At 39.2% G+C, this 52743-nt stretch overlaps 2 protein-coding genes and 1 pseudogene across 2 annotated transcripts; 1 reads left to right on the plus strand and 2 right to left on the minus strand.

The window, feature by feature from the left end:
* Positions 1-24673: 24673 nt before the first annotated feature.
* Positions 24674-30603, minus strand: LOC121039182 (ragulator complex protein LAMTOR5-like; annotated as a pseudogene).
* Positions 30604-31517: 914 nt separating this feature from the next.
* LOC121039526 (tripartite motif-containing protein 77-like) lies at positions 31518-39436 on the plus strand. The gene is made up of 6 exons (XM_040489767.1): positions 31518-31928; positions 32587-32682; positions 35236-35466; positions 36158-36180; positions 37105-37202; positions 38720-39436. Exons 1-6 carry the CDS (start codon positions 31518-31520, stop codon positions 39211-39213), a joined length of 1353 nt encoding a protein of 450 aa, XP_040345701.1. The 3' UTR covers positions 39214-39436.
* An 8698-nt stretch (positions 39437-48134) lies between these two features.
* Positions 48135-51513, minus strand: LOC121039183 (tripartite motif-containing protein 43-like; the record flags this gene model as incomplete). Its single annotated transcript, XM_040489107.1, has 4 exons — positions 48135-48796; positions 49809-49906; positions 50781-50803; positions 51265-51513. Coding segments are annotated over 4 exons (864 nt in total), but the record flags the coding sequence as incomplete, so codon positions are not given.
* Positions 51514-52743: the final 1230 nt, after the last annotated feature.

Below are 52743 nucleotides of genomic sequence, written 5' to 3' on the forward strand. Positions count from 1 at the left end.
ATGTATCCATATGTGTATATGTATATAGTTCCTAGTACAGTATTTCCGGCGGGGGGGGTTCTCTTTCAGGGTACATTTGTTGATGTCTGGAAATATTTTTGGTTGTCACAGCTGGAGGTCACTACTAGCATTAGTGGGTAGAAGTGTCACAGATTCTTCAAACATCCTAAAAGACAAAGGACAGCCCCACCAGAATGAATGATCCCATTGCCAATGTTGATAGTTCTGATTTGAAAAATCTGTGGCTGGAGGATTAATAATAACACTTTTAACCATCCAGTAACTGGAGACAACAGGCAATAAGTGGAAGTCATGCATAAATGGAAAGCTAAGAATTAAAATTAAATGCCATAGGCTTAAGGTTTCTCTAGGATTCCCTGATGTTATAGATGATTAATTTCAATTCCAATCTACGAGAGGACAATATTTTGACCTGGGATTATTGTCACTATGATTTGAGATGTCTGGTCTTTCAATGTGTAAATATATTTTCAATGCTGCAAATAATACATCTGAGGGCATTCTTGGATTACTTCATTGCTTATTTCCTTATTAACAGTTTGTTCTGGGTACAGAGGGGTAGCCAGGATTGAGACAGACTTCATTCCCACCCGCTGAAGGCTATCGTCAGGGAAGGAGGCACAGAACACATAGCTACAGGAATTGTAGTTACAATTTGGGTTATGGCTATGAAGAAGAAAACAGGGGGAAGGACTAAGGGAATGGATAATGAAGGACAATCTAAGACTAGGGTGAAGAAGTGGCCTTGGAAGGCAGACTCCAAAGGGAATTAGGGTGTAGTGGGTGGAGATGCTAAAGTGGGAAGTCTAGTGATAAATTCAAGTTACTAAATCCAGTGGGAGCAAGCAATAAACGTGGAATGAAGTAAGCAAGGAGCAGAAATTGAGGGTTTTTAGGTTTCAAAAAATATTGAGTGCATTTTCCTACCCGTTTCCCATTTTTTCCATTGGTTTGTTGGTATATAGCTTGTTTTTGTTAATACAATCTTCTCCTAAAGATCTCATTGTATGAACAGTTTTATTGTCTTCCTGCCAGTCCTATACCTTTGTGTTCTTCACTCCTCCCACCAATATGTTTATAAATTGTGTGGGCTAAGACTCCCATCCAATATTGGGTGGAAGCGGTGATAGTGACTATCTTTGTCCTTTTGTCTCGTTTTAAAGAGAATGCTTCCAGGAATTCCCCCATTTACAATGGCATTGCTTATATTCATATAAAGAGTATGCTTTCTCAGATTAAAAATATTTCCTTTTAACCATGACTCTCTCCCTAATATTTTTATTGTGACAACACGTTGCATTATTTTTTACTTTCTTTAGGTCCTAGTGGTGTATTTTGGAGTGTTGGGGTTCAGAGCCAATGGCTAAGAAAGATTTCTTGAGACATCTTCAGTGCAAAAAGATGGTTTTATTAAAGTACGGAGGCAGGACCTGTGGGCAGAAAGAGCTGTACTGAGGTTGTGACAGGTGATTGATTATACATTTTCAGGTAGGGAGGGGGTTAGGGATAGCGTAAGTCTTCAAGGTTATTTTGGAAGCAAGGTTTCCATGACCTTGAGGGGCTAGCTGTTAAGAAAGGTCATTTATGGGGCATTTATGGGACACCTGGGTGGCTCAGTTGATGAAGCATCTGACTCTTGATTTTGGCTCATGATCTCAATTTTCATGAGTTTGAGCCCCCCATCGGCACTTCACGGGCTCTGTACTGACAGTGTGGAGCCTGCTTGGGATTCTTTCTCTCTCCTTCTCTCTGCTTCTCCCTCGCTCTCTCTCGCTTGCTCAAAATAAAGAAATAAACTTTTTTTTTTTAAAAAGGAAGAAGTCATTTATTGCTTTTTTTTAATATGAAATTTATTGTCAAATTGGTTTCCATACAACACACAGTGCTCATCCCAAAAGGTGCCCTCCTCAATACCCATCACCCACCCTCCGCTCCCTCCCACCCCCCATCAACCCTCAGTTTATTCTCAGTTTTTAAGAGTCGCTTATGTTTTGTCTCTCTCCCTCTCTAACCTCTTTTTTTTTTTTCCTTCCCCTCCCCCGTGGACTTCTGTTAAGTTTCTCAGGATCCACATAAGAGTGAAAACATATGGTATCTGTCTTTCTCTGTATGACTTATTTATTTCATTTAGCATAACACTCTCCAGTTCCATCCACGTTGCTACAAAAGGCCATATTTCATTTTTCTCATTGCCACGTAGTATCTCATTGTGTATATAAACCACAATTTCTTTATCCATTCGTCAGTTGATGGACATTTTGGCTCTTTCCATAATTTGGCTATTGTTGAGAGTGCTGCTGTAAACATTGGGGTACAAGTGCCCCTATGCATCAGCACCCCTGTATCCCTTGGGTAAATTCCTAGCAGTGCTATTGCTGGGTGGTAGGGTAGATCTATTTTTAATTTTTTGAGGAACCTCTACACTGTTTTCCAGAGCGGCTGCACCAGTTTGCATTCCCACCAACAGTGCAAGAGGATTCCCGTTTCTCCACATCCTCTCCAGCATCTATAGTCTCCTGATTTGTTCATTTTGGCCACTCTGACTGGTGTGAGGTGGTATCTGAGTGTGGTTTTGATTTGTATTTCCCTGATAAGGAGCAACGTTGAGCATCTTTTCATGTGCCTGTTGGCCATCTGGATGTCTTCTTTAGAGAAGTATCTATTCGTGTTTTCTGCCCATTTCTTCACTGGATTATTTGTTTTTTGGGTGTGGAGTTTGGTGAGCTCTCTACAGATTTTGGATACTAGCCCTTTGTCCTATACGTCATTTGCAAATATCTTTTCCCATTCCGTTGGTTGTCTTTTAGTTTTGTTGATTGTTTCCTTTGCTTTTTATCTTCATGAGGTCCCAATAGTTCATTTTTGCTTTTAATTCCCTTGCCCTTGGGGATGTGTCAAGTAAGAAATTTATTGCTTTTTAATAAAAACTCAGTCATGAGACCTGTGAGATGTATATCAGGGGACCCTAAGCTTGGCGTATGATTGCCAACATATATCTTGGGGGGTGGGTGGTGATGGGGAGAGATAAATGAAGTTTCGAAAGGAATTTTTACATGTTAAAGTAGACTTCCAAGATTGCAGCAGTTGGGATAATGTTAAGCTAAGACTGCCTTTTGCCCTGAGCAAAGTGTCATTGTCCAGGCAGCTGAGGTCCCAAAGGAAGCTCACTCTCAAGGACTTGTCAATGAGCTGTAAGTTGTAAGGAAATTTAATTTTTCATTTGCCTTTGTTTCACACATCATTCTCCCCTGCACAATTTTGACCCTTAAATCTTCAAGGTTGCTGAGTGTGGAAGGTCTCTTTTTATGTAACTTCTTCCTGGTGATGAGGAGCATAGAGATGTCCCTAATTATGGGTCAACATTTGTCAGTGGGGGCTTATACATGTAAGAGTTATGAAAGGCAGAAGCAGTTGAATCCCAGGGAGACTGAATGTATGTATCTTCCCGAGTAGAAAGCATTCTCTGTCAGTTTGAAGTTATGGCAGTGAAGGAGTCTCGGCACCAAGAGAGAGACATACGAGAAAACAGCAAAACATAATTAGAATAAGAAAAAGAAAAGCCCAGATACAAGTCCTTTGATAGTTGACAAAAATCCTCTTCCAGTCCAGGAGTTTAACAAATCAATAAAGGAAAGAGAGGGGTGGTTTAGAGCTCTGATTTGAGTATTCATGTTGGATAGACACCCAGAATTATTTCTGTGGTTGTCTGGAATGTACACACAGCATTCTGTGTTTATGAGGGCAAGTTCCACCTTATGCTGAAGCTAAAGCATCTAATGCCATTCCATTTTGTAAAACTGCTTTATGCATTTGTGTTACTTAGTGTTTATTAGGGAGATGTTATTTTGAGTGTCATCTAGGCCTTTGACTGTGTACGAATGAAGAGCTTCCTGTGCCAAACAACAGCCTCTAATCCCAAAGAGGGAACAAAGATAGATACTAGGTGGTCATGCCAATGAAACACAGAACATGTCCATCGTTGTTTTAAGTGTGGAAGGTTGGCTGGCTGATAATGGTTTTAATAATGCGTCTATGCATCCAGGCAAAACCCAGAGGACATCAGCCTATCCAGCCAGGGGGAGCTATGGCCACAAGTAAGAGCTGGATAGCCATTGGATCCCCTTAGGAGCCAGTCAATTAATTCTGGGCCTCCTTCACTGCAGTCAGGATATTGAAGGCCATTGGTTTTGGAGGGCCTCCTTTCCACAGGATTGTGGATGCCAGGCTGAATGCAAATAGTCATTAATTTTTAAGGCCCTATCTATTTGCTGAGTTATGTTTACAATAAAAAGATGGTCGATTGTCATTCTGTAGGGACCAAGGGAGATCAAATCTAGGGACAATTTTTCTTAGCAAGGTTTTTGTCAACTCAGTGGCCTTTTGGCTCAAATAAGTGAACTGGTATAAATCCTCTATTACCTTCCATTGGTTATTTTTTGGGCATAAAGATTTTCCCCTCATTATTAACAAGTCAGTCCTGTTCATTTTTTAATATCCTCATTCCTGCACTATGTGAATTTCTTGGTCTGAATAGACTGGAGTTATGGACTTTATTGGAGTTAAAACTGGTATAAGACTTAATATTCGCTATTTTGTGCTGTCTTCTGGGCTGCACAGTCTATAAAATATTGTTTCCTTTATATTCTAAGGTCATATTCTTTTGATGTCCTTTGAGGTGAATTATAGCTACCTCCTTAATTTGGTGTACAGCCACAAGAAGAGTGATAATTTTGGACCCACATTTGATTGGAGTGTTCAGGCTTGATTATAATCCCCTTTTCTTCCAAATTACCTCCTGGGCATGTAGGACTGGAAAGGCATATTTAGAGTCAGTACAGATATTAATTTTGAGGTCCTTTGCCAATTGTAAAGCACGAGTGGGTGTTATTAAGTCTGCTTTTGTGGGAGATACATTTTCTGGGAGGGCTTTGGCCTCAACTGTCTGAGTTAGACTGACTTTGGCATACCCAGAATTTCTAATCCCCTTTCGCCTAAACTATTGCCATCAGTAAACCAACTGTCATCTGCATTTTTAATAGGGGAGTCTTTTTAGTTTGATTGCCTAGAATAAACAAGATCAGTAATCTCTGAGCAGTTATGTTCTAACATGGAATAATGATGGTCAGCCCCAGGCACAAGGGTAGCTGGATTTAAAGTTTGACAGTTTAATATTTAATTCAGGCATATATATAGGCATAGCTGCTATTTAATAAGTCGGCCTCCTATCATCCATTGGTGGCCTTTAGTCTCTAAGACACTTTGGAACAGATGTGAACTCATTATTGTCAGGGACTGTCCCATAGAAATTTTTGAAGCTTCTTCTACGGGGGGGGGGGGGCCTTTTACACACTTGGCTAAGGCCTATATTTGCAATTGTACATCAATAGAGGTAGTTCGTGGGACAAATATGGCTAAGAGATAAAACCATCAAGAAGACCTCATTTTCGAGGCCTGACGCTAACAATATCCTAATTACAAGGAATCACTAGCAAATCACTTATCTCGAGAGACAAGGGCATCCCCAAGGCATCATCCCATCCAGTTATAAGGAAAGTGGGGTCACCCATTATCTCCACAAGTCCATAGTTAACCCAATGGAGTAGGGTATGCTCTGGCTTTTAAGGAACAAATTTATCATTCCAGCCACATAGAATTGGTCAAGGTGATAGTTGAATTATACAATTGTTGGAGAATACATCTCATTTTCCAGCTGTTCAAATAATCATATGTCCATAGGTCCTGTTAGTATCCCCACAGAATAACAAGCATGAAGATTGTCGATATATGAGCCTTTGTAGCAATTTCTCTGAAGTTGACCTCAAGTTGTCTAGCTTAGGCAAACAAGAAACACTCAAAGATAATCAGAACTAGAATTTAACATCGGCAAAGGTGTGTTATTGAACCATAATTTTTCTCTCTATAAACACCATTATTTCCAGTGGTAGTCAAATCAAGACTAATTCATTTGTAAAATAAGTCCAGTTTTAGCAAACTTGGCCTAATTATTTACATAAGCTCAGCAAGAACACTGATTGGCCATATAGATCTTCTAAAATTTGCTTTGCTGGAATTTTTCATAAGGAATCTAGATTTAACTTTTAGTAGCTTCTCTAGGCCAGAAACCAAGCCACGTACTTGCCACCAAACATGTCTGCAGTACCTGTAGATTTGGGCAAATTCCTCTTTACAAGGTCCCCATGATATCCAGACCTGCCAGGAAGTGACATTCTTTACTCACTTGGCATGGCTACTGGGTAAGCAATATATCAGGCCAACAATGGGGTTTTATGGCTCCATTTCATTAAGCCAACCTCAATTCCTTAAAGCTGTCTGCTCATATCTGGGTCTATGCATGTCTCTCTCAACTCTGACATTACAGTCAAAACCTTGGTAAAATAGTCCGTGTTTCCAGTGGTGTCCTGTTGCAAAGAGAACTGGTTATTATTAACTTATGCAAATAACTGTGATTGCCATGGAAGAAGAATACTCACTGAGACTTTTTGAATTTCAGAGCATTCAGGTAGAGAGAAAAGTTAAATGCTTCAGTTTGTTCACAAATATTTTGTCACATTTTTATAAGTCTTAGATATCCTAAGAGAAATTTCCTTAATCTGGATGAACAAACATTATAGAACCAGCAATGTTTCAAACAAAAGTCACAAAACTATAATCCTCTTCTGCAGTTTGTTTAGTTCCATGTTACCAACTCCTGCTCAGTTTGAATGCAGCTTTTAGTTAGTTGTGGAAACTCTTACCCATTTCAGTTGTATGATCTTAAAGATATAAAAATAACTATAAATGACAAATAACTCAGAAATGGAGATAAGAGAGTTCATTATGATGCAGTTGACAAGGAAATTCAGTTATTTCTGTGACATTTAACATTTTATTTATTTAAAGTTTATTTATTTCAAGAGAGACACACTGCATGCAATCAAGGGAGGGGCAGAGACATAGAGGGACAGAGCATCCAAAACGAGCTCTGTGCTAACAGTGGAGAGCCCCATGTGGTGCTTGAACTCATTAACTGTGAGATTATGACCTGAGCCGAAGTCAGACACTTAACTGACTGAGCCACTCAGGAGCCTCTGTGACATAAAACATTTTAATAATCAGAATAGAGTGATGACCTTATACAAGAACATAACATACCAAATAAACAAGCCTAATTAGTCAGAGACTTCATTTACAATCTAAATCTTGGGGAAGTTTGTTAAAACCTTGGAAAGTTTTTTTTTTTTTAATTTTTGTTTTTTTCAACGTTTTTATTTATTTTTGGGACAGAGAGAGACAGAGCATGAACGGGGGAGGGGCAGAGAGAGAGGGAGACACAGAATCGGAAACAGGCTCCAGGCTCCGAGCCACCAGCCCAGAGCCCGACGCGGGGCTCGAACTCACGGACCGCGAGATCGTGACCTGGCCAAAGTCGGATGCTTAACCGACTGCGCCACCCAGGCGCCCCAAAACCTTGGAAAGTTTTAAAGCACATGCCTAAATAGGATTACAGATCATTGAAAACCTGATAACGTCACACCATAGAAACTGGTTTTTCTGGTCAAACACAGTTTTGTTTACATTTTCTTGTCAAGAGCAGACCAATGATCCAAGAGCAGATCCAATGATCCAAAGCAGAATTTTGAGCTCTTAGAAACCTTAATCTCCAATGAAAACTAAGTAGTAACCAATTGTGAACTGTTAAACCAGAATTCTTTGGAAGGCAAATTTGTGAATCAATTAAGCACAAAGCATGTTTTCCAATAGACCCAAATATCCTTAGTTTCTTTACAATAAGTGAAAAGTGCAAACCTATGTTCAGTAATCAATGCTTTAGCACTTTATCCTATTTGGAAAATACCTAGAGTTCCAACTAATTCAATCCAATTTATTATCCAAGCAAAACTTTAAAGTTTCAGGTTACCAAAGACTATCTTAACAATCACCCATGAAAAATTTGAGAGGCAAAATTAGCCATTATTTTAAGTCATCATTTTGCTGACAAATTGCAAAAAAGATAACATGAGCTTATTTGACCTTCAACAAACCTTGGTAGAATAAATGTTTCATTTAGATTAAATACCAAGATAGAATTCTTGAAGACGTCTTTGGTGCAAAAAGGTGATTTTATTATGGCATGGGGATAGGACCTGTGGGCAGAAAGAGCTGCACTGGGGTTGTGCAGAGTGACTGGTTATATACTGTGGAGTTGGGGGAGGTAAAGTCAAAAGGAAGTTTCTTAAAGGGATTTCCATATGCTAAAAAAGATTCACAGATTACTGGATGCATAGCTATTGTCAGGCTAAGGTTGTTTTTCCCTCTAGCAAAGCATTATCATTAAGACAGAGAGTTTCTGGAGATTAGGCTATTGATAAGATTGCCATTTTCTTGTAATATTACTAAAATATTTGTAAACTGATGGAGATTCTATCAGTTTAACCCTTTGTTTTCTGTCCTCTCCTTTTTTCTTGGGCAGCAAGGAATGCCTGAGAAATGTCACAAATATCCCACCTGGGAGAAGGGGGTTGTGCTAGCTTATGCTTGGCCCTCAGCTTGCCTTATGGTCCCTCATCAAATCTGTTCCCATGTCAGTTTTACCTGGGGCACCTGTGAGGAAAGCTGAAGTGTACAGTGTAAGTCCAAGAGGGTGTTTTTTGCTCCTTGACAGCAAGGGTAGAAGGAAGAGTCAATGGCACCAGTTACCAAGGATGGTATAGTAATTGGTTATAGGCCACACCAAAGGTGGTACAGAAAGAGGAGGAAAGAGAGGGGGAGGCAAAAGAGGCGAGGTGCCTCCAGAAGGCAGAGAAAGAGGGTTCCTGGTTCTAAACGTCACTGCTTGAACAGAGGAGCAGATGCCATTTTGTTTTTTTCCACAAAATTGGAAATATGCAGTCCATGTTGAGCCAGAGAAAACAGGGACTTTCCCCAAAACAAAGGGAGTCTCAGCAGCTGCTTCACAATGTTGGCTAAAGTCCCTGTCCAAGGGAGACTAACCTCAGTTGGCTCCAGTTATAGCCATTCACCCAGGAAATGAATGAGGGAGAAGCCCCCACATCTAATAGAAGGAGCAACAGTGAGAGAGTCAACATCCTTTTTGCTAGGAATGGCCTGTATTTCCTCCAGCAACCTGGCTTCTATCAGAAGGAGGCCTATTTAGATAATTATCATCCAATATATCGGGGGGGGGCGGGTTTACTGGTCTGGTTACTGACAAAATATGTTCTGCAAGAGGCCCTTAGGTCCAGGTCCTGATTTACACCCCTGAAGGCCTGGACCTAGGGAAACTCCATCCATTTGCTCTGTTTCCTACAGAAGAGATCCATTGATAGATCTTACAGAGGTCATGCAGTGTTGCAGAATATCAGTCTTTTTTTAAATTTTGCAATCTGAATTGTTTCCAGTGGGTTAAAAGACATTCCAAGGATGAGTACTCGAGAAATGAAGAAGAGAAAGTTCATTACCAAAAATCCCCTCCCCCCAACTCCTGAATGGTGTTCTGGCCTTCTGGAGGCACCTCGCCCCATGCAAGATAGGAGCAGAGGTTCTGTGTGTCAAAAATGACCAAAGGTGTCCCTTGGATGAAAATCACTATTGATCACATTCTGCCATAAAGGCTCCAAAGGAGGGATGCTAGAGTCTCCCCAAACTTCCCCATGGCATCCTAGGCCTGGTGGGTGCCTGGTGAATGGAGTGAAATACCATTCGGTTCGTGTCTAAGCCTTCCCATGAAAGCCTCACTATTGCCTTGCTGTGAAGGTTATGCTGTTTTTTAACACATGGAAAACACTAGAAAAGTTTTACAAGGAAAAATTACTCAATTTTGTAGGGGACATTGACAGAAAACAGTAAAGATAGAAATCCATTTTGGTCTAAGTGACATTCCAGCACATGTAGTCTTTATAGCCAACTCCTTAGGAAACATTCCCCATTTGGGTTTTAATTGAATCAGATACTGGTTTTGGCTGGCTCCCAGTGGAGGTCTCTTGGCCAGAAGTAGCTAGACCAGAGATGTGGAGGTGATCACATTAGACCAATCAGGAGGACTCATCACACAGGAGTCTTAAGATTGGCAGTTATGCTGGTGACCTAGGTGGCTGTCCCATGCCCAAGACAGACAACATTGTATAAGGACAGGAATAAAGAGAGGACATCAGGTTTCTGGATATTATTACCATTCCAGCCATGGAACTAACTTCCAGCCAACAGGCAGCCTTTCCTTTCTGTAGAGTAGCCAGGGCTAGAGGACTGCAGCCTGAGCAATGGAAATGAAAGTGTTCCAAGAAGACCATAGTCCTTGAAAAGCCTCTGAAATGAAAGTAAAGGAAGAGAAGAGAAAGCACTCACCAAGTTTGCACCAAGGCTCAGAGTCCAAATGATAAGGCTCAACCCAACATTAGAACACCAAATGATATTGTTGGAGTGTTGGAGTTCAGGGTTGACAGCCAAAAAAGAATTCTTGAGACATCTTTGGTGTGAAAAGGTAGTTTTATTAAAGCAGAGGACAGGACTCATAGGCAGAAAGAGCTGCACTGGGGTTGTGATGGGTGACTGATTATATACCTTCAAGTTTGGAGGGGGTTAGGGATAGCTTAAGTCTCTAAGGTATTTTAGAAGCAAGGTTTCCAGGACCTGGAGGGGCAAGTTGCTGTTAGGAAAGGGTCATTTATTACTGCTTAGGAAAAGCTCATTCATGAGACCCGTCAGACATATATCAGGGGGCCATAAGCTTGGAGTATGATTGCCAACATGTATCTTTGAACAGGGAGGGTAGAGATAAAAGAAGTTACTGAAGGAATTTTTATATGTTCAAGTAGACTTACAGAATCCTGGGGTCAGGATAATGTTAAGCTAAGATTCCCTTTTGCTCTTAGCAAAGTGTCATCATTGAGGCAGCTGAGCTCCCAGGGGAAGGTTACTCTTTCTGTCCAAGGACTTGTCAATGGGCTTTAAGTTGAAAGGAAATTTAATTTTCCATTTTCCTTGTTTCCAACATCACTAGAAAATGACCAGCCTATGTTTGACAATAATGCGATTTGGTGTCTGATAATAAGCTTAATCTCATTAACTGAGTCCTTCAATTCCCTGACGCCCTTGCTGAACTTCCTGTGCACTTGACTTATCCATAGCTGAGATAAATGTTTACTGCTTCATGTAAATGTGTATATGTCAATGATCTCCAATGTTTCTTTTAATTCTGAAGCTTCCAGTTGTCTAAATGTTTAGATTTAGTACATATTATTGAACTGGTTTTTTTTTTTCATTTTTGAGACAGACAGAAGCAGCCTGAGTGGGGGAGAGCCAGAGAGAGGGAGGGAGGGAGGGAGGGAGAGAGAGAGAGAGAGAGAGAGAGAGAGAATCCTAAGTAGGCTTTGCACTGTCAGCACAGTGCCCAACACAGGGCTTGAAATCCCGAAACCATGAGATCATGACCTGAGCCCAAACCAAGAGTTGGACTCTTAACTGACTGAGCCACCCAGGCACCCCTGAATTGGATTTTTTTTTTATTGTATATTGTCCCTCCAAACACACTGGAACTTTTCACTTAACTTTTTGTTTGAGAACAAGCCAAGGTTTCTTTCACTGAGTGTTTTCTATTATTTCATTTTTTATTTTTTTATGATGATTTATCTTTGAGAAAGAGAGACAGAGTACAAGCAGCGGAGGGGCAGAGAGAGAGGGAGATGGAGAATATGAAGCAGGCTTCAGGTTCTGAGCTGTCAGCACAGAGCCCAACACAGGGCTCAAACTCACGAACCATGAGATCATGGCCTGAGCCAAAGTCAGATGTTCAACTGACTGAATCACCCAGGCACCCCTCTATTATTTAATTTTCAAACTTCTCCTTGTCATTATTTACTAGTGTCTCTTCTAAATAATAGCCCCCATTTATCCTCTTTTTGTCTAAGATGAAATATGTATTTCATAACTGGTAAACTGAATCCATTGATGTTAATTCCAATTAACATAAGCCTTTTCAGATTGACTTCCCTCACTTAGTAATCTGAGTTTAAAGTCTCTGTCTACTGCCTGCTTGGCAGCACATTTCATCTACTGTTAAATAATAATGCTAATCCATTCATGGTAGTCATTGATTTTAGGTGTGAAATCACAGGAAAGTATTTGAAGATATTTTCAGAGAACAGCTTTATTGTGTTAATCTAATCATTAGGGACAGACTTCTGAGGACATCACAAAGAAATCCAGTGTCTTAGGGCTTTCCGAAGAAATGGGTGTGGGAATTTGTATTAAAAAAAAAGATTGTAATCACTAGAAAGTTTACCAAAAAGTCATTCTTAAAAGAAACACTTTTCCAATTTTAATGGCCTTTTCAGATTCTTCAGATCAGGGTACTGTGAATCACAACAGCCTGTTGTCCTTCAGGGAGGCACAGCCTAAAGTGGCAAGACATGTGATGCCAAAAAGGTTATTTCATTTTATTTTATTTTACTTTATTTTATTTTATTTTATTTTATTTTACTTTATTTTATTTTATTTTATTTTATTTATTTTTGCTTTAAATATTTATTTATTTTTGAGAAAGAAAGAGAGAGAGAGAGCATGAGCGAGTGGGGGAGGGGTTGGAAGAGAGGGGGGCAGATGATCCAAAGTGGGCTGCACAATGACAGCAGTGAGCCCAATGCAGGGCTCGAACTCTCCATCATGAGATCATGACCTGAGCCAAAGTCGGATGCTCAACTGACTGAGCCACCCAAGCACACCTATTTTATTTTCAAGGTTATTTATTTGCTTTGAGAGAGAGAGAGAGAGAGAGAGCAGGGGAGGGGCAGAGGTTGAAAGAGAGAGAGAGAGAAAGAGAGAGAGAGAGAGAGAGAGAGAGAGAGAGAGAGAGGATCCCAAGGAGGCTCCACACTTTCAGCACAGAGCCTGACTTGGGGCTCAATCTCATTACCTGTGAGATCATGACCTGAGCCAAAATCAAGAGTCAAATGCTTAACCAACTGAGCCACTCAGGATCCCCAAAAGGGTCCTTTTAGAACGAAGTTTGCTGCAATAATTTTCAAAGCCCGTCTGGCAAGCACCAAAGTTAAATAAATAATAAAAATTTACTCACAACCACTTACAAATGTTCTGTCATCTAGAATCAGTGTCTGCTGCACATCTCCAGCATATTAAAAGCTTGCCTAAATGCCACTAGTTTAATTAATATTTTGAACAGAATTATTTGTGTTTTACTAATTCCAAGCACTGATTTTCATAGCCTTTGCTTACTGTTTGCCATATGCTCCCTTTATTACCCTATGTTCTACTTGCACTCTAGATTGTGAGATTTGGGAAGTGGACTATCCAGGCATTTTTGGTTTGTTTGTTTGATTGATTGATTGATTTTTTTTTTTATATTCCCTGAAAAATACCCTTCTCTCAATCACAAAATGTCATTTATCGTGGCATGTCTTGTTCTCTCCAATTTACTACCTACAAATGAAGTTTTAAAAGCCTTCTAAAAAAAATGCTAAGAGATCACACAGTTTCTACTGAAGGCCATGCTTTGAAGGAAACACACATGAGATTTCCTGATTTATTTATTTATTTTTACTCTGGACTATTTCATACTATTGAACTTTATCTACTTTCAAATAACTTGTTTCTTGAATCTCACTCATATGTGGAATTTAAGAAACAAAACAAACATGCAAAGGGAGAAAAGAAAAGAGACAGAGAGAGAGGCAAACAAGAAACAGACTCTTCAGTATAGAAAATAAACTGATGGTTACCAGAGAGGGGGTGGGTGGAGGACGGGTCAAATTGGTGAATTTCTGGTTCTCCAATAAATTTATGTTGACATTTTAAGAAATGCAGAATTTCTTTTCCAAGGGTGCTGCATAGAAGCCATCTTGCACCCCTCCTAAGGCACTGGGGCCACATAGGCAAAAGGGCCTACATTTCCCTCCTCTCTCTTCTCCCCAACATAGACTTTAAGAAGCCACAGCAACAGATCCCCAGCCTGAACTTCCATCCCTGTGCTTTCCGTGGTATACTCTAAAAGCATATTATTAATGAATATTGGCCTAAGTTAGAGGTTCTCAGACATCAATTACATTAAATCAGCACCAACACCAGTATCTTCCAACTTGTTAGACAGGCAAACTCTCCAGCCACACCCCAGACCTACTGAATCAAGAATCTCTGTGATGGAGGCTCAGAAGTCTGTGTTCTAACAAGCCCTGCAGGTGATTCTGATCCACCTCCTAGGTTAAAGCAGTCTTGATGGTAATTGCCGAGAAGGGTTCTTGCTCAGAAAGGAAACAGCACAGATGAGAAGGGAAGCTTCTCTTGCCCTCTCCCACCCAAATCCTCCTCTTCCTGAACCTGGACAGTTTAGGTAGAGATACAGAACATCGGTTCTGGGTGGTGGGGGCAGACAGGAACAGGCAAGGGAGCTTCCCGGAGAAGACCGACAAGAAGGTGAGAAAAGTTGAGTTGTGTAACCCAAGATTACCTTGCTTCTGGTTACTATTTGCTTGTCTTTCTGTGTAGTTTTCCTGAAGCCTTTAATCAAACTTCTAGCCTCATCTCCATCCCCTGTTTGAAAAGAAATGGGACCAACTTCAATAAGCATATTAATGTGGAACACACACACCCATGGTCACCTCAGTGGTGACAGTGGTGATCCCGAACGCCTTCAAAGAATAGAACCGGAGAACTACCTTCTGCACCTGGAGACCTGCCTCCAGAACACCTTGCCAGGTTCTGAGTTTCATTTCTGCTAATGAAGGAGGCTTCATATTAGTCCCGCAAAGGTCTATGAATACTGTAGAGATAGCAGTATACCTTCTGTCTCCTAACACAACTGTGCACACATATTTTTGCTACTTGCAAAAAGTTCATAAAACATGCAACAAGAGGAAATCACATTAAATCACAGTAACCTATAATACAGAAAGTTTTTAATAATTTTGTTAATATTTGGAAGTAATTTTTTAAATTTTGTGATCCATTGAGAGGAAATGTTATTAAGGAAATTAACCAAAAAATTGGGATTGGTTGGTAAGATTGTTTTTATATATATTGAGAGAGGGACTGAGGGGCACAGAGAGTGAGAGAATATCCCCATGCTGTGAAATCGGTTGCACTTTTTTGCTAGCCTCCTTGGGAAAATGCAGAATGACAAAAATTTCTAGGGGATAAATAATGTTTTGAAATATATTTCACTATTCCCTAATCACAGCAGTGTGTATTTCCTCTTGAAAAAGTCTGAGAGTGAGTGTGTGAGTGTGCGCATGCATGTGAGGAAAGAGAACAAAGACAGATATTCCCATCCCTCCCAAAAGATTTGTAATTTTTGAGGAGTTCTTGAACCTGGAGAAAAAAAGCGAGAAAAAGGCCATGTTTTTCAAGGCTGAATGAGATCCAGGGTTCTCTCTTTCTTACCTTTCATCATTGTGAGAAGCTGATTTGAAGTAAAGGCTGGGCTAAGCAGAAGTGAATATTGAAGAAAACTGTCCCTTAGTGGCTTTAAGAGGAACAGTACAGATGGTTATTTTGACTGTTACCTTTCACAGCTTTGGTTTATATAAATCAGTTGCTATAAGGGAGGCAATTCATCCCATTTCCTTTTGTTGCCGTTCCCTCCCTGCTTTTGAGAGGCTACTACTTCTCTCTGAGGGACAGAGGAGAGAAGTTCCCTCCCTAGAACCTTTGACCCTAGGAGGTTGCTTAAATGCCTATTTTCAGGAAAACTAAGATGGAGCCTGAGGGTGTATGATTAGTACTCCACTTAGGAATATTACACTCATGCTGTGGGGGCCGCATCTCCCAGAAAACGAGGAAGGGGGGGGCAGGAACCTATGAGGAGCTCTGTTCTGTATGTCAGGTGCTTGCTCTCAAAGCTGGAACAGGGACTAATCTACATCCAGACCTCCCTAATCTAGGGAGCTATATTCCAAGGCACCTGACGAGCTATGGCTTCATTAAACAATGGGAACATTGAGTCCTGGATGTGTGCTTAACTGGGTGCTTGGTGATAAAGAGGATACCAGGACTCATGAACTCACTTCTCCATGCTTTACGATGCCTAGAGTCCTCAGACAGCCCCATTAATTTTCCTGTCCTTCTGTGGCTCCACTATGAACCTGACAGGAGTACCTGATCTCAACTATATCTAAAGGCAGCTGACACCCTCTGTGACTCTTTTTAAAGGAGCCACAGGAAAGCTCCAGAGCATGAGGGAGCAATTATGGATTCATTCTAGGGGTTGTAGGAGCCCAAGGTAGCATTGTGCCCCAACCCACACGTTGAGAGGTAAATGAAAGAGGTCACACTGTCTAAACCCCAGCTTTCAGATTGTGAGTTTGTTAGCTGAGACCTTTGCCCATTCTCTGCTGTGATTTTTGCCAGGTTGGGGTGCTGCAGGTAGTGACACTTGAGACGTGTTACTATTGTGGGACATGACCATGGTGGTGGTGGTGGGGGGGGTGTCTTGGAACCCTGAGTGTGAGAAACGTATGAAATCTCCACCCTGGATTACATCCAATGTGTCTGTTTTCCAACATCAGTTTTCCCTTACCAATTTTAAAGTTAAAAAACCTTATAGGGTTTTTCCTGGCCCTTTCACTTATTACTGTCTCAAACGTGGATTTTCTCTCAATCTTATGCTAGATTTTTATTGTTCCTTACTTAAGTCTCTACTTTTCCTCTCATCCCTCTCTTTTTGCCCTTCTCTCAGATGCTCCCTCTCTCTTTTGTTGTCATCCTGTTCATGTAGTTAACAACAGTGCTAGTTGAACACCTGTGCAAGGCCCTGGTCCAGTTTTTCCCCCAAGACAGACACTTTGTTTTGCAAACAAGGTAACTGACGGGTCTCCAGGTGTCTGGGCTGGTAAGCAGTGGGTCTGGGACTCAAACTCATTAGCTGGGTCTCAGGAACTGCACTCTCCATGACGGCACTATATTGCTCTCAACTGTCTTGTCCCCTTTGGGTCTTAATGAACAGCAGAAGCTTTGTGCCAGTTCTATGAAATAGAATTTTATACCACCTGAGAGTAATTTTGAAATATACATGAAATGTTGTCTGTTGCTTCCTCTATCAGCATGCCATATCGTCTACAACTTGGCCACTGTTCCCCAAGGATTGTCTTCCTCCTGGATTCATGTGTACGTTCAGTTAAAGTAAGGGAAGTTTACTTTGTGTAGGTGCTGTTTGAACCTCTTTTTTTCTCTCTAGCTGCCCACAGTGTCACTGGAAGCCTTTTTGGCTCGAACTCCATTTCTCCTTGGCATTGCTTTCCCTAAGTTCCTTGCTAGTCCTGATGCTTCTCTTGTCCCACACTCAGTTTTATTTATTTACCTGGACATTACTTTCCTCTTCTTCTCTTCCTGTTAACACAATCCCACATACCTCCTGTCTTATTAGACATGATCTCCTTACATGTTTGTGGGATCAATCAGAACAGAAGAAACTTCATTCTAGTTATTTGCTTTTTTTTTAAGTTTATTTATTTTGAGAGAGAAAGAGAATGGGGGGGGGCAGAGGGAGGGAGAGAGAATCTCAAGCGGGTTCCATGTTGTCAGCACAGATACTGATGCAGGGCTCAATTTCATGAACCGTGAGATCATGACCCAAGCTGAAATCAAAAGTCAGATGCTTAATACCCAGACACCCCACACTCTAGCTATTTTGAAATGAAGTCATGCCATAGGAATAGGACTGAACATTTTGAGAACCCTCACCTTTTGCCTTGTCCTCCTCCCTTTAAGATCTTACTTTTTTTTATGTTTTTATTTATTTTTGAGTGAGAGCAAGACAAAGTGCAAGCAGGGGAGGGACAGAGAGAGAGAGAGAGAGAGAGAGACAAAGAATCTGAAGCAGCCTCCAGGCTCCAGGCTGTCAGCACAGAGCCTGATGTGGGGCTTGAACTCATGAACCACGAGATCATGACCTGAGCCAAAGTTGGACGCTTAACCGACTGAGCCACCCAGGCACCCCAGGATCTTACATTTTTATTGCTAGGTCTCACGCAAGAACAGCAGTTCCCATTTCTTATTATGGGATATTTAGATGATCAACTCATCTCATGTCATGAATGTGAAGAGCAAGAACAGAGCCCTGGAATGTGGGTAGAGACACTCCAGACATTTACACCGGGATCTGGACTGAAGGAGAAGGACTTCAGTGTGATTCTATCAGGCATCATGGTTCAGTAGAACAAGAGGAGAGGTGAATATAGGGACACAGCCAGTGGACCGTGGCAAGGACAGGGTCTTCTCTTTTAGAACAAACTCTTAATGTAGACACTAGATGTTAGCAAATAAATGACATGTCTCTGAGCTAGCATCAAAAACCTTCATGATACAGGAGAGCTGGAGGTCACAGGAACTAACCTGATTGTCCCTTCAGTGTATGGGTGGCACAGGGACCATGAGAATAGAACACCACTGTCTGAGGGTGGGGCCAAATTTCTCTCTCTTCAGTCCACACTCACTGGTAAGGTCCAGAGTCCAGTAGTGTGATTTTTCCTCCATATCCTTGGCAGTGCCTGGCATGGGTCTGTTTTGTTGTTTTGGTTTGACTTTAATGTTAGCTATTCCCCTGGGTGTGTAGTTGGATCTCATTGTGGTTTTCATTTGCATTTCCTTAATATGATGTTTAGCTAATGTAAACTAGATGTAAATTAGATGTAAACTAAATTTAGCATCCTTTCCTAGGCTTATCTGCCCATTGTGTATTTTCTGGGGTGAAGTGTCTGTTGAATCTTTTGCCTACATTTTAATTGGTTTGTTGCCAGATTATTCAGGTTTGAAATTTTTTAACAGATTTTTGGACAGAAATCCTTTATCAGGTATATAATTTACAAATATTTATTTTTATGGAACATGATGTTGGTGTTGTAGCTAAGAAATCTTTGTGTAAATCAGAGTCACAAGGATTTTTAATCCACATCTTCTAAAAATGTTTAAAATAATTTTACATTTTACATCTCTATGATTCATTTTGAATTAATTTTTACATAAGAGGTAAACTCAGTTGGAAGTTAAGTTTTTCTTGTATTTGCATGCTCCATTATTCCAACATCATTTGTTGCAAAAACCTATCTCCATTGAGTTGATTTTACACCCTTGTTTGAAAGTCAACCATCCATATTTGTGTGAGTCTATGGACTACAGTTTATGGACTCTATTCTGTTCCATTGATCTATGTGTGTGTCTCTTTACTAACACTACATTGTCTTGATTATCATAGCTTTATAGTCAGTTTTAAAATTAGAAAGTATGAAAAAAATAAAATTAGAAAGTATGGTTCTAACTTTATTCTTTTTTTTCAAAAATTATTATTGTTTTTAGTTACTTTGCCTTTCCACATAAATTTTAATAGCAGCTTATCTAAACTACAAACATCCTACTGAGACTTTTGTAGGAATTGTCATATCTATTGATCAAATTGAAAGGAATTGACATGTTTCCTATGTTGAGTCTTCCAACTACACACCCCCTCCCCCCCAACAAAAAAAAATTCTTTCATTAGGACTTTATAGATTACACCATACAGATTTCATATGTTTTGATAAATTTTCCTACATTTTTTTCTTTCTCTTTTTCTTTCTTTCTTCTCCTTTAACATAGTGCAAATGGTTACCTTTACTTTGGCTTTCAAATAATACACTGATGGCATATGGAAACGTGTTTTTGTTGTTGTTGTTGTTTGTTGTTGTTGTTGTTATTGTTTCTTTTATATAAACTTTCTATTTTGGACTTGAAGAAAAATTACATGGATACTTCTGAGAGCACTTGTACACTCCTGAATTTGTTTTCTAGGGCTGGCATAGCAAAATATCACAAACTGAGGGGCTTAGAGCAAGAGAATCATATCGTCTTACACTTCTGGAGCAACTGAAATCAAGGTGTTCACAGGACCAAGCTACCTCTGAAACCTATGGGGAACAATTATTGGTTGCATCCTCCTATCTTCTGCTGTTGGCTGGCAATCTTTGGCATTCTGGTGTGTAGATCCTTGCCTCAATCCTTGGTCTTCACATGGCTGACCTCCCCCTGTGCATGCTTGTCCCTGTATCACATTTTACCTTTTTGTAAGGCCAGTATAATGTGGGGTGAGGACTTACCCTAATGACCTCTCTTTAACTTGATTTTCTCTGTAAAGACCCTATTTCCAAACAATCACATTCTGAGGTACTGAGGAATGGGATTTCAACATTTCTTCTTTAGAGGAGACACTTCAACCCAGAACAACCCGGCACCCAGGTGTCCCCATTGTTAGTGTTTTACATTGGCATGGTGCACGTGACAAAACTAAGAAAAAAACTGACGCTAGTACATTACTATCAATTATACTCCAGGCTTTATTTAGCTTTCATCAATTTCTCCATTAATATGCTTTATTTATTTTAGGATCCAATCCAGAGTACCATGCCAAACTGAGATGTTAGGTCTCTCTATTGTCTTCTGATCTGTGGCATTTACTCAGTTTTTCCTTGTTTTGTTTTTTGTTTTGTTTTGCTTTTAAGTTTATTTATTTATTTTGAGGGGGCAGGGAGAGAGAATCCCAAGCAGCCTCTGTGTCATCAACATAGAGCCAACACAGGGCTCAATCTCACTAACCTTGAGATTATAAACTGAGCCAAATCAAGAGTCAGATGCTTAACCTACTCAGTCCCATCTTTCCTTGTTTTTAATGATCTGGACAATTTTGAGGTATGATGGCCAGGTGTACTATAAGAGCGTCCTCACATTGGGGTTTGTCTGAGTTTTTATTTCATGATTAGGCTGTGGTTATGGGTTTGGGGAAAGAATACCACAGAGTTTAAGTTCCTTTTCATCTCATCATATAATGCTCTATATGATATCAACAGGCTTTTATCATTGATGAGTTAACTTTCATCACTTGGTGAAGGTAATTTTTACTTACTGTAGAGTTAGTTTTTCTCTTCCCCTACTCTATTCTTTGTAAGTAAATCACAGAGGGGAGGAAGGGAGGAGAGGAGGAGGGGAGGGAGAACTGCCAAATTGTCTTCCAAAGTAACTGGTACTGTTCATTCTCAACAGCACTAAATGGGAGTTCCTGTCACTCTGCACTGTCACAAGCATTTGGTGTTATCAGTTTTATTTTATTTTATTTTATTTTAGCCATTGTACTAGATACATAGTAATATGTAATTATGGTTTTAATTCCAATGTCTCTGATTATTACTGATTCAGAATATTTACATATGCCTATGTGCCATCCAGATATCTGCTTTGGTGAAATGTTTGTATCTTTTGCCCATTTTAAAAATTGGGTTAGTTACTTTCTTATTTTTGAGCTTTAAATGTTTTTTGTGTGTATCTCCTGAATACAAATATTTTATCAGTTGTTTGCAAATATTTTCTCACAGGATGTGTCTTGGTTTATATTCTTACAATGATATCTTTCAGAAAGCAAAAGTTCTTATTCTGTAAAGTCAGATTTAACAATTTCCTTTCATGAAGTGAGCTTTTTTTTTTTTTTTAAAGAGAGGTGACTTTATTTATTTATTTATACATGTTTGTTTATTTTGAGAGAGAAAGAGCATGAGCAGGGGAAGGACCGAGGGAGACAGAGAATCCCAAAGCAGCCTCCACACTGTCAGTGCGGAGTCCAACACAGGGCTCAGTCCCACAAACTGAACCCAGAGATCATGACCTGAGCCAAAATCAAGAGTCAGGCGTTTAACCGACTGAGCCACCCAGGTGCCCCAGAGCTTTCGGTGTTTTATCTAAAGTTGTTCTTTCTCCATCGAAGTGCCTTTATACTTTTGTGACAAATCAGCTGACCCTCCTGGGCAGGTCTCTGTTCCACCTTCTCTCTGGTTCTGATGATCCCTATGCCTATCTTTTTGTCAATACCACATTGTTATTGTCCTTGTCCTGACTACTGAGCAATTCTAGTGCTTCTTGAAATCTAATCATGTATTTGGATATTTTTATTTTTAAGATTGTTTCAAGCTATTCTATTGCTTTGGTGTACTATAATACACTTGATTTTTAAAAACTATTAAAATAAATTTTTCAATAATATACTTTAGAGCCAGCTTATTTATAACTACAAAAAAATTTCTAGGATTTTGTTAAAGCTTACACTGAATTTATAGATCAAATTGAGAGAATTGTCATAACTGTATAGGTTGTCCATTCTATGAACATAGTTTATTTTTCCATTTATTTGGATCTTATTCCTTTCATCATTGCTTTATAGATTTCACTGTACTGATCTGCATATGTTTTAAGTTTATACCTAGTTAATGTATTTTCTTAAAAGTTAACAATTTTGTTTTTCTCTGACTTATTTCTCTTAGCATAATACTCTCTAGCTCCATCCATGGTGTTGCAAATGATGATTTCATTCTTTTTTAGTGCTTGAGTAATATTCCGTTGTGTGTGTGTGTGTGTGTGTGTGTGTGTGTGTGTGTGTATACATATATATGTATACACACCACATTTTCTTTATCTGTTCATCAGTCAATGGACTTTTGGGCTCTTTTCATAATTTGACTATTGTTGACAATGCTGCTATAAATATCAGGGTGAATTTATCCCTTCAAATCTGTAGTTTTGTATCTTTTGAATAAATACCTAGTAGTGCAATTGCTGGATCATAAGGTAGTTCTATTTTTAACTTTTTGAGGAACCTCTATACTGTTTTCTGAAGTGGCTGCACCAGTTGGCATTCCCACCAACAGTGCAAGAGGGTTCCCCTTTCCCCACATCCTCACCAACACTTACTGTTTCTTGTGTTTTTAATTTTAGCTATTCTTGGGGCGCCTGGGTGGCTCAGTTGGTTAAGCGTCCGACTTCGGCTCAGGTCATGATCTCGCCATTCATGAGTTCAAGCCCCGCGATGGGCTCTTTGCTGACAGCTCAGAACCTGGAGCCTGTTTCAGATTCTGTGTTTCCCTCTCTCTCTCTGTCCCTCCCCTGTTCATGCTCTGTCTCTCTCTGTCTCAAAAATAAATAAACGTTTAAAAAAAATTTTTTAAAAATCTTAGCTATTCTGACAGGTGTGAGGTGACATCTCATTGTAGTTTTGATTTGCATTTCCCTGATGATGAGTGATGTTGAGCATTTTTTCATGTGTCTGTTGGCCATCTGTATGGCTTCTTTGGGAAAATGTCTATTCATAATTCAGATGTCTTCTGCCCATTTTTTAATTCTTTGTGTTTTTGTTTTGTTTTGTTTTTTGGTTGTTGAGTTGTATAAGTTCTTTATATATTTTGGATACTAATCCTTTATCAGATATGTCATTTCCAAATATCTTGTCCCATTCCGTAGGTTGCCTTTTAGTTTTGTTGATTGTTTCCTTTGCTGTGCAGAAGCTTGTTATTTTGATGAAGTCCCAATAGTTTATTTTTTTCTTTTGTTTTCCTTGCCTGAGGAGGCATATCTTGTAAGAACTTGTTGCAGCCGATGTCAAAGAGGTTACTTCCTGTGTTATCCTCTAGGATTTTAATGGTTTCATGTCTCACATTCAGGTCTTTAATTCATTTTGAATATATTTTTGTGTATGGTGTATAGCATATGATTTCACTCATATGTAGGATTTAAGAAACAAAACAAAGGAGCATAGGGGGGATAAAAAGAGAGAGACAGACAGACAGAGAGGCAAACCAGAAAACAGACTCTTAATTATAGAGAACAAACTGATGGTTATCAGAGGGGAGGTGGTTGGGAGATACATTAAATAGGTGATGGTGATTAAGGATTGCACTTATTTCAATGACCACTGAGTATTTTATAGAAGTGTTGAATCACTAAATTGTACATCTGAAACCAATACTACATTGTATGTTAACTAACTGGAAAAAAAAAACGTTAATTTTATTGGGACATATTTGACATACAATAACCTATAAATACTAAAAATGTGCAATTTGAAGTTTTGCAAACAACTGATAACAACTGATATGAATTTGCAAACAACTGATAACAACTGATACGAAACCTTCACCAAAATCACGGTAATGAATCTGTCCATCCATCATCTGTGAAAGTTTCTTTTGCCCCTTGTTTTTGTTTTTGAATTTTGACTTTGGTAACAACTCTTAACATGAGATGTACCATTTTAACACATTTTAAGTATTGGTAATGATCTCTAGAATTTATGTGTCAAGTTAATTCACTTTTTGAAGCTTTTATAAATGATGGCTTTTAACATTTTTCAAATACAAATTTTGAAGCTATAAATGGATTGTTAAAAAAATTTTCATATACAACTTTTTCACTGCAAATATGTAGGAATCAAGATGACTTTTATATATTGACCTTTTATCCTGCCACCTTGCCTAACTCACTTATGAGTTCCAGGATATTTTTAGTAAAGTCTTTGGGATTTCCTACACTCATAATCATGTCACCTGTGAACACATACATTTTATTTTTTCCTTCCCAATGTTTTTCTTTTTTTCCCCCTCCCATCAGATTTATTGGACATAACAAAATTCTACATACAAAGTGACCTGGACCTGCTATTTCAAAACATGGTCCTTTCTTAAATATTTTGATAAATCCATCTATTGAGTGTTTCTATTCATTTCTCTAAAATGAATAGAAAAGTACTCAATGCAGATAATATACATGACCCGCCTACTGGAACTTTAATAGTTCTACAAGATAATTAATGTAGGTAAGATGCCGTCCCTATGACAAACTGTTGGAGAACTGACAGGAGATGTTAAGAGGCCATTTCACACACTGCCACTGTGATGCTGTCATTCTGAATTGTAGTGCTCCCATTATCTGATTCCAGAGACACACCACAGGAATGTGGGGTATGAGGTTACCTTGCTGATTGCTAGGCTAGAACAGATATGACTCTAGCATGTGCATCTGATAGGGTCCCACAGAAGCCCAGATTAAGTCCTTGTGAATCTGTGCTCCAACAATGGAAGAGTTCTTCACTATGTCGTCCAAGTGCTGTGCCAAGTATGCTCCTCCATCCTGCCCACTGTCCCCTGGTCCAGGATCCCACAAGGTGTCCAATGTTTGTCATTTTGTTTTTTCTTGTTTTGCTGCACTACCTAGGACTTCCAGTATAATGTTGAATAGAAATTGTGAGAGAAGACATCTACTATCATCCTAAAATTAGAAGAGAAGAATTTGGATTCTCATTACTAAGAATGTTGTCAACTTGAGATTTTTTCATAGACACACTTCATTGAGTTAAGGAAGGTCCTTTCTGTTCCTAAGTTACTGGAACTTATTATCATGAATGGATGTTGTATTTTGTTGGATGCTTTTTCTGCTTCTATTAATATGTTTTTCCTTCTTTAGCAAATTAATAAGGTAATTTACATGGATTATATTTGAAATGTTGAAGTAACCTCATGTTTTCTTGAATAAAGAAATTTCAACATGCTATATTATCTTTTTAAATATTGTTGGATTTGTTTTGAAAATGTTTTGTTGAGGATTTTTGCCTTTATGTTCAAGGGGGATATAAGAATTTAGTTTTCTTTTGTTGTAAAGTTTTTGTTTGATTTTTGGATTCAATTATTTTCTCAGTTGTCTTTCTGTTTTCAATTTCACTCCTTTCTGCTGTAATTTTATTTGTTCCTTCTTTCTGTTTACTGTATGTATAACTTTTTCTCCCTCTAGTATCTTTTTTTTTAATGTTTGTTTATTTTGAGAGAGAAAAGGGGAGAGTGAATAGGGGAGGGGGGACAGAGAGAGATCCCAGTCAGGTTCCACTGCAGAGCCTGATTCAGGGCTATATCTCATGACCATGAGATTGTGACCTGAGCCAAAATCAGGAGTCAGATGTTTAAATGACTGAGCCACTCATGTACTGGTAAAGAACTTCTTTTAACATTTTTCATGAGGTGGGGTTCCTGGTCCTATATCCTCTCAATTTCTTTTTATTCTTTCCATTGTATTTTAACCTGAGAAATTCTTTACTTCTCCTTTACTTTTAAAGAATCTTTCTAGGTCAGTGTTTATTTTCTCTCATGCTTTAAATATTTCATTCTACTCTTTTCTTGCCTACGTGGCTCCTGATGAAAAGTCAGATGGATTTCTTATCTTTGATTTTCTGTCAGCAAGGCATTTTTTCCTCTGACTTCCTTCAAGATTTTTTCTTTCTATTTGATTTTTTAAAGTTTAAATATTATAATTTTAGTATTTATTCCACTTGGTGTTCTCTGAGTTTCCTGATGTGTGGTTTTGTGTCTAACATTTCTTTGGGGAAATTCTCCATCAGTATTCAAATATTGTTTGTTTCTTTCTTTCTTCTCTTTCTGGAATTCCCATTACATGTATATTATGCCTTTTGTACTTGTCCTACAGTTATTTGATATTCTAAGGGTGTTTTTTTTTCCTTTTTCTCCTTGTTTTTTAATTTTGATATTTCTATGGAGATATCCTCAAGCTCCAATTCCTCAACCATACCTAGTTTACTACGGAGCCCATCAAAGTCATTCTTAATTTGTTACTATATTTTTTTGGCTCTAGAATTTTTAGAAATACTTTCTTAGTATTTTCATCCCCCTGCTTCATTATGTGTCTGTTCTTGTATGTTGTCTACTGTTTCCATTAAACTCTTAGCATATTAATCATAGGTTTTAGAATTTAATTTTGTAATCTGATATTTCCACCATTCTTGCCATACGGGACTCTGATTCCAATGCTTCTTCCATCTCTTCAAGCTGTTTTATGCTAGTTTGTTAGTTGTAGTTTCTTGATGAAAAGCAAACATGATACACTGGACACAAGGGATTGCAGTAAATAGGCCTTCAGTAATGTGGTAGTAAGGGGGTGGGTGAAGAAGATGGATTCTATAGCGCTATGATTAGGTCTGTCTTTTAGTGATCCTGTGTCCCTGGTCCCTGTGTCCCTGTGACCTGGAGGTCAGCAGTGCTTCTCAGTCCCCCACCTCTTGGGTTTAACACAACAGTGTCTAGAGGGGCTGGAGTTAGGTAGTCCCTTTCCCAGGGAAGTTGGCTCTGGTTAAATAGTTTCTCCTTTTTAAGGAGGACAATCCTTTTTAAGGACAATCCTCTTTAAGAAGAATAGAATGCTCTGACATATTTCAAAATGATTAGTTTTACCCTCCTCCTGCCAGAGCAGCAGCGATTTTTTTCCCCCAATATTCACTGTGAGGACCTGGTAAAGTTCCTACAGGTGAAACTCATAAAATTGTGGGTCCTTCCTATGAGTGAGTCCCCCTGGAGTTGTTAACTCTCAGACTTGTCCACACTGAGCCTCCAGCCATTCATCAACTACAGTACAGGTTTCCTACCCCAGCACCATGTCCCATGGACAATTCTGCTATGGTAAATTGAGACTCTCTGTATCTACCTATGCAACCCTCTCCCACTGGGGGGAGCAGCACTTTGCCCTCTGACCTCAGGCAAATTCTTTGATGAATTTAAGAGTTGTTGATATTTCAGTTTTTCAGATTTTTATTTGTTAGGACACAGTGTGATTTCTGAGCTTCTCACATGTTGCACCAGAAACTGGAAGTCTATGCCTCTACTTTTCAAGTTTCATTTTATTTCTTCAAGTGACTCACTCATTATTTATACCTCTATTTTCATTATTTTTAGTGTCTTAGAGTTTAAAATACAGGCATACCTCATTTTATAGTGCTACACAGATACAGAGATTTTTTACAAATTGAAGGTTTGTGGCAACACTTTGTCGAGCAAGTCTATCGGCACCATTTTTCCACTAGCATCTTCTCACCTCATGTCTCTATCACATTTTAGTAATTCTCAAAATGTTTCTAATTTTCTTATTACTATTATATTTGTTATGGTGATCTGTGATCAGAGAATGACTCGCTGCAAGGTCTGATAATGGTTAGCATTTTTCAGTAATAAAGTAGTTTTTAATTAAAGTATGTAGGTTTTGGGTGGCACCTGGGTTGCTCAGTTAGTTAAATGTCCGACTTCAGCTCAGGTCATGATCTCACATTTTGTGAGTTTGAGCCCCATGTTGGGCTCCATGCTGATAGCTCAGAGCCTGGAGCCTACTTAGGGTTCTGTGTCTCCCTCTCTCTCTGCCCCTCCCCTTCTCATGCTCTGTCTTTCTTTCTCAAAGATAAATAAATATTTTTTAAAAATTTTAAAGAAGTATGTAGGTTTTTTTTAGACACAATGCTATCACACACTTAATAGACTACAGTATAGTGTAAACCTAACTTTTATATGCACTGGAGAACTAAAAAATTCATTTGACTCAACTCTATTGCAATATTTGTTTTATGGCAGTGGTTCAGATCCAAACCTGCAATATTTCCAAGGTATTCCTACAGACATCTTTCAGTGATTTTATCCCCCCTTCAGTAATACTGTACCTCTTCAGATGTGATGTCAAAAGCTTATCATTGTCCTAATTTCTCTTTCCTGTGTCTTATGTCGTTGTCATTTCACTTTTACATATGTCATAAACACATAGTACATTGTGGCTACTGTTTCTTTAAGCACTTAGTTATCATTAAAGAAAATATGATAATACCTTACATTTCATCATTATTTATTGCATTTCCAGTGTCCTTCATTTCTTTGTGTAGATCCAAGTTCTCCCCCTCCATACACACACACACATGATCTGCTTTCCTCTGAAGAATTTTGTGTGTATTTTTTTTTTTTTTTTTTTGTACATTTGATCCACTGGCCCCAAATTCCCTCTGTTTTTCTTTGTTTGGAATAGAAAATATCTTCTATTTTCGAAGGATATTTTCACTGGATATAGAATTGGGTGTTGACTCTTGTTTTCTTTCCATGCTTTAAAGATATCATTCCATTGTCTTCTTTGTTGCATAGTTTCTGGAAACTTATTGTTATAATTCTTATTTTTTATTCCTCTGTATGTAATTTTTTTCCCCTCCTAATACAGTGGTTGCCTTCAAGACTTTCTCCTTGTTATTACTTTCAATCAGTTTGAATATGACTTGCCAAGGTGTGGGGTTTTTGTGTTGGTTAGTTCAGTTTTTATTTTTTTCTGGTTGATATTTTCTGAATATCATGGATCTTTTTTTGATGACTTTAACAAATTTTGGAAATTTTTCTAAAATTATTTCTTTAAATGTTTCTTCTGCCATTTTCTTTCTCTTGGTCTTTCTGGGAATTCAATTACACATATATTATGTCTTTTAATATTGTCATACTGCTCTTTGCTCGTTCAGTTTTTATTTTCCACTCATGGTACTTCCTCTTTGTGTTTTCCTTGTGTGTTTTGTATTCGCCTATTTTTGTGGTCACTCATACTTTCCTTGACTGTATTACATGTACTATGAGGCCTGACAATGACATTTTCTACAGATTTTGTTCCTGGCTTATCTGAGTCTGCCTTAGAGTTTTTGTCTCTCCTGAAATTACCCATGATTCTTGCATGATGTCTACATATTTCATCAAAGACTTTAATATACTAATCATAGTTATTCTAAAGTCCTCATTTCATAGGTCTAACATCTGTGTTGTATCTAAGGCTGGCTATGAGGACTGCTTTGTCAGTTCAGGTAGATTTTTTTTTTCCTTTTGATATGCCTCATCATTTTTTATTGAATACCTTATATATATTCAGGAGATACTGTGCTATGACAGTAGATACTGTAAGTCTTTTTCATGTTTTTTTGGGGAGCACAGTTTCTTCTGCCAGGCCTTTAGTATGATGATTTGTGTTAATCTAGTCTATATTTGACATGGGTTTGAAGTTTGTTATGGCTATGGTTACCAAAGTAAGACTGTGTTAATGCTATGGGTTCCAGAGACCTCCAGTGCCTCTAATAGAGGTTTTCTCATCTTCACACAGTTAGCAAATTGGCTAACTCTTTGCTGTAAGAGTTATCTTTCTTGTGTTGTGCATTATGGGGTATTTAAAGGGATTTGTGGCCTCTACCCATTAAATGCCAGTAATATGCCTCAAGTTGTGACAACCAAAATTGTCTCTAGATAGTGCCAAATTTCCCCAGTTGAGTCAGGGGAGCCCTCAGTTGAGGAGTACTACTTGAAAGATATTCTGTTTACTTCTTGGTTTGGCTCTAGGTCCTCTTCCCAAGGAGACCCTATCTCTTTCATCTCTCTAGCTGTATTGCTCCCTACAAATATCTGTCTATGATCTTAAGGGGCTTTGCACACTTATCCTTGCTCACATTTGGTTTTTAGCAGCTAATTAAACTACTTTATCTTCACAGAGATTTCTATGGGCTCCGGTGGAATTTGCCCCAGATAAACATGAACAGGTCCTGTTTTGCTCTTTCCTTGTGCTCTCTATGCAGAATCTATCTTTGCTGTTTGACTCGCTACCTCAATTCTCTAACAGTTTCAACACAGGTCATTAATGTTTCATTTGTCTAGCATTTTTTCTTGTGGTAGGAGGGTGGCAACCAGCTTTCCAGCTCTCTACATTTCTAAGCTGAAATGGAAAGACCCCCTTATTTTTATCATGTCCCTGCATGTCCCAAAAATGTCCTTATTGGCTGGTAGGTTTTTTAATCTAGGAACGGGTCAAAGATGCCCCATCCTAGTTAATTTTCATATTTTAGTCACCTCCTGTATAATCATTTTGAAACGTTTTCTCCTAAGAAACTAAGATTATTTGAATAATCCAGGATTGTTGTTTTGTGTAATGTCTCGTAAATGTATTTGTCTAACTTTCCGCCATGGTTACTTGCAGATTAAATGTTTCTGGGAGGGATACTACAGGTGTGCCATAGTCCTTAAGTGGTCCACATCTATAAATGCGTGAAATTCATGGCCATGGTTTGGTTACCTGGTTAATGTATCTGCTAAATATTTACCTTGAAAAGGTACTATTTTCTCTTTTGCATTTAGGAACAATATTTTTAGTAGAACTTTGTTGGTATACCAATACTCTCTTCCCAAAGTCTTAGTTATTTTAGCATCTACTGATGATTCTTGCCAGATTCAATTATTGTTATGGTGTCTTTTTATTTTTTTGAGTTAATCTCTCCAGAAAAGGTAAGTAAGTGTTCAGTGCCATTCTTGCAAATTCAGAAGGTTTTTCCCATCCTCTTGTTAGGCTCGGAGTATTGGCTGTTGTACTTAAGCTAGTTCACTTTGATATCATAACATGGGAATACAAATGAGTACTGTATCCATATAATGTCCAGAAACAGAAAAAGCAGACTTTTCTTGCATGTTTCTTCTAGAACAAGAAAACCTCTTATAGACTCTTCTGGGAGTCTTTCTTTCTCTTATTTCATTGGCCAGAATTGGAGCACATACCTGTGCTAACCAATCAAAGAAGAGAAAATAAGGGGAACCCATGATACCTTTGGACAAAAACAATGCCCCCTACTATGACTAGGGGTGAGCCAAAACCTCTGATGTCTTTGTAAAAGAGACAACATGGCTGACAAATCCTGAATTTCTAATGGAAGCTGAAAAGCAGGGCTGGAGGCCATGGCTGGAAAACAAGGACGCAGGCTCTCAGTCTGGAAGACTCTCCTTCCGCCTCACCATCTTACTCCAAGCACCACCCATCCTGTTATCATGCATGTGTGTATTAGTGAGCAAAAGCTTATTTATTTTATTTCCGTTTATTTCCTCAGAAACATGGATTCTACTTTTGTGCGCTACGCCCCCAGTCTGCTTATCTGTTCCATCTGCAAGGACTATTTCACAGACCCTGTCACCATTAACTGCGGACACAGCTTTTGTACTCCGTGTCTCTGCCTCCTGTGGGAAGATGCACAGCATCCTACCCGCTGCCCTGTATGCAGGGCAGTATCTCCACGCATGGACTTGAAAAGCATTATTTCTGCTGAGGGACAAGCTCGTGCTAAAAAAGAATCAGTTGCCAAGAAGTTACCGAGGTCTGCCAGGCAGGTGTGTTGGATACACCAAGCACTGAAGAATATCTTCTGTCCAACTGACAAGAGCCTGCTGTGTTTGCAATGCTCTCATTCGCCAGGGCATACCACTCACATACACTGTCCAGTTTCACAGGTTGCTGAGCACTGCAGGGTAAGTACTGCCTCTGAATGCATGTGAAATGTGGAGGACTTGATATCTGATAGGCAATGAGCAAAAGTGATTTTATTTTTCTTCTCTTATGCCTTAAACAAGTAGAATTTGTAAACACCATCTGCCAGGCATGATTCTAAAATCTATGGATACAGCACCGAAGAAACTAAACAAACATCCTTGCTCCTCTGAAGTTTAAATTCTATTAGGCTGGGGGAGAGGAATGATGATGACTTGAAGAGGGTGCTGGTGTTTCAGTGTAACTGGCCAGGTGGATAATCTCTAGTGGCAGTTGACAGTCATTGGCTACTTCTGCCATGATGACAATAAGGCTCTTCAATATGTTCTAATCATGCCATAGAAAACATGATGGCTATCATTTCAAAATTAATATGAATTAAGATCCATTTCCAAAAATGTTCCATGTTACATATAATATCAGTACTAGATTCCTCAGATAATGGATTTCATTTCCAAATTCAGGAACTCTACTTTTGGTCAGCCTCCCAGTTTTGACTTATTTGCGTTCCCAAAGAAACTCACTGACATCTCTGCTTCCTTTTTTATTTTTCTCATGTCTATCCCTTTATCACTTTTTGAGGTATCTGAAAATTACATATTTGTTTTTCTAGTGCTCAAATTTGTAGTTCTTTTACAGGAGAAACTTCTGATGCAAATGAAATCTATTTGGAAAAACAGGCAGAGAAATCAGAGAAATATAAACAAAGAGTACAACTTACTTAGAGTATGGCAGGTAAGTGGGAAGCCCTGTTTCCCATGGAACCAGCTTGGGACAGATACCATGGTAACTGACAGTGGAAGAACCTAAGTTAAATCATAATGTTCCCTGACCAGATGATCAGAAAAAGAGCTACATATAAGAACTGTATGAAAACATGACCTTCAGTGCAGGATTTCACATTGAGTCCATTGTATAACTAAAAGCCTTTCCCTGATTTTTCTGGATAAAGCAATATGTGCCACTAATACATTATCAGGGACAAGAAAATGCACTCTCACAAGGCAGAATGCAATGATCAGTAGGATGGAGGTAAATACAGACTTTCGTAGGAACTTAGTAAACTTTGAATGTTAACAAAAGCTTCTCAAACCAGTAAAACATCAGTGTGATAAAATAAGTTATTAGAATTTAATTTCCTGGGTATTGATGGCAAAGAGTTCTGAGGGACAAGAAAACTAAAGATGAGACAAACCAGATAACCCATGGAATTGTTTGAGATCTCGGTGCTGGTCCTACTGATTAGTAGATAGGGTATGAAGCAGAACATAGTGAGAAGTGTGGCTAGAAATGTAATCGTAGCCAGGTCAAGAATGCAAATGCCTAGTTAAGGATTTTTGATTGTGTCATTTATTGATTCACAAAGAGGAACAGAGAACCTGATCTAAAGAAGAAAATGACACCATTATTTTCAAAGAACTTGAGCAGTACTAGAGGAGACCTAGAGACCTATAAAAAGGCAATATTAGGGAATAATAATTCACTGAACAGGAATCTGTACATGGTGCTGTGAGAGTGCCAAAGAGGAATAAGAACATTAGCTTGATTGTTTAGGATGGATTTCTGATGAAACATTCATTCATATGAGGACCTATGGTATGTTGCTCACTGTTCTAGGCCAACAAAGAGATATATAACTGGACAAAAAGAGAAATCACTGACCTCAGTAGTTTATAATCTAGTGAGAGAACTCAATCCAGAAATTTAAGAAGTAAAATTTAAGCTATATGACATTTATGAAGTCCTTGCAATAAAATGAAAGCAGAAAATGGGTATAAGGAGTGCAGGCTGGGATGTGCTGGTGTAACCATTGCCAAGGTTACATCTGGGCAGAGATCTGAGTGGTTGTTAGAAGATGGTGGGAGATGAGCACCTGAGAATGCAGCTTCCCAGAGCAGAGGAGACAGAAGAGATTAGTAAAAGAAATGAGTAGTAAACAGGATCAAATGTGGAAAGAAGGTGAAGTACTATAAGAATGAATCATATTATTTCAATTTAGTAAAAATAGGCTCTTGGTTGGAACCTATTGTTGGAATGTGTGGTTCAGGAACGGGTACGAGACAGAAGGGAAGACTCATTGCTTGGATGAATAGTTGAAAATTGCATCCCTGGGCACAGTGAGTTTGATCACATTTGGTCAATAAGTCTGGCTTTGATGGCAATGAAAGTGTTAGCATAGAAGCTGGATAAAGTCATTATAATAACGATATTTGGTTTTGACATTTCCAAAATAATTTGATAAATGTGTATATGTTTAAAAGCTGTGTGAAAAGAAAGGGAAAGAGAGTGTGAAAAAGTGTCTGAATGAGAGAATATAATGGAGACAGGTCCATAGGACAAGGGAGAGAGAGACACAGAGACATGAAGGCAAGGCAAAAACTAGTATTGTGGGATAGTAATGTAGACCAGTAATATCTCTGAGAAGACAAGACAGGGGGACCAGTAAAGAGGAGATGGGTTTAGCCCTGGTAGTAAGAGGCAGGCAGAGCCCAGCACTGGTGGAAGAGAGTGTGTAAGGAATGGAGGTAATTTAAAAAGATCACATGTGATGTCCTCTGTTTTCCTGAGGAAGCAAATTGTTGCTTTTTCCTGAGAGCAGATAGTCAGTTTGTAAGTACAAGCATTGAGAAGAATGGATTATGATTTTGAGATTGTTATGAATCCTGTAAAACAACAAAATTTGATCTTAATTTTCTATTTTCACATGAAAATATGGAAGTTTGAGAGTAAGTAGTTGGAAGCAGTGGTGCAGCAAACAAATAAATGAAAAGGAAGGAGGGAGGAAGGTAAGAAAGAAGCCAAATATGTGGTTTCTTAGAAGGAGAAAGACCTAAAAATGTATGTAGTACTTCTATGATCTGAATTGCTTCCTCCCCCAATTTGTATGTTCAAACTCTAACCCCCGTGATGGCAATAGGAGTGGGGGCTTTGTGAGGTGATTAGGTCACGAGGCCACAGTCCTCAGTAATGAGACCAGTGCTCATCTAAAAGAGACCCTGGAATGTCCCTTGTGCCATCTGCCATTTGAGAACACAACGAAACGATGGCTATCTAGGAAGTAGACTCTCACCAGATGCCAAATCTGCCAGCATCAATCATTGACTTCCCAGCACACAGAACTGTGAGAAATAGTTTCTGTATTCATTAGGTACCCAGTCTGTGGCGTTTTTGTAAAAGCAGCCCAACAGACTAAGACCAGAACATTGGGCATAGCATGCAAACTGTAGATAATGAGAGAAGAGTAAAACTTTCCAGATACATGACCTAATTAAACCAATGTCACTTCAGGGTTTTGTAAATCTAAGGATGGTGATGATCAAGGCTGAATATCCTAAGGTGTACCAATACCTCCACAAAGAAAAGCAAAAACATTTAGAGAGCCTGGCAATTGAAGGCAAGATAATTTTTCATCGACTCCGGAGAAATGTAGCTAGAATGCTTCAAATGGGGAAACTCCTGAAAAGAATCTATGAGGAGCTGAAGGAAATGTGCCTCAAAGCAGATGTGCACCTGCTCCAGGTAAGGACTGAGGAAGGATGAACATGAGCCTGGCTGGAAATCATTTATATCCACTGAGATCCATATCCCTTTTGACCTCCATTATTTTTCTGGTTCCAAAGTTCAAATTCTGCCTCCTCTGTGCAAAAGCAGGCTTTGCTCCTCCAGTATAACCCAGAGATCCAGGGTCACATCCACCTTATACAGGAAAAGGAAAACTATATAGAAATGTGAGGAACAGATCCAGAAAAAAATCATCATCTCACTTTTTCTACTAAGAGTTTCTAACCAACTGCCACAAAGCAGCTTTTAAATGCATAATTCAATTTTGTATCTGGACTTGTCAGTATGTGGGATGTATCCATTCTTTCTCTTTTGAAATCATAGATTTAGAGCCCACACACCCTTATAAGAACTTTGAAGAAACCCTTCGTGAATCTCACTGTATATTACAACCAAAGAGCCATTGTTGGCTCTAAGAACATCTTCTGCTTTAAATTTTATCATGATCATAATTTTATCATATAATAAATAGAAGACCATATAAATAGAAGACCAAATCTTATCTTTTTAAGGATGAGAAGGGCAAATGATTTTACCAAGGAAGAAAGTGGAGATAGAGAATTTTCCAGTTCAGTCTCATAGCCTCAGACTAGACTAAACAGGGGAATATCTTGTGCTCAAAGCTAAGCCTTCCTCTTTCTCTTTACAGGATTTGGGAGACATCATGAAAAGGTAAATTTGCCCCTCCATCCAAGTTATGGCATCGGTGACAGTGGTCAGGTTATTTCTGCTGAGATGGACCCACAACTTTTTATGACCACTTTCTTTATGCCCTCATTTATTCCTTGTCTAAGACACTTCTCGGTTTTATATTGACCACTCTTAGGTAAAAGTGAGGGTTGAAGCAGGGTGTGGCTTCAGCTGCAAGGCTTAATGCAGAAGTTGCCAAATAGAACTGTTTTTCCTGCCTCTAATTTTCAAAATCCTAATTATTTGAGGATTATTCCACATATTCTATGGGAAAGGCAGATAAGCTCAGAGAGAGGTGCCTGGGTGGCTCAGTCCAACTTCGGCTCACGTCATGACCTCTCAACTTGAGGATTCAAGGGTTCGAGTTCCGCATTGTTTTCTGTGCTGACAGCTCAGAGCCTGGAGCCTGAGTCTGTCTCTTTCTGACCCTCCCTTACTTGTAGTCTGTAGTCTGTCTGTCTGTCTGTCTGTCTGTCTCTCTCTCTCAAAATAAGTAAACATTAAAAAAAAAAATAAGCTCAGAGAGGCAGCACGTGGAAGGATGATGAGAAGAGAGGGGAGGGAAAAAGATGAAAACCCCTACAGAGATTAAGCTCTATATATTAGGCCCTGTTAAGCTCTATTTGACACCTATTGGGTTTCAGGAACTAAATGAGAACAGCTGTGTGCTGTCCATAGGGAAGGCAAAGGGAGAAAACACATTTGTGAGTGATCTATCTTACTGAGATTGAAGTGATAAGAGCACAGTAGCTAGTTATAAAATACAAGAACAACTACAACATCCCTCAGTTTGTGGAGTTAAACTCTGACCCTTTGCACCCAATTGTGAGGATTTTGAAGGAGCATCTTCAAGGGAGGCTTATGATAGGACTAGAGGGGTCAGTAAGTGGTTCTGTTTCTTTGCAGGAGTCAGTTAGTGCAGGCGCACTTGCCCCAGCCTGTGGACCCACAGCTCAGTGAGTGGACAATCACCGGGATGTCTGAAAGGCTTAACAACTTCCGAGGTAAGAGGTGGTGCCCTGGTGAGACCCCACTATTTCCTCCATGAGGAGATACACCTGGAGGACCTCTCCTCATTGCTCTATTAGTCTTTGCAGAGAACTGGGAAGCAGGTAAATATGCAAACCCTTGTAACTAACCATATTTTATTGTTAGATACCTGAAGCCAGTCAAAAACAATTAAATATAACACTTACATGACAATTTACAATGAGTTTAAAAAAATTAAGCACTTGACATATAAATAGTTATTTGTTGTGGGACGGGGAGGCAAGCAGGAAAGGAGAAGAGAGAGAGAGGGGGAGAGAAAATCCTGAGCAGGCTCCACACTGTCAGTTTGATGTCAGCACAGAGCCCGACATGGGGCTCCATCTGATGAATCGTAGGATCATGACCTGAGCCGAAATCAAGAGTCAAACGCTTAAACAACTGAGCCACCCAGGCACCCTGAAAGCACTTGACACATAAAACTGCATATTCATTCAGTGTATTTTAACTTATAGTTGTTAATTGTAGTTATACGTAGATGTTCAGATTCCTAGAAGCACCTTAAATTGTTATTTAAATGTTTATCTAAAAATTTAAGTTAGTGAATGTATTTGAAAAATCATTAGATTTTAGATTTAGAAAGGGATAAAAATGTTTATAAAAAACAGGTACAACCAGAAAACACATGGAACACATGATTTGCTGTGTGGATTCGCTGTCCCTAAGAAACAAGTAGAGAGTGAGCCTGGCTGACAGGAGAAGCAGGCATGGGATGGGATAGGTTGGATTCTGAGTCCGTGATGCAGGAGTTAGAAATTCAGCGAAAGGAACCACTTCTGAAAAAAAAAAAAAAAAAAGGCAAATACGGATTTCCAATTTATTTTCCCATTGCTTGTTGACATGTTACATCTTTGTGTTTGGACAAAGTTATCACTATTTAAGACTAATAAGAATAACAGTATCATATTTTTGAAATGATATATAATATTTATTACTGTTACTATATTTATTTGATTTTGTGCAAGTTGATAAATGAGAAAGCTTAAGTGAGTGAAGGGCCATCTTGGTATTTACTTGGCATCAATGAGCAGTGTCCCAAATTTTCAATGAGCTAATGAGAATAAAACCAGATCCTGCCATCCTACATCTTTAAGTATTCTCAGAATTATTTTTCATCTAGTTGTATGAATAGAGATTTACTTGCTTAGGCAAGAAGCCCCTTCTCCCGAATGGGTCTCTGGATTTCCAATGACACACACCCTGTATAGTCACTTGTGATAAAGGAGTGTTCTGGGGCAGTTAGTGTGGACTCTGCCATGAAAGCTGTTACATGTTCCAGAATTTTACGAGGAATTACTAAGTGGTAAGTACCTTGAAACTGGCCATGGTGGTGTGGGAGTGTTCCCAGCAAACAAACCAGTTATGTTTGGTTTTAGAGATTTGGTTGTTCAGCATTTGCTAGAACACTATTGCACTTGTCCCACAGAAATTTTAAACTCTGTTCTTTGACTTCACTGTTTTCATTTTACTTAAGTGTATATTACATTTGATGATAAGATAAGGAATTACCGTGTGCCTCTGTTTGAAGACCTGAGACGTTTGCAGTGCTGTCCCGACCATCAAGACCTGCCCCACAGTCCAGCGAGTCCACAGTATAAGCCTTCCTGGGCAGCTCAGACCTTCACCTCTGGCAAATATTACTGGGAGGTGGATGTGGGAAACTCTCAGAATTGGATTATAGGACTTTGCAGGGAATCCTGGACAAAACGCCATGACATGCTGCTCAACTCTGAGGGTATCTTTCTACTTCTGTGTGTCAACGTGGATGACCATTGCCGTCTCTTCTCTGCCTCCCCGCCACTGCGCCACTACATTCCAAGACCCCAGGGCTTGGTAGGGGTGTTTTTAGATTATGAATTTGGTATAGTAAGCTTTGTTAATGTTGCCAAAAGTTCCCTCATTTGTAATTTCCTTTCCTGTTCCTTCTCCTTCCCTCTCAGACCTTTCATTTGCTATGGACCCAAATGATCAGGAACAGCTCACAAACCTGACCAAGGTCTTAGCAATTTTAATAGCTGGGGAGGGTTCTATCCTGGTGACTTCTTGAGTGGGGAAAATCACTGATGCCTCATGGTCTTGAACTTCATTTTACCTTCAGGAGATACATTTGTTGTATTATTTTTTAAAGTGGTGACACTGTGAAGGATGTACATTTGTCTTTTCTATTTTATTGAAATAAAAGTACTCGCTTTTACTATATTGTGTGGGATATGTTCACTTTTCATTTGCTATCTGGGCTTGCTAGAGGTGAAAGAATGCTTTGATGTGGAAACTAGCTAAATGGATGAACACAGAGCACAGAGGATTCTCCTTCCAGACAGTTCTTGTCAAAACTCAATATCATGTGGAATTCTCTTCTCCCTGAATTCATCTGGCTAACTTCCCCCTCCATAAGTTCTCAGTTTACTGGACTAGTTTAGGTCACATTATAACAAAGCTCAACAACAGCTTATCCCTTCCCTTTGTAAAACTCACAACAGAATTTGGATCTTCTTTTCTAATTTGCAAATCACTAGAAGGGACGGCCAATGTCACTCCTCTTCGTAGCACATTCCAAGAATGAAACACCAGTCTGGGGACGTGAGAGATAGAACAAAATATTTGGATAAATAAAGGAATGTGTCAGGGCACCTGGATGACTCAGTCGGTTGAACGTTGGACTTTGGCTCAGGTCATGATCTCATGATTTATGAGTTCAAGCCCTACATTGAGCTGGCTGCTATCAGCCCAGAGCCCGCTTCAGATCCTGTCCTTCTCTCTCTGCCCCTCCCCAACTTGTACTCCCTCAAAAATAAATAAAACATTAAAAAAGGAATGTGTCAAAATTATTAAAAGCAAAGGCTATATATATATAACCAACAAAGGTTAAGATAATGTAGACACAGTAAGATAGGAAGTGCTGAGAAATATTGTTGAATAAAGAAATGAATTATGTTACCTTTCAGATTCATGGGTCAGAAATGACTTTTAACTGAAAAGAGATAAATTGTATATAATTTGACTGCCTAGTGTTGCTGTAGATCATTCTTGGTGATGAGCACAGTATTCCAGGAATGTAGACAATTTTTACCAGAGTGATACTTATACAGACAGTAAGACCTAGATGTTTGGATACTGCAGTATTTTTAAAGAAATTACATATAGTAAAACTATACATATATACATTTTGGAGGATGCATAAACATCAATCAACCTCAGTTCTCAACCACATAAAATATCAAATGGCCAACAAATTTCACTTCAAAAAATGCTTCAGTCTTAGATCTTAGAAGTTTGCAAAATAGCCAGACAGTAAAGTCAAACTCTCTAGGGATGTGAGGTACAAAATGATGACTATAGCTAACACTGCTGCATGGTATATGGGAAAGTAGTTAAGAGAGTAAATCCTAAGATTTCTCATCACAAGGAAAAAGGTTTTTTTTTTCTTTTGTGTAAAGAAGGAATCGATCTCTGTCTCTCCCCCTTCCTTTCTCCTGCTGTCCCTTCCTCTTCTCTCCCTACTCAAGATTCTTTTGGAAGAGAGGTAATATTCTGGCAATTAAATTCACTTCTGTGAAGATGTAGTAGTGAAGAAACTATCCTAAATTTCAAAGAATTGCCTAGGGATTATTTAAAGCAATATGATGATGCTCTCACCTCTTGGAAGTTTCCAAGAATTGCTGCATGCTTAACAGTTTGGTGTTGACCTCTGGCACTGGTCAAAATGGAATCAATCCCCCAAAGTCTCATCCAGAGATGACAAGTAGACATGCTGAGCAGAGCACCAAAAATAAGGACTTTGTATGTGAGGACTCTGAGGCATTAAGAATAGAATGTGAAATGAGATGAGTTAACATTGGAATCATTAATTACCCATAATGGGGGTGAGTGTTAAGGAGTTCTTTTTCCTCTTCTCTTCCCTAGCATTGACTGGATGAAAGGAAGATCCACTTCTCTGAACTTCACAGCAGGAGTATATGGCAAAAGCCCCCAAAGAAACACCCCCTTCTAGCCAAAGGACCAGGAAGAGAGGCCCCTCATACATCAAAGTGTGGGGAAAAAAAATCCTTTTCTTCTTCCTTTTTCTCACCCAGCCCTGACGCAAGGTCAGCCCCAGTGACAAAGCTGCGATGAGTGGCAATAGGGAAAGACCTTTGCCCGAAGAGAGAGCCTTTTTTTTTTTTTTTTTTCCCCTCTGGGGAAAGGGCCTCTTTTGTCCCAGTTCAGGGATTAAATCCCCTTTCTTGTTCTCTTTTCTGTTGCTTCTTTGACTTGAGGACATGCACAGGACCTGTCTGGGTGGTAGGATTAACTCTGGGAGAGGCTCCAGCTTTGAAGACTTGCTCTTAAACTGTGTAAGAAGTAGCCAGAGACTTCTAACATGGGCTGGATGTCCCCCACCACTGGCACAGTACTCTCCTGCGTATTCCACCAGGTCTCCCCCTAGTGTGTGGCTTGTCCTCTCAGGATGATGAGAACCATCTGTAGCCCTGACTGTGCACAGGTACTTCTCCATCAGCTCTCTGGGGAGGTTCTTTCCCTGACCTACAGTGTTGTCCTCACAAGCATTCACTTTGCACCCAGCTGTGGACTCTAGCTGTGGGGTCCTCCATGACCCTCTAGGGTGCTTCCTCTGTGCAGCTCTACCTTCCACAGTATTCAGTCTTGGGACTCCAGCCACTTTGACATTCTTGACTTTCCAACCATCTCCTCAGTTCAGGGCGACCCCTGGGCTGTCTGACCTCCTCCCCACTGTGCTACATCTGCAAATCTCCAGGGAGTGAAATGGGACCATCTTTGAGGTCTCCTCATTTGTTCCCTCTCTCTGTTTACTCTCCTCTGCTACTTATGAAACTTGGAAAAATGTTGTTTTATACCACATTTATGGCTTTTTCTTGTCTGGGGTAGAAGAGCAAATCCCATCCCTGCTACTCCATGTTTTCTTAAAACCCAAGTCAGAGGGGGAATTTATTAAACCACAGATTCACATTCTTTGATAGAGAACTATTGATTTTCTTTTCTTTTATTTTTAGCTTCAGTAGTGTGTATCTTTCATTGAATTTACTCATTTCCTCTTGGCTGTCAGATTTGTTAACACTGGTGTTTGCTAGATATTTGTTTTGCTGAATAATCTTTGTAAGCCAGGTTTGGATGTTGTTGGGGTGAAGGAATCCACCTGAATTTCTGGAGATAAGGCTCTCACCTTTTGTTGTACTGCAAGGAGTGGACCCCATTAACAAGTGGTATGGGATGAGTGCCCCTCCATCACATCCCCATGGCAAGAAGTACCTAGTGGAAAGAAAACCTCTTCTGATGGGTTCTAAGTACAGATCTGACTGAAAAGAGACGGGAGCCCATGAGCTTTGGGGCAAACTGCTCAGTGATGGGCCAAGAAAGAAGAGAGGGTCAGGGAATTCCAGGATCATAGTCACAGTGGTCCATCCTGGCTCTGTTTTGCCTGGTGATCTCAGGTTTAGATATTTTCACTCTGGGGCTGAGGATCCCTGTCTTCAGTCTCCTCCCACCTACCCTTTGTGTGTCGACTGTTTTAGAAGTGGCCAACCAGGACTGCCAGGCACTAACATAAGATCCTTCCTGATTCCTTTGAGCCCTACCCATTCCTGGTGATGCACGAACGCTGCCCTATGCATGAAGAACCTTGAATGCCTCTCCCTGATATCACTGGCTTCTCTTCACTGTACTCTAAGTACAAGAAGCCAAATGACCCTAGGCACTGTCCCTTTAAGAACAAATACAGCAAAAGCTTTCAAAACTCTCGGTGTCAGCCACCTTACCTCTCTGCACTGTCAGGCATTCCTTTCCTCACTGTGTTGGGCAGAAGAACCCATCTCCATGGCCCCAAATCCAGCACAGTGCTGGTCTACTGTGGGTGGTTAGGGCTTCAGGGACGTGCAATTCCTGGTCCCAAGGGAGTCAGGGAAAAGACACTGTCCTAACAGAAACTGAGGCTAGAACAGGATAAAAAGTTTTTAAAAAGGTTATTGAGGGGCTTCCAACTCTTGATTTTGGCTCAGGTCATGATCTTGCAGTTCCTGGGATCAAGCTCCTCATTGGGTTGTGAGCTGACAGCACAGAGCCCTCTGTGATTCTCTCTCTCCCTCTCTCTCTTTGGTCCTCCCCTACCAGAGCTTTCTCTCTCTCTCTCTCTCTCTCTCTCTCTCTCTCTCAGAATAAATAAATAAACTTAAAAAAAATAAGTGATTGAAAAATTGAAGGATGGGAGCTAACTCCACCACCATCCCTGCTGTAGTTTCCTAAGTGTTTGGCAAGGGAAAGCAAAGCTGGGAAGCTCATAATCTATATTGTACCATGTTTGACTGCAGCACCCTTGAAGGAACAAGTGGTCCTATGGCTCTGAACCAAAGTTGTGTCAGCACCAGAGGCATCTCCCTCTCCCCAGTGTGTAGTACTCCAGGAGCTGCAATGAACATGCAAGTGCAGATTATCTTTTCAAATTAATATTTTAATTTTCTTCAGACAAATACACAGAAGTGTAATTGTGGTGTCATGTGGTAATTCTATTTTTAATTTTTTAAGGAACCTCCATACTATTTTCCACAGTGGCTGTACCACTTTAACATTCCCACTAGCAGTCTACAGAGTTTCTTTTTCTCCATATCCTCCCCATCACATTATTAAATCTTATCTTCTTGATGATAGCCATTCTAATATATGTGAGGTGCTATGTCATTGTGACTTTGGTTTGTATTTCCTTGATGATTAGTGATGTTGAGCATCATTTTGTATACCTGTTGGCCATGTATATGTCTTCTTTGGAAAAATGTCTATTCAGATATTTTGTCCCCTTTTAAAAAAGTTTTTTAAGTTTATTTATTTATTTTAAGAGAGAGAGTGAGGGAGGGAGAGAGCAGGGGAGGGTCAGAGAGAGAGGGAGAGAGAAAACCCAAAGCCAGCTCCTCACCATCAGCACAGAGCCCCAGGCAGGGCTCGAATTCATGGTCCGTGAGATCATGACCTGAGCTGAAACCAAGAGTCAGACGCTGAACTGACTGAGCCACCCAGGCACTCCTCTTCTGCCAATTTTTAGGTCAGATTGTTTTATTTGTTTGTTTATATATTTATTTGCTATTGAGTTGCATGTGTTCTTTATATATTTTGAACATTAGCCCATTCCCAGATATATTGTTTTTAAATACTTTCTCCCATTCAGTACATTGCCTTTTCATTTTATCAATGGTTTCCTTTGCTGTGCAGAAGCTTTCAATTTGACGTAGTCTCATTTGTTTTCTTTTGCTTTGTTGCATTTGCTTTTGGTGTCAGACCCAAAAAATCATTTCTGAGACTGAGGTCAAGGAGCTTACTGCCTATGTTTTCTTCTAGTTTAAAATGGTTGCAGGTCTTATATTCAAGTCCTCCATCCACTTTGAGTTTATGTTTGTGCATGATGTAAGATGGTGGTATTGTTTCATTCTTTTGTATGTGGCTGTCCGGTTTTCTCAGCACCATTCACTGACGAAGCCGTTTTTTCTTTATATTCTTGGCTCCTGTGTTGTAACTTAGTTGGCCACGCATGGGTGGGTTTATTTTCATGCTCTCTATTCTGTTCTGTTGATCTCTGTGTCTATTTTCAACTCCATACCATCCTGTTTTCATCACAATAGCTTTGTGACATAGTCTGAAATCAGGGAGATGGATGCCTTTAGCTTTATTCTTTATTCTCAAGATTGCTTTGGCTATCCAAGGTCTTTTGTGGTTCCACACAAATTTTATTATTTGTTCTGTTTCTGTGAAAAATGCCATTGGAATTTGTATAGGTATTGCATTGAATCAGTAGATTGCTCTAGGTAGCATGGACACTTCAACAATATTCTTCTAATCTATAAGCATGGATTCTCTTTCCATTTATTTGTGTCTTCCTCAATTTCTTTCACCAATGGCTTATGGTTTTCTGTGTACATATTTTTCACCTCCTGACTTAAATTTATTCCTAGGTATTTTATTCCTTTTGATGCACTGTAAATGAGATTATTTTCCTAATTTCTCTTTCTGATACTTCATTATTACTATATAGAAAGTACAGAATTTTCTTTTAATTTTATTTATTTATTTTGAGAGACAAAGAGAGAGCACAAGTGGGAGAGGGGAACAGAGAGAGGGAGAGACAGAGAGTCACAAGCAGGCTCTGCACTGTCAGCACAGAGTAGGACACGGGACTCGAACCCACAAAACTCTGAGACCTGACCTGAGCCAAAACCAAGAGTTGGACAGTTAACCAACTGAGCCACAAAGCCGCCCCAGAAAGTTAACAGAATTTTGATACTGATTTCATATCCTGCAACTTTACTGAATTTATTAGTTCTAACAGTTTTTTAGTAGAGTCTTCAGAGTTTCCTATGTATAATATCATTTGTGAGTAATGACACTTTTCCTTTTTCCTTTTTAATTTAGGTACACTTTATTTCTCTTTCTTGAATAATTGCTGTGGCTAGGACTTCCAATACTATGTTGAATGAAAGGGTGGAGATTGGGTTTCCTTGTCTGTTCTTGATCTTAGAGGAAAAGATTTCAGCTTTTCACCATTTCAGGAGAAGATTCAGCTTCAGCCTTCATAGATGGCCTTTATTATGTTGAGGTACATTCCATCTATACCTGATTTGTGGTGAGTTTTTATCAAGATTGGATGTTGAATTTTATCACATGCTTTCTCTCCATCTATTGAGATGGCCATATGATTTTTATCCTTCAGTTTGTTAATGTGGTATATATCACATTGATGAATTGTGGAATGTTGGACCATCCTTGTATCTCTGGAATGAATACCACCTGATCATAGTGTATGGTCCTCTTAATGGATTGTTGAATTCAGTTTGCTAATATTTTGTTACAGATTTTTGCATCCATGTTAAACACAGATATTTGCTTGTATTTTTTTTTTTTTTTTTCTTGTGGCTTCTTGTCTGGTTTTGGTATCGGGGTAATATTGGCCTCCTCATAAAATAAGTTGGGGAGAATTTCCTCCTCTACAATATTTAGGGAGGTAGAGGAAGATTGTTATTAGTTTTTCTTTAAATGTTTGGTAAAAATTACCATTGAAGCCATCTATCTGGTCCTGGACTTTTATTTGTTGGGAGATTTTTGATTATTGTTTCCATCTCTTTACTAATAATCTAGAAAGGACTAATCTAGTAACCTGGCATTCAGATTTTCTATTTTTTTATGATTCTGACTTGGTAGGTTGTATGTATCTAAGAATTTATCTATTTCAGGGTTACAGGTTATCATATTTGTTGGCATATAATTGTTCATATTATGATTAAACTCATTTCTTCCTTCCTTCCTCATTATCCTCATCTGGAAATATAAATCGTTTCTCTTTATTCTACTTATAATTATTGTGAGGACTGAAAGAGTAATTAATTTAAGCTCCTGACATTCATGGAATTAATTTAAGCTCCTGCCTACACATGGAATGCTTTCTATAAATGCTGGTTGGTTTTTTATGATGTATCCTCACCAATATTTTGGTGAATTGTTAAATATTAAGAATTAATGTCAATTCATTTTAAGACACTTTCATAAAGTAATTCATGCTCAAGAACACATTCTATGCTACTGATTTTCTGCAATATAAGGAAATGAAACACAAATTATTTACACGTCATTTCAATTTAGCTGGTTTTATTTATCTCTCTGCAATAAAAGTTTGCTACTCCTCCTTATTGTTGTATTTATCTTAATCTTTTTATGCTAATACACAATCAAACAAATAAAATATAAGTGTGATTAAGTGTATGATGCTATTAAAACATATAGTACATTCATATGTATGCATATGTGTGTTCATATTGCTTCTGTCAAATGATCCATCATGCAAATCGTCTGTCATTAAACTCCTGGGTGAGATTTACCACCCATGGGTGGGCTCAGTAATTCTCAGACTACCCTAGATATCCTCTCATTAACAAACACATTGCCAGACTTTTAATCAAACCTGTAGATCTGAAATACTGATTCTATTTATTGTATCCTATAACTTCCAGTAAGTGAATTAAATATAATAATATTCAGCATTATGTATATGATTCAGGATAAAAAATATAATAAAATATGTTTATTGTTATAATAGTTTAATATACCATTTATTTCAATCTTTTATTATTTGATTAACCTTAGAACCATTTTTAATGAAATTTGTCTCTTCATTATTATCATTAGCAAAAACTTGCAAGGGTACGTATAAATTTGGCTATCCGTAACTACAGGTATTTTCATTAAAATTATTAAAATTTCTAAAATATGCAGTCTTATTATCTCTGTCAAAGTTCTGTTTCAGTAAGTATCTTTGTGTCTAATTTGCTGAGCTTATCAATTTTAAAGGCAGCCTAATTCACATTTCTATTAAATAACACTCCTGAGTTTCTCATTTGATTTTGGTTACATTTAGCACATTTTTTGACAGTGATAGAGCATATTCTTATTTGCTGCCTTTTAACATCTATGAATTTACTCATTTATTGAATGTCAATTACATGTTAAACTCAGTGCTACCTACTGAAATATATCTATACATTAGCCTGGCATATATCTTCTCATAATGGGTAAACAAGAGGAAGAGGGGCAATATTAGCTTGTGGACTTTACAGAGAGTATAAGGTCTCCTGAGACCATGCAATCAGGAGACCTCATTTAGTCCAGAAGCTTTAAAAAACCGTTCCATGAAGAAGACATTTTAAAGCTGAGACTTGGTGAAGAAACACGCCTTAGCAGATGCAGAGCAAAGAGGAGAGAACTCCAGGTCTGCCAGTGAGAAGAAACCTGTGCTCTTGCTTTAACCCATGCAGCGGAGTAAACCCACTCAGGTATTCTTCGCCTCCAGCTACCTTGGAATCAAGTGAAAGGACAAGACGTAGAATAAAGATGGCATCAACCTCTAAGAGAGATTGTTTTTATTTAAATACAATGGAAACAAATGTATACGCTTGTAATTATCAACCTTTAAAAATAGTCAATGGGTTGGATAAAGGAAGACGTTGAAGACCCTCAAGCAGGCACTTCCCTGAGCTGACGCTTGTGGTCACTTTCTGACATGTCCCACCTCACGAGGGTGCAGAGCATAGAAAGGGTCGGAGAGGAAGACAGAAGGAACGTGAGAGGAAACTGCAAATGAGGGAGCAACTGGCCACGTTCACAAAGCTCACCACACCACACTCATAATCCAGGAACACCCCCACGTGGCCCAGAGGCCTTTCTACATATTGAGGCGACAGTGGGGAGGAGCTAAAGAGACGACACTGGTTGTCCTCTTTGATACAAAAGAGTAGAAAAATCCCCTCTGAGTCAAGCGCCATGTCATTCCTCATTGTCCAAGAATCATCGCAAAATCCAAGGGCCCAGTTCCGACAGTTCCCCACATCCACCTCCCAGTAATGCTGACCACAGGTAAATGTCTGGGCTCCCCATGTCAGAAAGTATTTTGATCTTGTTGCATTAGTGACAATGTCAGGATGATCGCGACTGAAGAGCCAACGTCTCAGATCTTCAAACAGCGGCATGTGACAGGTCGTTGTTTCATTTTCAAAAAAAATGGGCACTGCAGGAGGAAGGAAACAGTCCCATTAACATGGAGCGTTACCAATTCCTGGTGGACTTGGGCTTTATATCGTGTCTGGGTTTCTAGCCTTCCCTGGAAACAAGGGCCAGGGCAGTGAGGAAGCTCTAGAAATCTACTGTATGCCAGGGCCTGTCTTCATAATGAGCAAATCATTAATGAGACAAAATAGAAGACATTTATGAACTTTCTTAAAATGTATAAAGAAGAGGGATATTGCTAAGCTCTGGTTTTTTTCCTCTGAAACTTTTAAAATTGGGACATCATTAGTAATTGACAGTAGCAGAAAGGAGTAGCCAACTTCTCTTCTCAGAAAATAAGAATAACTCTAAATAATAATAATTCCTAAAGAGTGGTCACTTTGCCTCATATTTAAGTATTTTTTACCAATATATATCAAGATAAAATAACCGGAAAGAAAAATTCATATCTTTTACAAGTAGAATGCTTGTGAGAATTTTCAGCAAATGTAATTTTTGAGAAGAAAATTAGGCAATAAGTGGTTAGCTTACTTTGTGGGGTTGTGTAGAAGTATTCATTTTCTGTTCTTAACACTATTGATTTATACAAAGTATTTTTGTATTATGTGAATAAAGGATGTACTGTGTAGAGTGCGTTTATTGTGAAACATTCTAGAAAACAAAACTCTCTACTCATCTCACAGCCAGTAATCACCACATAACCCAAAACCTGGAATATACTGAATGTTCATGCAGATTTACGTGTTTCATACAGTTAACACCAAATCTCAGCATGATGCACACATCAACTATCTTTTCCTATTGCTTACTTCCAGGTAGCTTATCATAAACTATTGTACTGGGTTTTTCTCCAGATATTATTTGTTGGTCCACATATATTATTTTTCCACAAAGGCAACTTGGGTTACAAAATGCCCAGATATGAAATCATCAATCGTACAATGGAGCAACATAACCCGTAGACACTAGCTGAGGAGAACGTACGGCTATCCCACCAAAGGGCGGTCTATTACCAAGAAAATGGTTGAGTCTCTCTATCAGCCCCGTGATGGGCCATGAACTGAGCCGTGGATCCACAGGTTGGGGCATGTGCAGCTGCACTGACTCACTCCTGCAAAAAAGAACAGTCAGTTACTCTTTCTGAGTTCATTTTCATTACAATGGTTATATTTAATCTACGTCCCCGTGAAGATGCTTCATTAAAATCCTCATAGTTAGCATCGTAAATAGTTATGAATGTAACTCCACAAACGAGGAAACTTAACAAATACCCATTTATTTTATGAAGAGCAAACTAAACCCAATTCTACCTCCTAACACTTTGATCCTGGCATAATATTTCAGGATCTGGTTCTTCACAGCCAAGCAGGGGTTCTGCAAAATGGCTCGAAACTGAGGACATTACAGAAGGGCACTTTGATTTTTAATCCACACTGGTCACCACCGAGATGCTGTGTCCATATAAGCACAGCAAGGGGGTGAGGAGCTTAGCCCGGGCAGAGATTCTGCTCCCAGGTCCCAGCTTCCGTAAGTGCCACAGACAGCCTTTCCACGTGAAGCTGGAGTCAGCCACGTGCTGCGTGGGAGCCCAAACCCTACATGGTCCTCCCCCCGCCTGCCCCGTGGCTTTCTCTCCCTTCTCCCACTCTATGCTTCTCGGAAACACCTATTTCTCCCACATAAGCCTGTCACAGCTTTGGGCCACATCCTCAATGTGTTACGTTTCTAAGCATTAAAATCGCAAATGGCGCTTTGTCTACGCGCAGCTTGTGCCCAGAACTGCCAACCGCACGGGCTTCCACAGAGCCCTGTCCAGCTCCACCTTACACAAAATGACAAACGCGTCTCTACCTTATGAGACATGGAAAAATAAATATATTATAAAATGGGTTCTATTATCATAATAAATTATGCTCCTATTTCAGCACCAATAGCCTGATTACTCTTAAACAATTCTCAAACTTTTAATATACGCGTAAACTTACCTTCTTAAAGTGTTTTCAAAATGCTGCAAAGAGAAACAGAAAAAAAAAACTCAGTATATGGCACAAGATTCGCAGTAGAGACCTCATTACTTATTCCCAAGAGTGGGTAAGCCCCAATTCCAGCAGATTGTATCATGTACACGGAAACAGAAAGAGAAAATGAATTGTATAGATTCTGAAATTTCTCATTTTTGCCAGGTCCACATACAAATCCACAGTCTTCAAACAAGCTTCTCGGGGCTGTCCATCGGTAAGTGAATGTATATTACAGCTTGAGAAGGAGGTGTTCTCTAGGATTGTGTTTAACCTGCTTTTTCAGACTTGGGTTGTTATGTATGGCAAGAATACCCTTTGGACTTCTGCATCACCGAGACAGGTAAAGCCCCTCCCACAGCATCACAAAGCATCACTGCCAACGCGTGACGGTAGACGAAGAGATTGTGGACGTTCTCCAGGCAGCCCCGTGACTCTCCTCAGCCCTTACCTGGAGCAGCTCCACGTCTGGTTTATGACACGTTTTCTGGAGGTCCTCATACGTTCCTCTTAGGAGTTTTCCCTTTTGGTCCATGCTGTCCTCACTTGCTCTGAGTTGTTGTAAAATCTCGTTGCTTTCTTTTTCCATTCTCTCTAAGTAACGTCTCTCTTCCTCGTAAAGCAAGTGGTACACCTTCCGATATTCAGCACGGATCATCTCCCTCCGCAGAGACACATAACCCTGCGGTGAGTGGATGGTTTAGACCACAGAGCAGGCTCTCCCTGTCTTATCATCTGCTATTTCTCCTCTGACATTTAGCAATTGGGTACATTCTTGAAAACAGAAATTTAGGGACATCTTTCTTCCCCCTGATCCCCTTTTCTGCTCATTTGGTTATTTTTTGGCACTAGAAGTGAAAACTTGACTCTAACTCCTTCCCCCAAATATCTACGTTTTCTTAATAATAGGTACTTGTGATTTAATAATTGTCCTGCCTAATATGCTAAGAATCCTCATTACTAAATCCATTTCATCTCTTGTATGCCCAGATACTTTAGCTACAGACTAACTCGCTTTCTGAAAATAATAGCAAACATTACTTCCTAGAATAAGATAAGACCTTTCTAAAATGTTTGCTTCCATGTCCACAAACTGCAAGCAGACCAGAACCTTGTGTGTATGAGTGCAGCTTAACTCATCCTGCTCAAGGCTCTACACCCCCTTTCTTAGCTGACTTCCACATGTCCTTAGAGACACTGGTCAACAGACAACCACCTTCCAGTATTAATTACTCTCTTCTCACTTTTTTTTCACTTTATCTTTCCCTATTTTCCTCCCAACATTTAAACGTGGTTTGTTCATGCACATAGTTTTGAAATTAAAACAAACGTACTCGGTTGACCCGATGTCTTGGCTTTTGTGCTGTCATTTTTACTCCAAAAAAAGCCTATTTCTTGTTCACACGTATACATCCACTGGACTTGTTTATGGAACTCTCATTCTTCCAATCAGTGAAATCTCTCTTTTATTCCTGTTTTAATGATATTGCTCTTTATCTCCCCAGAACCTTCTTTGCTGAATCTACATGAGTTGTTACATGCATGTTACAAAGTTCTTTATATTTCATCAGTCCTTCTTGCTATAAACCCTGCATACCCTGGGCTTCAAGGAAATCCTTGTCTCCTGGTTTCTTTCTAACCATTTGCCTTCTCCAGCTACTCTTTCCCAGCTGGAGTTACTAATACAGGGATTTCCCAAGTTATCCTTCCATGTGAAAACTTTTTACTTTTCCTTCCAAAAATTCCCATGTGAAAACCCTCTGCTCCAATGCCTAAAATTTTCCAACAATTGTGAAATGCCCCTGTCCCATCCCAATCTTTCACATAGGTTCCAACCTTACGCATCCAACTGCCTACTGCACATTTCTTCTAGGATATCTCACAGGAACTTACAGTGGCACATTTCTCAAACTAACATTATCTTAACCCA

The sequence above is a fragment of the Herpailurus yagouaroundi genome, unplaced genomic scaffold, assembly GCF_014898765.1.
Source record: "Herpailurus yagouaroundi ecotype Mexico unplaced genomic scaffold, PumYag 180, whole genome shotgun sequence".
Taxonomy (NCBI): domain Eukaryota; kingdom Metazoa; phylum Chordata; class Mammalia; order Carnivora; family Felidae; genus Herpailurus; species Herpailurus yagouaroundi.

Coding starts and splice junctions, on each gene's coding strand:
- LOC121039526 (XM_040489767.1), top strand. CDS start 31,518: ATGGATTCTACTTTTGTGCGCTACGCCCCCAGTCTGCTTATCTGTTCC. Junction 32,683..35,235: donor ACTTACTTAGAGTATGGCAG/GTAAGTGGGAAG, acceptor ATGTCACTTCAG/GGTTTTGTAAATCTAAGGAT. Junction 36,181..37,104: donor TTGGGAGACATCATGAAAAG/GTAAATTTGCCC, acceptor GTTTCTTTGCAG/GAGTCAGTTAGTGCAGGCGC.